Source organism: Drosophila willistoni, unplaced genomic scaffold, assembly GCF_018902025.1.
Source record: "Drosophila willistoni isolate 14030-0811.24 unplaced genomic scaffold, UCI_dwil_1.1 Seg360, whole genome shotgun sequence".
NCBI lineage: Eukaryota > Metazoa > Arthropoda > Insecta > Diptera > Drosophilidae > Drosophila > Drosophila willistoni.
The window spans coordinates 1-51,992 of NW_025814308.1; the positions used below are offsets into that span (position 1 = coordinate 1).

Consider the following 51,992-nt stretch of genomic DNA (forward strand, 5'->3'; position numbering starts at 1 on the left):
GGCAACATGTTGCCGGGCATCATGCATCCTTCTTTTTACATTGTACTGATTTTACGTGTTGTTGTGTGGGACATTATTGTCAATATATGTTCCTCACAACTTGCATTCGTACTCTCGCCTCTATCACATCGCACACCCAGATTTTACACGATAGTAGCAGATTCCGCAAAGGAATATTTTTGCCGTTGTTCATTCGTGGTTTGTTTTTCTTTTTATTTATTTTTTGTTTTTTTTGTTATTGTAGTTGATGTAGTTGGTTTTTGTTGTTGCGGTTTGGTTGTTTAAACGGTGACTTCGTTAAGTATGCTGTTTCTTGTTGTTGTTGCATTAAAAATTAAGTTGTTTTCATTCGCTGCTGTGTTCAACGCTTCTCTTTATTTGCCAATGAGTGAGTCAACCAGATAGGTACGGCCGCTGCGTGTCGTTCTGTCTCGCTCACTAGTACTGCCCGATTGCCATAATTATGCCCGCCTGACACTTTATTTCCTACATAAATAAACCGGGATAAAGTAAAATCCCACTAACATATTGTTGGAGCGCCTGCATTAAAGTCAGCCTTGGTCAGCGTTCACATGCTGGCCTGGCTCTAGCTCATGCATATACAAATGTAAATACATTTCATGCTTATCTGTATATTTATGTGATATGTTTATGTGCATATATCAATGTATACATATAAACATATTAAAGTGCACAATTATATTTTAGTGCGTATATGTTTAATTGTTTATAATTGCAACAAAGTGTTACAAGTTGAGCTCTTTGTGTTGAATGATTTTTGGTAAGTATATACTACAATCCTAGCCAAGGCCTCATGAACTCAGCCACTGGTGAGGTCTTACAAGGTCCTTCAACATCGCCAACTTTCTCAACGTCGTATCGACCGTGCCTATTCACCTTCATGACTTTATATGGTCAACTCTTAACTTTAGACCTGTCCCATACTGCGTACGTTTAATCGCCACTAACTCGTTTAAATTGTATTTTCTTTCCCATTTCCTGTTTTTGTCAAACGTCATTTTCATTTCCTGATGTATTTCATTAATATTCTTTCGAGCCTCCCCTCTAATGTCATCACGACCATCTTCTATTAACGAATTGGTTATCAGCTTTCTTATTTCGGGATCATCAGAACTACGCATCTCTATTCCTGCCAAAATTTTAAAAGGTGGAACTCTTGTACTTCTTGGAGCAGTATTATTAAGCGCATTGGATGTGAAAGCTGCTCCCCTGTCAGAAATGATTCTCACCGGGTTACCAAAAATTATGGCTTGCTTTTCAACACAACTAAGTACTTCATCGACTCCTGTTCCACGAGTCGGATACAACCATACAAACTTAGAGAACCCATCAACAATAACAAGTATATGATTGTAACGCTTTGTTGTGACTTCCATCGGGCCAACGTGATCAATGTGATATGTCATCAATGGCTGATCTCCTTTGCTTATTGGCATCAAATATCCTTCCTTTTTACCGGTTTTGGCATTAACAAAAAGACATTCCACGCAACACTCAACAACACGGGCTACCTTTTCTTTAATTTTGGAATATAATACGATTTTCAACGATATGTGTGCAATCTGTATTATTTCTTTTTCGACAATAACGACAATAAGTTCTTGATTGGGGTCTTTTAACCATATTTCATTTTCAATGTAGAAATCTTCATATCCCTTCTCCTGAACTAAACTCCTGATCAATTTAGTCCAATCATCTGACAACTGTGCTTCCCTCAATCTATGGGTTATGGTGTCGGTTAGCAGAAAACAAGATAAACGTCTCAAAGCATTCACATGCCGCATCTTTGAACCTGAACGATGTTCAGTCTGATAATCGGAATCTTGTAGGTACATGGCCAACGTGCTACACGTAACGGAACCTCTTTCTTTTTCATTGTCATCGTGAACGCATTACAATCTGTAACAATCCTAAAACTCAATCCTAGCACATACACACGCCACTTTATTAAGGCTCCAATAACTGCTAAAACCTCAAGTTCATATGAATTATACTCCACTTCGCAAGATTTAGTTTTCCGACTCATATATTGTACCGGATGAAATAAATTATCTTCTGAATCATTCTGTAAAAGTGCAGCTACGAAACCGTGTTTCGGGGCATCAGTGTGAATCTCAGTCTCTAGCTTAGGATTGTATAACTTTAAAACGGGACCTTTGATCAATGCTAACTTCAATTGCTTAAACGCTACCATTTGCAATTCTTTAAACTCAACTTTTTGTCTTTTCGCAAAATGTCCGTCAAGGGCTTAGCTGTTACTGCGTATCCTTCGATAAATCTACGGAAATAGATGTTAATCCCAAAAATCTTTGAACTGACTTCTTATCATGTGGGATCGGGAATCTTGAAACGGCATCAGTCTTCTCCTTACTTGGCTTAATACTTCCATTTTCAACTATATAGCCCAAAAAATTTACTTTACTCTGCAGTATCTGAAATTTCTCCCAGTTTATTCTCAACCCATTTTCCGTAGCTATCTTCAACACCCTTTTAAGTTTAATTAGACCATCATTCGCGCTAACACTTGGTATAATTAAATCGTCCATATACACCACTGCATCTCCATTCTACACTGATTCTCTCATTGCTGCTATTATAAATCTTGTAAAAACTGCTGGAGAGTTGGAAATTCCGAATGGTACATATAGGAATTCATACTGACCATTCTGAGTTACGAATGCTATGTACTTCTGAGATTTTTCCTCAACAGGACAGGAACATGGAAAAACCCGTTTGTTACATCTAGAGTAGTGTGTTTATACTACGCACTTTGAAGTTTTTCTAATACGGTATCCATCTGTGGCATATGAAAATTATCTCGGACTTACTTTCTCATTTAGCTTCCTGTAATCGCAGGATAGACGCTTTTTCCCATTCTTTTTGTTGCAAGTATAACAGGCGAAGCATATTCGGAAAAACTTGGCCTTATTATCTTCTCCTCCAACCATTCTTGTACTGGACTATCAACAATTTTCTCATCAGACTCTGCTAGACGCCTTGGATGCTGATAAACTGGCAACTCATCCGTTAGTACAATCTTCATTTCTAATAGGTTTGTAACTTTTAATCAACTTCTTGACTTCACTAGCGATTTCTGCACTGATATGTGACAAGTCACTCTTGATTTCCCCTTTATTCTGTTCTGCACTGTGCATACACATACTTTCAAATTCCTTAAACAACTCAGCACAAGATTTATTCGCGTTACACAGAGATTCTTTTCTCTTAATGCTCACAAACTTTGTACGTTTCTTTGTAACAACCAAATCGACGTGATCTAATATGGTTCTACCCAAAATTGCCTCATATGCCATGTCTTCATCAGGAACGATATGAAACTCGACTTCCATCTCAATGCCATCTATCTTGACACTTATCCTAAAACTACCAAAGGTCATCACATGACTTCCACCAATGCCTGTAAGGCTCTTCGAATATCCTGTTAATGACTTAATTCCAAGTTCAACAAACACGCTTTTACATATAAGACTCAAATTTGCTCCTGTATCAATTAGAACGTTGAACTTAATCAATTTATAAGTTACTTCCATTCAACATTACATTCCAATTCAAGTGCCGCCGTGTGCAGACGTGTTTTTTAATGCACTCCGCAAAAATTGAGTGTAAAAAAAAAAAAAAAAAGGTCTGCGTTTGCAAAAAGTTGTGTAGGGCTCTCAGTCGCCTCAGAGACGCCTATTTACAATCATATTGCTATTAGATTGCTCTAATAGCAATAAATACTAAGTTGCAACAACAAAGTGCGTAATTTTTACAAAAGCCATGTCCACCAATTCGGGCCCAAGCTCTCTCGATCCCACCAACAACAGCTACAAGAACTAATTGTACAACAACAACGTGAGCGTCGACTCTCGGTCCAACGCAACAACGCGTACTTTTCGGTGGTGTAGCCGACCCACCGAATGCTAACGTAAGCAATAACACCGAAAGTGCCAGCCACTCAGCAATTAACAGCAACTTACCGTGGAGAGAGCAGTGTGCTTCTCCATCAATATCGATAACTGGGTCACCGATTGCACCAACCAGCACCGTTAGCTCGTTGACAGCAACCAGCACCGTCAGCTCGTTGACAGCAACTACTGCAACGTCTGCCGAAGTATTGACCTGCCTCAAGCCGTCAACGACAAGTCGCCCAGAGTCAGCCACAATAGTAAACCCAACGACTTCTGTCCAAACTGGAATGGACAGATTTATTAAAATAACTAAGCGGAAGCTAAGCCCGCAAAGAAAAAAGTGGCAATACGCCGAAAATAACCAAACAAATGAACGAGTAGCACCCCTTAGCGGGAATCGTTTTAAAATTCTTGCCGATCAGCAAGACGATCAAGCCGGCGCTGTAGATAAAGTTAAATCGGCTAGACCACCCCCTTTATACATCCGTGGAGCCAACTGCAGCGCCCTGATTTCGAAGCTAGTAGAAACAGTAGGGGCAAATAACTTTGTTGTAACCCTCTCAATAGGGGTAACATTAAAGAAATTAAATGTCAAGCCCAAACTGAGGACAATTTCCGCAACATCGAAAAGTACCTCCGTAATGCTAACATCAACTTCTATACCTACCAACTAAAAAGCAGTAAAGGGCTCCAGGTTGTGTTAAAGGGGATTGAGCAATCGGTCCCTACTCAAGAAATAGCAGACGCGTTGGTCAAAAAAGGGTTTGCGGTCAAGTCCGTTGTCAACATCATCAACAGGAACAAAGTCGCACAGCCGCTCTTTAAAATCGAGCTCCAACCAGATGCAAAGCGGTCGAAGCCAAATGAAGTGCACCCGATCTACAACCTACAGCTTCTATTGCACAGAAGAATCACCGTAGAGGAGCCCCATAAGAGACGCCAACCACCGCAGTGTAAAAACTGCCAGGAATACAACCACACCTCTAACAATTGCAATCTTAGGTCAGTGTGTGTTGGCTGCGGCGAACATCATGAAGATGGAATTTGCACCAAGGACAGAAACAACGTCGCACTAAGACTATGCAGCAACTGTGGAGGGAACCACACGGCCAACTACAGAGGATGTCCTGTCTTTAAGGATCTTAAATCACACCTAAACGGGCGCAAACCCCAGCTGGACCAAAAATCATCTTCAACGCCTCCAAAACTACACCGGAGGTCTTCTTCGCCAAGGCTGCTAGATCATCCAACATGACTGCTACAACCAGTCCTAGTGTATTCTTCGCTAGTGTGCTCCGAACTGGACAGACGGAGCCCGCGAAAGAGACCCCGTCACTCCGCCATCTACAGAATCCGCAACCTAGCGCACCAGAGCTTGGCCAGCAAACTCCAAGTGGTCTAGAGGCCCTATTGATCTCACTCAATCAAAACATGACCACTTTTATGACGATGTCTTTGGAATGCTAACGTCATCTCCAAGCACAAAAATGAACTGCAACTATTCCTAGACTCAAGTGAAATCGACGTTTTGCTGATTTCGGAAACACATTTAACATCAAAAAATAATTTTCAATACCAAAATATACCTTCTACGCAACAAACCATCCAGACGGAAAAGCTCATGGCGGGACCGGTATCCTAATCAAAAACCGTATAAAACACTCGTTTCTCAACAGATTTGAAACACAGCACCTACAAGCAACTGCTATAACCGTCCAAACCAGCTGCGGCAACACTACATTGGTCGCCCTGTACTGCCCACCACGCTTCTCAATCTCTGAAAAGGAATTTACCGATTCTTTAACACACTCGGAGATCGCTTCATTGCAGCAGGGGACTATAACGCCAAACATACGCACTGGGGATCTCGCCTGGTAAATCCTAAAGGAAAGCAGTTGTACAACACAATAGTCAACCCTCTCAATAAGATGGATTGCGTCTCACCGGGTAGGCCTACTTATTGGCCCACAGATCCACAGAAAGTGCCTGACTTGATTGATTTCGCAGTAACCAAGAGGATTCCACGTAATCGGATCACTGCGGAAACACTGCTAGATTTAACTTCCGATCACTCTCCAGTGCTATTCACATTATTAACAAGACCTCAAGTACTTGATCGCCCATATAGGCTTACAAACAACAAAACAAATTGGCTTAAATTTAAAATGTTCATGAGTGCCCACATTGACTGTTCGCCGAAACTGGATGCTGCAGAGGACATTGATATGTGCGTCTCTGCACTTGAGTCGATGATGGGAGCTGCAGCAAGAGTATCTACTCCACATACCTCTTCTTACACCAAACCTGTTGACAGGCCTACGATCCGGCGGATAGAACAATTAGTAACGGAAAAACGACGTCTAAGAAGAGAATGGCAGATTACTCGATCACCAGCAGCAAAACTTCGCCTAAGGCAAGCTCATCGCAACCTCTCCAAGGCGTTAAGACAAGAGGAAAGCTGGGCTCAAAGGAAATACATAGAAAAGCTCAGTCCAACCAGCACTAAACATCCTCTGTGGAAAGCCCACCCAACTTTAAAGTCCACTATCATCATGATTCCTAAAGTGGGAAAGGACAAAACCCAGCCATCATCCTATAGGCCAATTAGTTTGCTGCCATGTCTTTCGAAGCTTTTTGAAAAGGTCCTGCAGATCCGCCTAAACTCATTTCTGGCATCGGAGAACACAATCCCTTCACACCAGTTTGGCTTCCGCGAAAAACATGGTACAATTGAACAAGTCAATCGCATAACATCCGAAATACGAACAGCATTCGAACTAAAAGAATACTGTGCGGCTGTCTTTCTCGACGTTGCCCAGGCTTTCGATAGAGTTTGGCTGGAGGGTCTGATGTTCAAAATCCGGCAAAAACTGCCACAGTACACCCACAAACTCATGGAATCTTACCTTTACAATAGGAAATTCGCTGTAAGATGTAATGGCTCCGTCTCCGCTGATTTTGAAATCAAAGCTGGTGTACCGCAAGGCAGTGTACTCGGCCCATTGCTCTACCTGCTGTACACTGCAGACCTACCAACGAGTTTAGGACTTACAACGTCCACTTTTGCCGATGACACGGCAATCCTTAGCAGATCCAAATGCCTAATACAAGCCTCTGCAAAACTAGAGGAACACCTTAAGGTGGTAGAGGAATGGCTAGCAACCTGGCGTATCCGTGTCAACGAGCAGAAATGCAAACATGTTACATTTACGCTTAACAGAAGAAACTGCCCAGCTCTAATGCTAAACAACGTACCAGTTCCTCAAGCCGTGGATGTCACTTACCTTGGCATCCACCTAGACAGAAGACTAACTTGGCGCAAGCACATCGAAGCAAAAAGTCACAGCTTAAACTGAAAGCGAGTAGCCTACATTGGATCATCAATGCTCGGTCCCCTCTACGTCTGGAGTATAAAGTCCTCCTATACAACTCCGTACTGAAACCCATCTGGACTTACGGAGCCGTACTATGGGGAAATGCAAGTACCAGCAATGTCGATATTATACAAAGAGCGCAGTCGAAGATTTTAAGATCAATCACGGGGGCCCCGTGGTATATACGAAACGACAACATTCAAAATGATCTAAATATACCTAGCATAAAATCAGAAATAGGTACTCAACAACTAAAGTATTCTGCGAAACTGGATGCACACCCAAATGTTCTTGCCAATTCCCTTACGCGAACTAATAATAGAACTCGTCCTAAAAGAAATGACAGACCAACCCAATAACAAGTGATTAGGGCCGCCTGCAATATCCCCAGGATTTATCTTAAGTACTAGTCTAAGAAAAATATCTCAAACTTGTTGTTAGGCTCTAATTTAAGAGTAGATTCAACAAATATATATTAAACAATAAAAAAAAAAAAAAAAAAAAAGTTACTTCTTTCAACTTCAAACCCGAATCAGTAAATATACCTGATGCTTTTACTAATTTATCATCTACAACATTGGTGCTTTCAACTTTGGTGGTATCTTTTCCCTTACATTAAAATAAGCGATGGCCTGTTTTGCCACATTTTAAACAAGTAAACGTTTTCTGGTCTCTTTCAGTCTCTCATCATGTGTGAAGGATCACCACACTTAAAACATTTGCGATCACCTTTTGTTATCGAACTTTTCTCTCTGTTATCGAAGTTTCTCTCTATTATCTCTACCTTGCTTGTGAAAAGATGACTCCAATGTTGTTTTCTTCGACGACTTCCTAGGATCTTGGGATTTTAAGTAGGTCTCTATTTGAACTTTCAACGCATCCACTGTTCTGGCTTGATACAATAATGCCTTATTTGCTTTCATGTCTGGTATACCTTCTACGAAATACTCGATTAAACTTTCGTCATCCAAATCGATCGGCTTTGCGATTTCCATTAACAAATTCTCACCTCTTTTCAACTGTCGATTGCTTAGTCTTTTATGAACTTCTGCTGATAAAACCTTTACTCTGAATTCGTTTTTCATAGCTTTCAGGGACTCCAAACTACAAATATCTCTCTTACTACGTATAAACGACAATGCAGCTCCCTTTAACAATTGTTTTGCATACACAACAAGCTGTAACTGACTCCGCTGTACGGTTAAAGCGGTTAAAGCTTCCCTAAACATCTTTTAGTGTGTACCATGATCTTTGCCCATCTGCTCTTCAATACGCGAAGTTAGAATCTCAACTCGATCTATTTCACACAATTACAGGGATAATGCTTAACAAGTTTGCTATATTAATGTATTTATTTATTTATTTATTTATTTACGTCAACTAACACAGCAGTCGACGAAAAAGCTTAAGCTAAAGACAGATAGTAATTAATTGAAAAAGATAGCTTAGCTATATACACAACTAAACATCCCCGACCCGGTGGAGGTGTTTTATTTGCATAAGGTGCCAGCTATGCCCCGAGGGCCAATGTGGTCAGGGATGAGTTGCAAGGTTCATGAAGAGAGTAGGTAGTCAGACATCTACTAAGGTGAATAGGAAAAAAGTTTCTGGTCCGACGTGAGGGAACACAAAATATAGCGTATCTAGTAAATTAGTAGAAATGACTTCGCCGTTGACTAGTTTATGAAGAAAGAGAATGCCAAAAACGAGCCTACGGTTGTAAAGTGAAGGAAGATTAATAAGAAGAAGTCTGCTAGAATAAGAAGGTAGGCGAAGACTCGGGTCCCAATTAAGACCGCGTAACGCAAACTTAAGGAATTGCTTCTGTACCGATTCAATACTACGCTGGTGAACATCATATTGAGGATTCCACACTGGCGAGCAATATTCTAGAGTAGGGCGAACTAACGAAGTGTATAAAACCTTTGTTACATAGGGATCATCAAATTCTTTGGCCCAACGTTTAATGAAGCCAAGAAGGCTGCATGCTCTATTGACAATAGAAGAAATATGAACATTAAATGAAAGTTTTGGGTCAAACATCACGCCTAAGTCTTTAAACGATGGTACACAATCTAACAGAACAGACTTAACAGAGTAATGAGCTAGGAGCGGAGACAAACGACTGAAAGTCATAAAAGAACACTTAGAGGCATTAAGGTGTAATTTATTAACGTGGCACCAATCACAGAACGCATCGAGATCTGATTGCAAGTACTGTTGGAAAGAAGGATCATTATAGGAATAACAAATCTTGACGTCATCCGCAAACATGAGCACGGGTGAATGAGCCAAGGCCAAAGGAAAATCATTTATAAACAGTATAAATAACAGGGGGCCCAGATGACTGCCTTGGGGTACACCTAACGTAACTCGAACAGTTTTAGATATCTACGAACGAAAAGACACCTTGTGGGTTCTGCCAATAAGATACGACTTTAACCAAGCCAACAGTTTTGGGGAAAAACCGATTATGTCAAGTTTCGCGAGAAGCATAGAATATTCAACCGTATCGAAAGCCTTACTAAAGTCAGTATAAATAACATCAGTTCGACACTTTTTACGGAAGCCATGGTGTACAAGGGTAGTCAATTCTAAAAGGTTCTAAAGGTTAGCTTTCATGAATCCATGCTGACAAGGAGAAATAGTGGATCTGGATAGGTGTTGAAGGGAAGACGTAATAATTTTCACAAACAGCTTTGGTATTGCCGAAAGTTTGGCAATGCCACGGTAGTTAGAAACATCCGATTTGCTACCCTTTTTAAAAAGCGGAATAATAAAAGACTCCTTCCAAATATCGGGAAAGGTACAAGTCTCACTTGATATAAAGAATAACCGAGATAAAGGCTTAGATAGGGAATTCGAACACATTTTAAGGATGCAACTAGGTATATTATCAGGATCAGTCGACTGAAAGAATTTAGCAAACAGATCTGCAATATCTGAATCATTATTAGCAGTCTGGTCATTAAATCTGAAGGTGGAGGGTAGTACATTAGAACGTCTTTTGGAATTAACAAAGTTATAAAATCTTTTGGGGTTCTTATAAAATTCAACTTTACAGCGAACGTTATAATTATTGTAGCATTAAGTGTTTAAAAGACAAAATTGAGATTTGGCTATACAGTAATTTGCATAGTCAAGTCGCGAACCAGTTTTTTTAAATCTTTTAAAATATCTCGATTTAATGTTACGGAGATTAGAGAGCCTACGTGTGAACCAGACTGGCGCGCTGGAGACGGTAGAGACATTCACATAAGGAACGCATTTATCAATTAGAGAATTAAGAGCAGAGTAGAAAAACTTCACTGCACGATCTATATCGCAGCACTCAAATAGAAACGACCAACCAAAAGAGAAAATAAGGCTATTAAGAAGATTGAAATTTGTTTTACGAAAACATCTTGGACGAGAATTTGAGATGAATTAGTAACGGAATTGTAAGAAATAGTAAGTTCAATGGTAGGGTGATAGGGATCTTCAGGTTTCACTAGGGGCTGTGTTCGGGATCAGAGACAAAAACAAGATCAAGGATTCTTTTAGAAGAGTTAAGGAAAGAATTCAACTGATATAGCGGACATTCAAGTAGGCTATTAAGAAAAACATGTTGAGATGAAGGAATTAAGAAAGATAGATTATCATCAACAAGCCAAGAAATATTAGGCAAGTTGAAATCACCTAAAACTATAAGGAAATCGCGATCTTTAAGACGATTAAAAATAGTTTGCAAAGCATCAGCATGATGCATATAGGTCGTTATATCAAAAGCTGGAGGAATATATGAACAATATATAAGCTAAAGTTGGAACATGTAATTTCGACGCAAATAAACTCAACACCTAAGGGCAGATCAATCGGCACAACACTTGAACACAGATTCGAGTTGACAGCAATAAGTACTCCACCGCCACGACGACCAACACGATCAAGCCTATAAGAAATAAAGTTGTTCAGATGTTCGGTTCGCTCTCTGTTGCCACTCACTCTGCTGTCGCTACTCATTGGGCTGGTTCGTTCTCTTGGTCTCTCTTTGTCTGCTTCCGCACCAATTATCTCAACTTCGTGTCTGCTGCCTTCTCGTTTGGACTTGTCGTCGTCGTCTGCTTCTTGTAACGGTTTGTGTTGTCCGCTCTCTTTTGGTTTCCCGCTTCCATAGTGAACACTAGTTATCATCAACTTGGTGCTCTCTGTCTGCTCTCTCCGTATGTCTGCTTCCACAGTAAACACTGTTTATCATCAACTTCGTGCCCGCTGTCTGCTTCTTGTAACGGTTTGTGTTGTGCGCTCTCTGCTCTCTTTTGGTTTTCCGCTTCCACAGTGCACACTAGTTATCATCAACTTCGTGTCTGCTGTCTGCTCTCTCTTTTCCTCTCGAGTCACCACCGTTTTCGAGCCGCTCTAAACTTCAGTCGCCGACTTTTTGCCTAAACGGCGCCAAAATTCTTAGTGACGTTCTACTTGCGTCGTGCGACCGCTCACCGTCTCACCGTCCACTCGTCGCCTCTCGTACAGTCACACCAACTTCCACTAATTTTTAAACTTGTAGTGGTTGCTTCTTGTGAAATTCGTTCGCCAACAACCTTGATTTTGTATATTTGTATTGCATGCAATATTAATAATTTTCTGTTCACTTGCGAACATCACACACACACAAATTTCACGAATTGTCTTGGGTCAGAAATCTCGGTTGAGCCCCCAGTTTCTGAGATTTTACTTTATCCCGGTTTATTTATTTCAATATTATTAAAGGATGTGATTTCCTTATTTAGTCTTATTTTATTAAGAATGTTTCTTTGTGTTAAGAATACATATATTCTATATTATTTAAATGGCCCTTGTGATAATTTGGATGCGCGATGTGATCGAGGCGAGAGTAGGATTGCGAGTGTTTTTTTGAATCAACGCTTCTCTTTATTTGCCAATGAGTGAGTCAACCAGATAGGTACGGCCGCTGCGTGTCGTTCTGTCTCGCTCACTAGCTACTGCCCGATTGCCATGATTATGCCCGCCTGACACTTTATTTCCTACATAAATAAACCGGGATAAAGTAAAATCCCACTAACATATTGTTGGAGCGCCTGCATTAAAGTCAGTCTTGGTCAGCGTTCACATGCTGGCCTGGCTCTAGCTCATGCATATACAAATGTAAATACATTTCATGCTTATCTGTATATTTATGTGAATATGTTTATGTGCATATATCAATGTATACATATAAACATATTAAAGTGCACAATTATATTTTAGTGCGTATATGTTTAATTGTTTATAATTGCAACAAAGTGTTACAAGTTGAGCTCTTTGTGTTGAATGATTTTTGGTAAGTATATACTACAATCCTAGCCAAGGCCTCATGAACTCAGCCACTGTTGAGGTGTTACAAGGTCCTTCGGCATCGCCAACTTTCTCAACGTCGTATCGACGGTGCTTATTGACCTTCGTGACTTTATATGGGCCTAAGTATTTACCTCCCAATTTTAGACCTGTCCCATACTGCTTAAGTTTAATCGCCACTAACTCGTTTAAATTGTATTTTGTTTCCCATTTCCTGTTTTTGTCAAACGTCATTTTCATTTCCTGATGTATTTCATTAATATTCTTTCGAGCCTCCCCTCTAATGTCATCACGACCATCTTCTATTAACGAATTGGTTATCAGCTTTCTTATTTCGGGATCATCAGAACTACGCATCTCTATTCCTGCCAAAATTTTAAAAGGTGGAACTCTTGTACTTCTTGGAGCAGTATTATTAACAAGTTGTTTCACACGACCTACATACTTGTACCAGTTTCCAACATTCTCTTGGCTTAACTTTGAAATCATTGGAACTATTATCTTATGCATCCTTTCTACTTGGCCGTTGCCGCGTATTGCTACAGTTAGTGCTGTATATCCTGTCTGTTACAATATTCCTTAAATGCATTGGATGTGAATTCTGCTCACCTGTCTGAAATTATTCTCACCGGATTACCAAAAATGAAGGCTTGGTTTTCAAGACAACTAAGTATTTCATCGACTGCTGTTCCACGAGTCGGATACATACAAACTTAGAGATCCCATCAACAATAACAAGTATATAATTGTAACGCTTTGTTGTGACTTCCATCGGGCCAACGTGATCAATGTGATATGTCATCAATGGCGGATCTCCTTTGCTTATTGGCATCAAATATCCTTCCTTTTTACCGGTTTTGGCATTAACAATAAGACATTCCACGCAGCACTAAACAACACGGGCTACCTTTTCTTTTAGTTTTGGAATATAATACGATTTTTCTACGATATCCTGAGTCTTTCTAGCTCCAAAATGTCCCTGTTTGTGTGCAATCTGTATTGTTTCCCTTTCCATCTGTGAGGGAATGACAATAAGTTTTTGATTGGGGTCCTTTAACAATATTTCAAGTTCGAGGACAATCGCTCGATCGACCCAAAAAAGGTCGAGACACACAAATTTTTTGTGCATCGAATCCAAAAAATTACCTTTTTCTCTGCCCAGCCACTGCCGCAGATGCTCTGGCTCCCAAGTTAAATTTCCGAGGCCACTTAAACGCTTAAGCGCTACCATTTGCAATTTTTTAAACTCTTTCTTTTCATGACTTCCACCAATGCTCTTCGAATATCCTGTTAATGACACAACTCCAAGTTCGACAAACAAGCTTTTACGTATGAGACTCAAATTCCTTCTTCCTGTATCAATTGTTTCTGAAGAGATGAATCCAATGTTGTATTTTTTGACGACTTCCCTGGATCATAGGATTTTAAGTAGGTCTCTATTTGAACTTTCAACGCATCCACTGTTTTGGCTTGATACAATAATGCCATAAGGCAAATAATTGCTCTCATGTCTGGTATACCTTCTACGAAATACTCGATTAAACTTTCGTCATCCAAATCGATCGGCTTTGCGATTTCCATTAACGAATACAAAAAATCAAACAAATTCTCACCTCTTTTCAACTGTCGATTGCTTAGTCTTTTATGAACTTCTGCTGATAAAACTTTTACACTGAACTCGTTTTTCAAAGCTACTTTCAGTGACTCCCAACTACAAATATCTCTCTTACTTACGTATAAACGACAATCCCACTTTAACAATTGTTTTGCATACACAAAAAGCTGTAACTGCACTCCCTAGTCCATTGTACAGCATCAATCGAACCTAAACTGCAAAACTCGGAAACGCTTCCCTCCACATCTTTTAGTGTTAACCATGACCTTCGCCCATCTGTGTTCGGAACTTCTCTAATTGTTCTAGCCGAGGCGAAATCTGCCTTCTGCCCGTCGTATTTCGTCAATATTTCTGCCACCGGTCTGGTTTCGTCGTGCAAGCAATGTAACTCACAATCAAGACAATAATTATACAGCTCACCCAACTATAGTCGTCCTGCTCTATGGAGTCACTTAATATAGATCAGGGCCCGGCACAAAGAGAGCGCTGAAAAGATGTAATTGTATGTGTGCGCTTGCTTGTGTGCGTAAGTTGCTTTACACTGCGCAAATTGCATGTGATGAAAGCAAAAATATTAGAAATGCGATAGAAAACCGTTTCACACAAATTGAATTGAATTACGACTAAAAAGTGGACCGCAGATTCGCGAAAATCTTGACATTTAGGTAGCGAGTCGACCCTTTTTACCTACTTTTGCTAAAAATAGATTTTTTGTCCCACTTCCCATTCTCTTTTGTTATCGTATGCATTTCTAAACAACGACAAGTGCAAGAAACCGCGATTGCAGGTAGAATGCTCTGAAATTGCACCCTGAAATATTTGCATAATATGAATGTTTCATATGCATAAATGATTATTTGTATATATGTAGGATCGCGGTATGGTAGAGGTGATTTCGAGTGAGAACGGGTATCGATGTTATATCGATTAAAAACGATATACGATGGTGAGGAGTGCTCAGTCAGTTCGAAGAGAGAGTCAGTCGAATAGAGTGAGCCGGTAAAGTTGCGTCTCGAAGTGTGAGCAGTGAAATCAAAAAATAAAGAGAAACATTGTGAAGTAAATTATAATTTTACTACTAAGCTAATAAACTAATATATACAATAAAGCTGATGAAAATAAAACCCGGTGTGTGCAAATTAAATCTGTTCGAATTGGTGAAGGTTGAATCTCCACAGCTTGCGAGGCTCGTCCGGGAAAAAGCTGAATCCCACAAGGGCTCGTCCAGGAATCGTTTGACGGTAGGACTATCCATCAATCATCAAATTGTTGCAGTAATTAATAATTTTATCAATAAGCTAATAAACTAACAAAAACAATAAAGTCTGGGATAAAGCTGAAGCTCCACAACTTGGGGGCTCGTCCGAGAACGTTTGACGGTAGGACTATCCATCAATCATCAAATTGTTGCAGTCTGAGATCCGTTATTGTACATCAGTCATCAAATTGTTGTACAAAAAAAGTTAAATCCATGGGAAAAATTGTGAAATTCAGTCAATTCTTGGAATAAGTCGCACACAAGAGAGAGTGAGACAGCAGCAGAGATTCTTGGCAAACGAAAAAAAAAGCACATCGAGCGTCCACTGAAAATTTTTGGCGCCATGTGGTAAGAAAAACAAAGAAGAAATCCATAAGAGCGACAGAGACGGCAACATGGCAACGAACCAGAGAGACAACGACATGATCGTGCGAAGCTGAACGAGGTAGCAACAAGAGCAACAACACTGAGTGTGCAAACAACGAGGCACAAAGAGTGTGCGAACGAGAGAGAGCAACATTCACACCGGCATCATCCCCAGAAGTGTGCATGACGCGATGAGAAGAGCAGGAAACGAAGAGGCAACAAGAGAAAAACCTAAGAGAGGAGGCAACGAGGCACAGAGAGTGTGAACAACGACGTACAGACTGTGCGAACGACGAGGCACAGAGAGTGCAAAACCGAGACGAGAGAGCGACGCTCACACCGACGGCGGCATCAACCCCAAGAGTGTGTGTGACGCGACAATCGAGAGCAGAGCAGTGACGAGGCAGCAAGACACAAAGAGTGTTCAAGAGAGCAGCACTCACACAGACGACGGCATCAACCATCGCAAGGGTGAGTGGCGAAACTTACAGAGTATTCAGAGACCGGCGATCAAGCAGACGTTACACCAAGAGAGTGCGCTATTGAGGCCGACAAGACACAAAGAGTATCCAGAGAGCGCAGTATTCATACAAACGACGACAAAGAGTATCCAGAGAGCAGCATTCATACAAACGACGACAAAGAGTTTCCAGAGAGCAACGCTCACACCGACGGCGGCATCAACCCCAAAAGTGTGTGTGACGCGACCATCGAGTACAGAGGCGTACGCAGCGATTTTGGCTTACGAGAGGGACGGCAACAGAGTCGAGATACAAGAGCAAGTATTAACTGAGCAAGAAAGGCCCATAACCAAAGTATAAAACATTTGTATAACATTGTAGATTGATATCAATTAACTTAACTCACTAACGTTAGCTTAAGATACATACTCAAAATTTGTTGTATAATTTGTTTGAATTTAAATTATGCTACACGACGAAATCTTGCAACTTACGGTATCTGAGCTTAAAGAAAAGTTGAAAGAAAATAACTTGAGTATTAAGGGAAACAAGGCAGAGTTACAAGTAAGACTAATATTTTTTTTTGAGTCATGAGTTGAGGAAACATCCTTCTACGAGGACTCACTAGAGCGTAGCTTACAAGTAGTAAACGATCAACAAGAGGTACAGAGTATAATGGCGTTTACACTAAGAGATATACAAGATTCGTTAACTGTATTCGATGGCAGCCAGCAGCAAGATGTCGACAATTGGCTTGCAGATTTTGAGAACTGTGCAGAGACAGTCAAATGGAACGATTTACAGAAATTCATTTAGAGTAGACAATTGTTAAAAGGGGCTGCGAAATTGTTTGTCAGTAGCGAAGACGGTCTTACCGATTGGATTAGTCTAAAGTCAGCTTTAGAGAGAGAATTTTCGGAGAAGTTGTCCGCTTTACAAGTACAAAGGCTACTCGAGAATAGAAAGAAAAAACAGAGTGAAAGTTTGATCGAATATTTTTATGAAATGAAAAGTTTGGCGAAAAAAAGCACATTAGATGAAGAAAGTGTTATAGAGTATATAATAGAGGGTATACCAGATTCGAAGCAAAACAAGACTGTGTTGTATCAAGCCAGGAATTTTAGAGAATTACGAGAAAACATGCAAGTGTACGAGAAAATATCTACTGAGAAAGAGTTAAAATGGTCTAGAGGATCAAAATTCGAGAAGAAGCAGCAGGATATTGCTATAAATGAGCCAAGATGCTACAAGTGCGGAGGAAGAAATCACATAGCAAAAAATTGCAATTGAGAGCGATATTAAGTGTTTTAAATGTAACCAACCTGGTCATAAGGCGAATCAGTGTAGCATGCAGGGAGCAGAGTTAAAGGCGAATAGTAAAAACGCCCAGCAACTTACTCAGAAGTTGGGTAATCGTGTTTTCAAAAATATTCAAGTTGGTAATAAGGTTATATCAGCATTTTTCGATACAGGTAGTGATGTCTCCACTATCAGTGAAAGTGCAGTGCCCCAGTTCCCTTGAGTTCAGACGTCAAAGAGTTATTTGGAATAGGAAATAAGAAAATTTACACTAAAAGATCTTTTAAAATATATAAGGCTTTAGATGGAGTTCCTATTAAGATGTGTTTCCATGTTGTGAGAGATAGAGATACGTTACACGATGGCGTAATCGAAAATGACGTATTTGACTTCGTAAATGCTACTATGGGAAAAAAGGGATTAGTGTTTCACAGGAGTGATATTGCAGCGGAGGAAAATCAAGTTATTGCTCGTGATAGTAATGCTCAAAATGTACCTTCAGTACGCGAGAAAATCCTAATAGATGAAAAGGTGAAAAAAGTCGACGCATTAAGTAAAGTACATTGCTTACTGTCAGGAGATTCTTTGAAGAGTAAAATACAATTTGCACAGAGAAAAGATGAATGGATCAGCACTTTTCTGAAAGTGTTAAAAAAGGGAGCGCACGCCGACTATTTCGTGCAGTACGGAATATTGTATAAAGATCCCGTTAAGGAGCTTATTGTAATACCTACTAGCATGGAGCAAGAGATAATATTGGTTGCTCATCGACAAGGGCACTTCGGAGTTAAAAAAACGGTTGATCTAGTGGAAAGAGAGTATTATATACCTGGTCTGTTGAGCAAAGTAGAGGTAGTAGTGAGGTCGTGTATGGAATGTATCGTGAGCGAGTCGAAACAGGGTCGAAAGGAAGGTTTCTTGAATGTTATTGATAAAGGAGATAAGCCCTTAGTGACTTTTCATGTAGACCATGTCGGGCCGATGGAGTTAACCGAGAAACGATATAACCACATATTGGTAGTAGTCGATGCTTTCTCGAAATACGTATGGTTATATCCGACGAAAAGTACAGGTTCGGAAGAGGTTGTTGAGAGATTGCAGAAACAGTCTGAGTTGTTCGGAAATCCAAAGAGGATCGTTAGATATCGAGGTAGCGCTTTTACGTCTCACATTTTTAAAGAGTACTGCGAGTCGCAAAAGAAACAACATTTAGTGATCGCGATAGGAGTTCCGAGAGGAAACAGGCAAGTAGAGCGAGTTAATCGGATTGTTATAGCATTGTTGACGAAACTGTGTGCCAATGATCCCGGAGTATGGTATAAGCACGTAGGTAGGGTGCAACAGTTTATAAACTCGTCACCACCTAGAAGCACGAAAATATCACCCTTTAAGATATTAACTGGTACTGAGATGAGGACTAGCTACGATTTAGAACTAAAGAGCATGTTGGAAGAAGAGTTATTAATCGAGTTACAAAACAATAAGTCCGAAATACGTGACACAGCGAAAATGAACATAAGTCAAATGCAAGAAGAGAACCGTAAAACGTTTAATAAATGTCGAAAATCTGCAAGTCAATATGAGGTTGACGTGTTGGTGGCTGTCAAGCGGACGAAGTTTGGTTCTGGCCTTAAGCTCAAGGGCAAATATTTGGGACCTTATCGGGTTGTTCGGAAAATGAGGCATGGTCGCTATGCGGTTGAGAAAGTAGGAGATGGAGAAGGTCCGAAAGGTACTACCACCGTGGCAGAGTATATGAAAAATGGTGTCCATCATTCGGGGCGAATGTGGAGGTCGGATGGCCGAATGTAGGATCACGGTATGGTAGAGGTGATTTCGAGTGAGAACGGGTATCGATGTAATATCGATTAAAAACGATATACGATGGTGAGGAGTGGTCAGTCAGTTCGAAGAGAGAGTCAGTCGAATAGAGTGAGCCGGTAAAGTTGCGTCTCGAATTGTGAGCAGTGAAATCAAAAAATAAAGAGAAACATTGTGAAGTAAATTATAATTTTACTACTAAGCTAATAAACTAATATATACAATAAAGCTGATGAAAATAAAACCCGGTGTGTGCAAATTAAATCTGTTCGACTTGGTGAAGGTTGAATCTCCACAGCTTGCGAGGCGATTCAATGAAACCCAGGACACTCATGGCCTTTGTGGAAATATGGGTGTTAAAATTTAACTTATGGTCCATAAGTACGCCCATTCGTATTATTTAGACGACCTAAAGGACTATTGTTTAGAAAATAAGTGACCAGTTGAGGAGAGTTACGAAAAAAAGTCATTACCTTACATTTGGTAGTGTTAAGATTTAGTAGATTAAACTGACACCAGGATTGAAAGTTTTTAAGATCAGCTTGTAGCCGACTAAATGAATCTGGCTCGGTCTTGGACAAGAAGTCAGATTATGCCTGGTATGGGGTAGCGCCCAATGGCATTTCCTTCCATAAATCTGGAGTCAGATAGGCATAGGTCTTGGCAATGGCCGCATAAGTGGCCTTGGCAAAGTTACTTAAAGTGCCGGTGGAGCCACGAGCCGATGTATAACAATCTTCAATACCAGCCATGGTCAACAGCTTCTTGGGAACGGGAGCCGAGACAATGCCAGTACCGCGGGGAGCGGGAATACGGCGCACGGAGACGGAACCACACTTGCCAGTGACTTTGCAGGGCACGGTATGGGGTTTACCAATCTTGATACCCCAGTAACCACGATGCACAGGCACAACAGACAATTTGGCCAAGATAATGGCACCCCGAATGGCGGTGGCAACTTTGTTGCTGCACTTAACACCCAAGCCAATATGTCCGTTGTTATCACCAATGGCCACAAAAGCCTTGAAACGAGTACGCTGACCAGCACGAGTCTGCTTCTGCACAGGCATAATCTTCAAAACTTCAATGCGCAGAGATGAGACCAAGAAGAAATCGGTGATCTCAAACTCTTTGATGGGCAACGAGTAAAGATAAATCTCCTCGAAAAACTTGATCTTGGCATCACCAAACGGCCCAATTTGGTAACTGGGGCCCATTCCTTGGAATCCTCCATGCCACCACGTCCACGGGCGCCACGTCCGCGACCACGACCCCGTCCTCCACGGCCACCACGAGAGCCAAAACCACCTTGGAACCCACCACGGGCTGGAGCAGCGTCCGCCATTTTTGTAGGTTTATTAACTGTATGGGGGAAAGACAAAAAACCAAATGATGACTCCGACTCAGAAATAGATGATATAAATCCATATGCGTTTGAATTAGATGGCAATTCAGCCCAGTGTGCATTGCAAAATTTATGTGTCAGACGTTACTGACAAAAATGAGCAAGAGAAAATTGTAACAACTGAACACAATAACGCACATCGCGTTACAGAGGAGAATGTTAAACAAGTCCTTCGTGACTATTTTCCTAATATGTATAAATTGGAAAAAGGAAATTGTCACAAATTGATTTGAACCAAAGCAAAATACGATAGGCATCCGCAAAAACAGAAGCTTGGAGCCTCGCCAATTCCCTCATATGCTGGCGGAATACTGCATATTGACATCTTCTCAACAGATAAGAAACTTTTTCTCACCTCCATAGACAAATTTTCTAAGTTCGCCATCGTGCAACCAATTTAATCGCGAACGGTAATAGATCTAAAAATGACCATTATTCAAATAATTAATTTTTTTCCTGCAACAAAAACAATATACTGCGACAACGAAGCAGCTTTTAATTCGGAAACAATAGTATCATTGTTAAAAAACAAATACAATATAAACATAAATTGTTCGTGAAGATAAAAAAAAAATTATCTCAACTGTGTCTTGCACAATGAGCCAGAGACGTGGAAAAGTTGTTAGAGTATGTGGTTGGCTCACAATTCAAGTATACATTTAATTTTTATACCCTTGCAAAAAGGGTATATTAATTTTGGTCAGAAGTGTGCAACGCATAGAAGGAAGCATCTCCGACCATATAAAGTATATATATTCTTGATCAGCCCGACGAGACGAGTTCAAATAGCCATGTTCGTCCGTCTTTCCGTCTGTCCGTCCGTCCGTCTAGATCAGCACAAACTCCTTCTAGACCGTAGGAGCTACAGAGCTGCATGTAGGCTTGTATAAAGTGCACAGGTTGTATATCTTGGAGTCAGCCGGATTCTCAATAACTTCGTTATTTTTTGAGCTATCGTCGTGAAATTAAATATTTATAAATTTATTACACATATAAACGACTGTGACAAATTTGATCAAGATCGGGTGACTTTATCATATAGGTCCCACAGGACCGACCGATCGAAAACAGTGACTTTTGTCAATAACTTCGTTACTTTTGTCATACAAATTTTTATTTCTCAGTTTAGCATAACTATTAATGGGTGTGTCAAATTTTATACAGATCGGGCAACTATATCATATAGCTCCCATAGCAACAATCGCTGGTGAACAGTGACTTTGATCAATATCTTCGTTATTAACCAAGCCGTTCTTTCGTAAACATTAGACCTTTTACACAAAAAACTTGCAAGGGTATACACACTTTGACGCGGTCAAAGTTAGCCCCGGCCCTCTGGTATTAAATTAAAATTGTCTTATATAGGACCATTTGAGGTCAGTCAGGCCGTAATTTTAATAATTTTAATAAACAAAAAACAAATGCCATACGTATGTTCTTCGATAATAGCATAAGTAAATTTGAGGATATATCCGTTATACCCACAATGCATTGCAATGGGGTTAATTGAAACAAAATCAGTGTACTCCACTGCATACGTTATAAATAAAATTCAATCATCAAGGCTCTATAAAGTTGGTACAAATTAGGTTAGCTTACCTTGACATAACGGGAGAAGATTTCCAAGTTCAAGGAAGTTCTAGGGTACAGATGAGTTTCATTCTCACAGTCGCTTATGTATGCTGCTTTTTAAATGTAGCAGGCAGTTGCTAAATATATAGTAAACAATATGAGCGAGATAGAAAGAAAATATCTCCAAAAGTACATTGCTTTTTTGATTTCCTGATACACTCACGTAAAACAAATTACAAATACAAGGAAATTAGGTACTGGATAGCCAACAATTGCAAGTTCAACAAGTATATTGTTTAGCTTATGGAACAATCCATCAAAATAGCATATAGTAGACTATTGTCGAGGAAACCTAAATATAAGGATGTGCCCGAATGGGTACATAATATCTTTCAAGCAGGTATAGAAACTCTTGTTATAGGAGATTCAGATGAGGAGGTAGAAATATAAAAGGGAATATCTTTAAGCAAGGAATGGGAAGAAATTTTTCTCCATATACAAAACGTAAAGAAAAGATATATAGATCGAGCCAATGACCTTGACAAAGTAGAGATTTTCCCATTATGACAGAGTGGAAACATATTCTAAATGAAGCTCGTGAAATTAAACAAGAAATCCATAAATCAATCAAGTGTCTTTCCCAGGATAGAAATACATCAGAGGGCACCATAGAAAAGCACACAAAAATTATAAAAACCTATTTAGAAAAAATTAGGCTTCTTTTAAAGACCCATTACAATAGCCTTTCCAAATACCATCAAACAGCAGCTCTATCCTTCTACAATGATTGCAAGGAAAAAGCAACATTGGTATTTAAGCGACATCAGATAACATTCAAAGAAACAACTCGAATTGGAACAATAACGATACCCACAGAGCCCAACGAGGTAGAAATTATTCACGCCACCGAAGACGCGGCTGTGGACCCAAATAACCAACAGAATGGTTATAACAACACCAATGTCCAGATACACCCAAAATACACACAAAAATAAAAATTTAACTTTTTTGATTGATACAGTTGCATTTATTTCAATTATAAAAGAAAATTCTGATGTCTTTCATGACATCCATATCAATAGAATTAGAGATATTCGAGGCATAGGAGAAGGAGCACTAAAATTCAAAGGATTAGCCTCAATTGAACTCCAAACAGACAAATGCAGATTTCGCAATCCCCTGCGATAGAATAATAAGACTAGATTTCATGAAAAGATTTAATTGCCAATTATATTACAATAGTTCCGAGGTTTGCTTAATTATCAGACCACAACATCTAACGTATCCTATCTATGTGCAATAAATTTTAGTTCTGGTACTGATTCAACGCTTCTACTAGCAAGATCTCAAGTGATACACAAAATAGAGTCGTCTTCAGCAGAAGAAAACATTTTAATTCCCAATCAGGAAATTAAAACGGGTGTTTATATCGCAAACACGATTGCAACAGCACAAAATGTTTTGTCCGATTCCTAAATACAACAGATACCTGCCAAATGGTAGGCATCGATAACATAAAATTCGATTCACATTCGAGCTACGAGGTGGATTAAAAACCACAAGAAAATAGAAAATGATAAATTAAATGAAGTATGTAAGTCGTCTCGCCGACTTTGGTATACCATACACCAGTAAAGCAAATATTTCAAGCATTTTCACATGCTTCTTAAAAGCATATCTTAGTATCTCGCTTACTCAATCATACGAGCACCCTAGCGCCCCCACCAGCTAACGGCCAACTCCGGCCTTATGGAAAAACGTTTATATGCATAACTCAACTGTTTTTTATCCCATTTTGATCAAATTTGGTATTTTGCTAGATATTAGTATTAAATTTAAGTGTGCCAAATTTGATTGCATAAGGTAAAAAAATACGGGAGATAATCAAGTTTTTCAAATTACGGGGGCGGAAAAGGGCGTGGCAAAATTTTTATACATACAAAATGTGTGCATTTACTAAGCGAATATACATACCAAATATGGTGTCCCTAGCTAGAATAGTTTTTGAGATAAACGCTTTTTTTAAATTGCGGGGGCGGAAAGGGGCGTGGCAAAAATTTGAAATAAACTTGATCACTCTACATACTACACGAGTCTACATAAAAAATTTGGTGGCTCTAGCTCTTATAGTCTCCGAGATCTAGGTGTTCATACGGACAGACGGACGGATCCTGATCAAGAATATATATACTTTGTGGGGTTGGAGATGCTTTCTTCTGCCTGTTACATACATTTTGGCGACTTTAATATACCATTTCACCCTATGGGTGTATGGTATAAAAAAAACTTTCCACCATTGTCTAAAAAAACCGCATAGCCAAATCGAAGAAATCAAGCTTGAAATCAAGTTAGAAAGTTAATTGAACAAATTATCGTTGAACCGTATGTTTCACCGTACCTACTCTTATTAGTCCCAAAGAAATCACTTCCGGGTAATAACGAGAAAAAATGGAGATTAGTAATTGATTATCGCCAAATAAATAAAAAATTGCTATCAGATAAGTTTCCACTCCCCAGAATTGACGATATTCTTGATCAATTGAGTCGAGCTAAATATTTTTTATGCCTTGATTTAATGTCAGCTTTCTACTAAAATGAACTTAAGGAAAACTCAAGAAATATTACGTCTTTTTCAACAAGCAATGTTTCATATCGCTTTACGCGATTACCATTTAGTTTTAAAATAGCGCCTAATTCATTTCAGAGAATGATGACAATAGCATTCTCAGGCCTTGAGCCTTCGCAATCCTTCCTTTATATGTTGTTCTGAACAACAAATGATAAAAAATTTAACAGATGTTTTCAAACTGTGTAGAAAACACAATCTCAAATTACATCCAGAAAAATATTCATTTTTCATGCACGAAGTGACATTTTTAGGTCACAGGTGCACAGACAGATAAATTTGACGTCATCAATATTTAACTAGTCCCTACGGACCCAGACAGCGGTAGAAGATTCGTTGCATTTTGCAATTACTATAGACGTTTTATAAAAAACTTCAAACCGAATATTCACTGCACATAACGAGATTTTGTAAAAAGAATATCCCATTTGAATGGAAAACAGAGTGTGAAAAAGCATTCCACTATCTAAAAAAGAAACTCGTTGAAACAAATTTACTACAGAACCCAGATTTTAGCAAAGAATTTTGCATAATTGCGGATGCAAGCAAACACGAATGTCGAGCAGTTTTAAATTAAAACTATAGGACGATTCACTAAAGGTGAAAGCAATATGAGTACTACAGAACAAGAATTAGCAGCAATACATTGGCCAATAACACAATTTCGACCATATATATGTTGGAAATGAAGTGTCAGGCGGGCATAATCATGGCAATCGGGCAGTAGCTAGTGAGCGAGACAGAACGACACGCAGCGGCCGTACCTATCTGGTCGAATCACTCATGGGCAAATAAAGAGAAGCGTTGATTCAGAAAGCACTCGCAATCGTACTCTCGCCTCGATCACATCGCGCACCCAAATTATCACTAAGGCCATTTAAATAATATAAAATATACATATGTATGTATTCTTAACACAAAGAAACATTGTTAATAATATAAGACTTAACATGGAAATCACATCCTTTAATAATATTGTAATAAATAAACCGGGATAAAGTAAAATCCTACAAACTGGGGGCTCAACCGAGATTTCTGGCCCAAGACAATAAGTGAAATTTGTGTGTGTGTGTGAAGTTCGCAAGTGAACAGAAATTTGTTAAAATTGCATGCATTAACGTGTAATACATATACAAACTCAATTTCACAAGAAGCAACCACTACAAGTTCAAAAAATAGTGGAAGTTGGTGTGACTGTACGAGAGGCGACGAGTGGACGGTGAGACGGTGAGCGGTCGGACGACGCAAGTAGAGCGTCACTAAGAATTTTGGCGCCGTTTAGGCAAAAAGTCGGCGACTGAAGTTTAGAACGGCACGAGAACGGTGGTGACTCGAGAGGAAAAGAGAGAGCAGACAGCAGACACGAAGTTGATGATAACCAGTGTTTACTGTGGAAGCAGACAGCAGACACGAAGTTGATGATAACCAGTGTTCACTGTGGAGGCAGACAGAGAGAGAGAGCAGACAGCAGACACGAAGTTGATGATAACCAGTGTTCACTGTGGAAGCAGACAGCAGACACGAAGTTGATGATAACCAGTGTTCACTGTGGAAGCAGACAGCAGACACGAAGTTGATGATAACAAGTGTTTACTGTGGAAGCAGACAGCAGACACGAAGTTGATGATAACCAGTGTTTACTGTGGAAGCAGACAGCGGACACGAAGTTGATGATAATTAGTGTTCACTGTGGAAGCAGACAGACGGAGAGAGCAGACAGAGAGCACAAAGTTGATGATAACTGGTGTTCACTGTGGAAGCGGAAAACCAAAAGAGAGCGGACAACACAAACCGTTGCAAGAAGCAGACGACGACGACAAGTCCAAACGAGGAGGCAGCATACACGAAGTTGAGATAATTGGTGTGGAAGCAGACAAAGAGAGCGGACAGCACAAACCGTTACAAGAAGCAGACGACGACGACAAATCCAAACGAGAAGGCAGCAGACACGAAGTTGAGATAATTGGTGTGGAAGCAGACAAAGAGAGCGGACAACACAAACCGTTACAAGAAGCAGACGACGACGACAAGTCCAAACGAGAAGGCAGCAGACACGAAGTTGAGACAGTTGGTGTGGAAGCAGACAAAGAGACCAAGAGAACGAGTGGAAAACAGCAGAGTGAGTAGCGACAGCAGAGCGAGTGGCAACAGAGAGCGAACTGAACATCTGAGTGAGTTGCTACAGCGATATTGAGTGGTTCCATAGAGCAGGACGACTATAGTTGGGTGAGCTGTTTAAATATTGTGTTGAGTGTGAGATACTTCGCCTGCACGACGAAACCAGACCCGTGGCAGAAATATTGACGAAATTGATGCAAGCTGCAGAGAGCACATTTCTAAGAATCGTCTGAGTTTAACCATAACCTACCACAATTTGACCTACATTAACATAGTGTGTAAATTTTGCAAAGTCGTAACAAATTTGATTGATTGATACTAACTATACATTAATATAGCAAACTTGTTAAGCATTATACCTGTAATTGTGTGAAATAGATCGAGGTGATATTCTAACTTTGCGTATTGAAGAGTTGCGCATTAAATTGAGAGAGTTAGGGCTAGAGACTACAGGCCTTAAAGCTGAGCTGCAATCGCGTCTACTCGCTCATTACGATTTAATAGAAACTGAAAATGACGGGCAGGAGGCAGATTTCGCCTCGGCTAGAACAATTCGAGAAGTCCCGAACACAGATGGGCAAAGGTCATGGTTCACACTAAAAGATGTGGAGGGAAGCGTTTCCGAGTTTTGCGGTTTAGGTTCGATTGATGTTGTACAATGGTCTAGGAAGCTAGAAGAATGCGCTTTAACCGTACAGTGGAGTCAGTTACAGCTCTTTGTGTATGCAAAACAATTGTTAAAGGGAGCTGCATTGTCGTTTATACGTAGTAAGAGAGATATTTGTAGTTGGGAGTCCCTGAAAGTAGCTTTGAAAAACGAATTCAGAGTGAAGGTTTCATCAGCCGAAGTTCATAGAAGACTAAGCAATCGACAGTTGAAGAGAGGTGAGAAAATTGTATGAGTTTTTGTATTCGTTAATGGAAATCGCAAAGCCGATCGATTTGGATGACGAAAGTTTAATCGAGTATTTCGTAGAAGGTATACCAGACCTGAGAGCAAATAAGGCATTATTGGATCAAGCCAGAACAGTGGATGGGTTGAAAGTTCAAATAGAGACGTACTTAAAATCCTATGATCCTAGGAAGTCCTCAAAGAAAACAACATTGAAGTCATCTTTTCACAAGCAAGGTAGAGATAATAGAGAGAAGAGTTCGATAACAAAGGGTGATCGCAAATGTTTTAAGTGTGGTGATCCTTCACTCATGATGAGAGACTGTAACAAGAAAACGTTTACTTGTTTTAAATGTGGCAAAACAGGGCATCGCTCATTTGAATGTAAGGGAAAAGATACCACCAAAGTTGAAAGTACCAATGTTGTAGATGATAAATTAGTAAAAGCATCAGTAAATTTACTGATTCGGGTTTGGAGTTGAAAGAAGTAACTTATAAGTCGATTAAGTTCAATGGTCTAATCGATACAGGAGCAAATTTGAGTCTCATACGTAAAAGCGTGTTTGTCGAACTTGGAATTAAATCATTAACAGGATATTCGAAGAGCCTTACAGGCATTGGTGGAAGTCATGTGATGACCTTTGGTAGTTTTAGCATAAGTGTCAAGATAGATGACATTGAGATGGAAGTCGAGTTTCATATCGTTCCTGATGAAGACATGGCATATGAGGCAATTTTGGGTAGAACCATATTAGATCATGTCGATTTGATTGTTACAAAGAAAGGTACAAAGTTTGTGAGCATCAAGAAAAAAGGATCACTGTGTAACGCGAATAAATCTTGTGCTGAGTTGTTTAAGGAATTTGAAAGTATGTGTATGCACAGTGCAGAACAGAATGAAGTAGAAATCAAGAGTGACTTTTCGCATATCAGTACAGAAATCGCTAGTGAAGTCAAGAAGTTGATTAAAAGTTACAAACCTATCAGAAATACAAACACTCCTATCGAAATGAAGATTGTACTAACAGATGAGTTGCCAGTTTATCAGCATCCAAGGCGTCTAGCAGAGTCTGATCAGAAAATTGTTGATAGTACAGTCGTTCCTCCATTCGGTTGGAGGAGAAGATAATAAGGCCAAGTTTTTCTGAATATTCTTGTACTTGTAACAAAAAAGAATGGGAAAAAGCGTCTGTGCTGCGATTACAGAAAGCTAAATGAGAAAGTGGTCCGAGATAATTTTCCTATGCCACAGATGGATACCGTATTAGAAAAACTTCAAAGTGCGCTAGTTTATACTACTCTAGATCTAACAAACGGGTTTTTCCATGTTCCTGTTGAGGAAAAATCTCAGAAGTACACAGCATTCGTAACTCAGAATGGTCAGTATGAATTCGTATATGTACCATTCGGAATTTCGAACTCTCCAGCAGTTTTTACAAGATTTATAATGGCAGTAATGAGAGAATCAGTGAAGAATGGAGATGCAGTGGTGTATATGGACGATATAATTATACCAAGTGTTAACGTGAATGATGGTCTAATTAAACTTAAACGAGTGTTAAAGATAGCTCAGATACTGCAGAGTAAAGTAAATTTGTTGGGCTATATAGTTGAAAATGGAAGTATTAAGCGAAGTAAGGAGAAGACTGATGCTGTTTCAAGATTCCCGATCCCACATGACAAGAAGTCAGTTCAACGATTTTTGGGATTAACATCGTATTTCCGTAGATTCATCGAAGGATACGCAGTAACAGCTAAGCCCTTGACGGACATTTTGCGAAAAGAGAACAAGTTTGAGTTTAAAGAATTGCAAATGATAGCGTTTGAGCAATTGAAGTTAGCATTGATCAAAGGTCCCGTTTTAAAGTTATACAATCCTAAGCTAGAGACTGAGAATCACACTAATGCCTCGAAACACGGTTTCGTAGCTGCGCTATTACAGAAAGATTCAGAAGATGGTTTATTTCATCCGGTACAATATATGAGTCGGAAAACTAAACCTTGCGAAGAGAAGTATGATTCATATGAACTTGAGGTTTTAGCAGTTATTGGAGCATTAATAAAGTGGCGTGTATATGTGCCAGGATTGAGATTTAAGATTGTTACAGATTGTAATGCGTTCACGATGACAATGAAAAAGAAAGAGGTTCCGTTACGTGTAGCACGTTGGGCAATATACCTACAAGATTTCGACTATCAGATCGAACATCGTTCAGGTTCAAAGATGCGGCATGTGGATGCTTTGAGCCGTTTATCTTGTTTTCAGCTAACTGACTGACACCATAACCCATAGATTGAGGGAAGCATAGTTGTCAGATGATTGGACAAAATTGATCAGGAGTTTAGTTCAGGAGAAGGGATATGAAGATTTCTACATTGAAAATGAAATATTGTTAAAAGACCCCAATCAAGAACTTATTGTCGTTATTGTCGAAAAAGAAATAATACAGATTGCACACTCAGGATATCGTTGAAAAATCGTATTATATTCCAAAATTAAAAGAAAAGGTAGCCCGTGTTGTTGAGTGTAGCGTGGAATGTCTTTTTGTTAATGCCAAAACCGGTAAAAAGGAAGGATATTTGATGCCAATAAGCAAAGGAGATCAGCCATTGATGACATATCACATTGATCACGTTGGCCCGATGGAGGTCACAACAAAGCGTTACAATCATATACTTGTTATAGTTGATGGGTTCTCTAAGTTTGTATGGTTGTATCCGACTCGTGGAACAGGAGTTGATGAAGTACTTAGTTGTCTTGAAAAGCAGGCCATAATTTTTGGTAACCTGGTGAGAATAATTTCTGACAGGGGAGCAGCATTCACATCCAATGCGTTTAAGGAATATTGTAACAGACAGGATATACCGCATTTACTGATAGCAACAGGTGTACCCCGCGGCAACGGCCAAGTAGAAAGGATGCATAAGATAATAGTTCCAATGATTTCAGATTAAGCCAAGGGAATGAGGGAAACTGGTACAAGTATGTTGACCGTGTGCAACAACTTGTTAATAATACTGCTTCAAAAAGTACAAGAGTTACACCTTTTAAGATTTTGACAGGAATAGAGATGCGTATTCCTGATGAACCAGAAATAAGAAAGCTGATAACCGATTCGTTAATAGAAGAATTAGACTGTGGTCATGATGAGATTAGAGCGGAGGCTCGAAACAATATTAATGAAATACAACAGTAAATGAAAAGGACGTTTGACAAAAACAGGAAATGGGAAAGAAAATACAATTTAAACGAGTTAGTGGCGATTAAACGTACGCATTATGGGACAGGACAAAAGTTGAGAGGTAAATACTTAGGACCATATAAAGTCACGAAGGTGAATAGGCACGATCGATACGACGTTGAGAAAGTTGGCGATGGTGAAGGACCTTGTAAGACCTCAACAGTGGCTGAGTTCATGAAGCCTTGGCTAGGATCATTCGGGTCGAATGACTTGTCAGGACAGCCGATTGTAGGAAATGAAGTGTCAGGCGGGCATAATCATGGCAATCGGGCAGTAGCTAGTGAGCGAGACAGAACGACACGCAGCGGCCGTACCTATCTGGTCGACTCACTCATGGGCAAATAAAGAGAAGCGTTGATTCAGAAAGCACTCGCAATCGTACTCTCGCCTCGATCACATCGCGCACCCAAATTATCACTAAGGCCATTTAAATAATATAAAATATACATATGTATTCTTAACACAAAGAAACATTGTTAATAATATAAGACTTAACAAGGAAATCACATCCTTTAATAATATTGTAATAAATAAACCGGGATAAAGTAAAATCCTACATATATGTGGCAAACATTTTACAGTTAGAACTGTAGATCTTTGACATATTTATTTTCTATGGTAAACCCAAGTTAACACGCATACGACTCGAATTATAAGAGTATGATTTTACTGTAGAGTATCTGAAAGGTAAAGACAATTTTGTGGCAGACGCCCTATCAAGGATAACAATATCCGAGCTAATTGGCATGAACAAAAAAGTCCTGAAAGTCACTACCAGGCACCAAAGTAGACAAAGCAATTTCTGCGCAGAAAATAAACAAAAACTATTGCCAAGGCGACGTCTTGAAAAAGCTTTTAGGCCCAACGTATACGAAGTCATCACAAATGACAAGCTACGAAAAGTAGTGACCTTGCGAATAACAGATTCCACATGTTTATTGAAACATGGCAAAAAAGTTGTAGCAAGAATTAATGTTAGCGATTTATACTCCAATGGAATTCTCGACTTAGGTCAGTTTTTCCACAGATTAACAGGCTTGAATGGCAAGTCGGTGTATCTAAAATTAACCAGCTCAAAGTGGCACCGAGCGAAAAGATCTTTGAATCAATTTCAATAGATACTTTAAAAAATAGGGGTAATAAAAATACTCAAGCCGGTGACCCAAATAAAAAGAAGCTATTGGCTACATTCCATGATGATCCAAGAAGGTCATACACGGTCATACACGCATATTCGAATCTTTTATTCTGAAGGTGCGGTCCAATGAAGACGTTCATTACGGACATAGAAACAGAATATAAAAATTCCATTATTACTGACTTGTGCAAATATTTAAAAATAGATAACTTAACATCTACAGCACACGATCACCATACATTAGGTACTGTTGAAAGAAGTCATATGACCTTCAACGAGTACATTCGTTCATATATTTCAGTAGACAAAACTGATTGGGACATATGGTTACAGTATTTCGTGTATTTTTTTAACACAAAACCATCAGTAGCACATAATTATTGTCCATATGAACTAGTATTTGGTAGACAAAGTAACCTACCAATTCAATTTATTAGCGTAAATACTATAGATCCTATATGTAATACATATAGAAGGTTATTCTAAAGAAGTTAAGTTTAGATTAGAAAACGCGAATAAAAGAGCTAGAATACTTTCAGAAAACAATAAAAATAAGCAAAAAAAATACATAAATGATAAAGTATCAGATTTTACAATAGAAATTAGAAAGCTGCATGAATGAGAGAAAAGTCAAAGTCCAATGAATCCATTCGAATTGAATTCAAATGAATAAACCTTTTAATATTGCTTCACTAGTTGGAAAAAAAATTCTTTTTCATAAATACAGTATTGTAGTATGAGTAGGTCCCCACTGAGCCACCTACCACACTAGTTTGGTCGTATAGTTATCACATATTGTTCAAAAATATACAATACTAATAAATACTAAAATCAGAATTGGGATTCCAATGCATTCAAATCATAGCAAGTCGTTGTCTCACTTATTAACTCATTCAATTCGTTTTGTTTCGTTTGAATGTTGTGCGACTGTTTTTTACGTCGCATACTCAATTGCTTGAAGTTGATTTTCAAAGTCATTCAAATCATTCATATGGTTTTGAATGTTGTTAACTCGAATTGATTTTTCTATCATTCATAAAGCTCTCTAATGGAAATAGGAGAAAAGGTTTTCTTAAAAAACGAAACTAGCCATAAACTTCAGTGTATTTAGGACCATTCGTGGTTATAGAAATAGGTAAAAGTAACAATATAAAAATTAGAAACGATAAAAGTAGGATACAAACTGTACATAAGGATAGATAAAAAAAAAAAAAAAATAGGAATAAAATATTAAAATAAATCTCCAATATATAATTAAATATTCGATTTTCCCAATAAGGAAAAAAAAGATATTTTTTGTGAGTTAAAAGCAACGTACTTTATTATTTGAAAGAAAACTTAGAACTGATTACAAATGGTTATATTTATAGCTAAATTTGGGAGCCCTTTGGCGGCGTGGTTGATATTTCGACGATTTGATTGGTCGGATTTTAATTGCTGAGTTAGCGTTCTCACGCCTTTGGTTGTTAGGGGACAATTATTATTTCAAGTGTTCAATTGTTTATGTTAGTTTTTATGGATTAGCGTTCATACGCTTTGGTTTTGAGGGGGACAATTATTACTTCAAGTGTTCAATTGTTTATGTTAATTTTTATGGATTAGCGTTCATACGCTTTGGTTTTGAGGGGGACAATTGTTTTTAAAAAAACGGATGTTTACTTAAACGTTATGAATTTTAGGGGCCGAAATATTTATATGTTATTGGGTATTGGAGTCGGATATATGACTCCCCCATCCTAAAGAAAATAGCCTGTCCTCAGGCGGATACATTGGGATACAGCGAGGGGTTTTTCTCAGCTGTAAATATTGGAGTGCCAATTTTGTGTATAATTTGGGACTCGATTTTTTCAACAATTGGGCTTTCGATTATGTCTGTGGGACCACGATTGTTATTTGATCGAAAATGCTTAATTATTAATTTTTGTGGCATTGCCTTAAACTTATAGATTAAGTATGTAATCAAACTTATTATAGTAAGTATAAAAGTGGTTAATGTAATAGTTTGAAATGCAGTATAATATTTCGTATGTTCGTTAATTATCTCTTTTGTTTGGATAAAGGAAATAGGTTCTAGCCTGGTGATATTGTTTGTTACATAAATGCTTTGGCTATAGTCAAACAATGAATTTATTATTGATATTTCGTTTAGTTGTAAGGCACAATCGTAAATTTTTATTATGTTATTGCCTTCTATTATTAATTCGTTGTTTACGCAATTTTGATTAAGTTTAGTTTTTGGTAGATTCCATGTTACAATTATGTTTGGTTCAATGTAATTAGTTTGAAAATTCTTATATGTCTTAGTGTATTTACAAGTGGTTGGGATTTGATTTAAAATGCCTATTATACATTCGTTAGTTTCTATTTGTTTTGTGTTTTTATTGAACAAAGTGTTGTTATTAAAATAGTATTTATAGTATGAATTTTCTGTCAAAATATTTTTATTTTCGTCTGGATAAGGAAGTATCTCAAAGATAGGGGTTTTTATTATTTCTTGAGGAATGTTTGAAATGATAAATATCTCGTTTGAACTTGGTTTAAGCCAGTTTTTGTATTCAATAGTTTTTCCGAATTAACATGACTTAAGTGATTATGTTTTAGAAGTTTTGGGTTGAAAATTCCTAGTCTAGTGAGCTGCATGCCCATTTCTATGTCTTCAATGTATTCTGTGAAATGCTCAAAATTAAAGATTAGAACTTCTAATCTTACTGATTTTTCTTTTTCTTCCCTGAGGCTGTTTATTACTTCTAAACCTTTATTAACAGTGTCTATTACGTAATTTAGTTCGTTTGCTTGTACGCTATTGCTTTCAAGATTATTTATTTTTTCTTCTAATTCATCTTTATCTTCCTGATCAAGAGTACCAAAAAGATATTTGTATATTGAACCAATTCCGTTAATTAGTCCTCGTTTATTACGTTTTACAATGTGTATTCCATTAATTTCCCTACTTAGTTTTTCTGTTAAGTATTGAATATGGATTAGGTTTTTAAATTCTTGTGCTTGTTGCATTAAATTATTATATGTAATGTCTATTAGAGTTAAATTCACTTTTAAATAATGATATTCAAAGTTTGTCGGTAAGTCCATGGTTCCTGTTTTAAATATTAAGTAACCGTTTGGTGCTTTTACTGGGTTTATGTCAATGGATTGACTGCATGTTGATTTTAATGTTAAGAATAGCATGATGTATAAAAAAGTCATCTTGAGTTGTTGACCTGTAATTAATTAATTGTCGTATTTGCTTTTATTAACTTTCTTTTTCTTCTTGAATTTTGATTTGTAGTGTGTAACTATTTGTCCTCTATTTCTTTCTTCAAAATGTTTGTCGTCTAACTGATTTATTTCTCCGGTCTTTTTGAATGGATTTGTCGTTTTTGACTTTACTAATGGTGCTTGTTTAAATCTAGTGTCGATTTCGAAGTCGTGTCTATCTTCATTTAAATTGTTTATTTGATGCATTTTTCTTGTTTGGGTATTATAGTCGGGGGATCCTGCATAGATAAAAATGTCCGCTGGTGTTCGGTTAGTTGTTTTATGTCTCGTCTTATGGTTGTATACGTAGAGAATTTTTTCAAATTTAAGTAATTTATCTTCGATGTCATTTTCACTATTTATAATTCTGAGTTTTTCATTTACTGTTTTATGGAATCTTTCTACAGAGAGAGAGGCCGTTTTTACTTGATGTGATTTCTAACTTTACATTTTCTTCTTGTAGCCAATTTTTTAGTGCTATACACAGAAATGCTGAATCTTTGTCTGATTTTATTTCTATTGGTTTGCCCATTTCAGTGAATACTTTCATAATTGCTCTCTTGGCTTCTAACCAATCTCTAGACTTTACTTCTACAAGTGTTGCAAATTTCGAGTAAATGTCAATGCATGAAAGGAATTGTAAATTGTCGATCATGTAAAAGTCCATGACGTATTTTTCTCTGATATTAAAAAGTTCTGGTGTTATTTCAAAAGTTAGGTTTGTATTTCTATTTTCTGTCTTTGCGATATTGCATACTGAGCATTCATTAATAATGTTTTGAATTAGGTTTTGAAAATCGGGAAAATAATATTTTTCTTTAAACAAATTAATCGTTTTTTCAATTCCTGGATGTAATAATTCTTTATGTTGTTTTAGGATTATTTCATTAAATTGTGCAAACGTTTGAAGGTCCTCTAACTTAATGCTAGATTTCGAGGTTTTTGTATTTGCGTTTGGTTGTATTATTTCGATAAAAGCTTGATGGAATATGGGAAAATCTTGTTCATTATGAAAATATAGTACAGTGTTCTTACTGCAAAGATATCTTACGATTATATCCCTTGCGTAAGCATTGGTCATTTCTTTGTATGTTATTTTTATGTTTGTTTTGTAAAAGTAAGTTGTTGTTTCTGCTTTGTCTTCTGAACCTCTATTCTATTTGTCTGTTGTAATAATTAATGGGTCTTTCTACTATTGGAATGTAGTTTTCATTATCCTCGTGAGAACTATGTATTGTAGCTGCTGTGCTTTCTGTTGATCCTAAAAAGTTTTCATCTATTTTAACTCTGGAAAGGGCATCTGCTACATGATTTTCTTTGCCAGGTAAATATTTAATTTTGTAATCAAACTCATTTGGTCTTACTTTCCATCTTTGAAGTTTCATATTTGGTTCTTTTATATTGTTGAGCCATACTAAAGGCTTATGGTCGCTTAGAATCTCGAACTTTCTACCGAAAAGGTATGGCCTAAAATATTTGGTTGCAAATACAATAGATAGTAATTCCTTTTCTATGGCTGAATAATTAAGTTCGTGTTTGTTAAGTGTTCTACTACCATACGAAATAGGTCTATGGTCCTGTGAGAGGAACGCACCTAAAGCTATGTTGCTAGCATCTGTGGTTAGGAAAAATGGTTTTTTGAAATCGGGATATGCAAGTATAGGATCATTCATAAGGAGATATTTTAATTTTTCGAAGGATGAAATATAATTTGGGTCGTTTATATTTATTTTAGCTCCTTTCTTTAATCCTAGAGTTAAAGGTTTTGCAATATGTGCAAAGTTGGGTATAAATTTCCTGAAGAATCCGAATAATCCTAAGAATGATTTAATTTCTTTTGGAGTTTTGGGTATCGGAAATTTTTGAATTGCTTTGACTTTATCTGGGTTAGGTTTTTATACCTTCTGTTTCATAAATTCGCATTTGTCGAGTTGGAGTTTAAGATTAGCTTCTCTTAGTTTGTTAAATACCTTTCTGAGTGATAGTATGCGTTCCTCCAATGAAGTGGAGTACACAATGATGTCATCCAGATAAACAAGGCAATCCTTATAAATAAGGTCTTCCAAGAGATTATTCATGCATCTTTGGAATGTTGCCGGGGCATTTTTAAGACCAAATGGCATACGTGTGTATTCGTAATGACCATGTTCAGTTGAGAAAGCTGTTTTTGCAATAGATTCAGGATCCATTTGAATTTGATGAAATCCCTTAGCTAAATCAATGGTGGTAAAGTATTGGCATTTTCCCAGTTTGGCGAGAATTTCGTCCATGACTGGAATTGGAAATTTGTCATCTATTGTGACTTCATTTAGATTTCGATAGTCAATGACTAATCTGAATTTTTGTTTCTTGGAAGCATCTCCTTTTTTTGGAACGATCCAAATGGGTGAACAGTAGGGGGAATTCGATTTTCGAATGATACCCTGTTCAATCATTTCATTTATTTGTTTGTTGACTTCCATATCAAATGTTTGGGGATATTTGTATGGTCGTTTATAGATTGGGTCCTCATGTTTTGTATGAATAGAGTGCTTTATTGTACTCGTAAAAATCAAATTTTCACCTTCGCGGTACTGAATGTCAATGAATTCGCACAAGACCTTTTTTATTTTTTGAGTTTCTTCGTTGTTTAAATGGTCGAGTCTATACTCATTGCTTTCAATTATTTCGTTTTCAATCGCAAAATTTGTTTCCGGGTCCCTTTCTGTGGGTGGGTCCAAAACTTCTATGTTTTGTTCTTCTTCTATTTCTTCAACATCTCTAAAATAAAATGTATAGTTTCCTAATTTTGCGTATTCTTCTTCATAATTTATTTGTGCTTTGCAGGCTTTTAGGAAAGTTCTGCCTATTAACATGTCGTATTTATTTGAAAATTTATGGATATAAAATTTTTGTTATGTCGGACAAAGTTTGCTGGGTGCAAGGAAAATAATTTCTTTTAGTTCTACTGCTCCTTCAATCATGTGAATTTTGGAATCTCCTAAATAGGTTTTGAAATTAAAAAAGTTTTCGGACATTATATTAATTGAAGAGCCTGAGTCGACTACACATCTCAAGGGTTTATTGTTCATCATTATTCTGATGACGGACTTGTCTCTATCTCTTCTTCCGATTGATCCGAGGCATTCTGATAAAATTTTCGGATGTATCCATTTTGCTAATTCCACTATTACTTTCTCTTTGCCTTTTTGTAGGCTGGTTTGCTACATTATTCTTTGAATAGTTGTTTTGCTGTTGACTATTCATTGGATTTTGAGCCCTGTCAATATTTAATTTTTGTTGAAATTCTTGGAATAGTTTTTGGTTTTGTATTGTATCTGATTGTTTTGTTTGAGACGGAGTTGTACTATTGGGTACAAAAGTTTTTCCACCTTTTTGATTCTGATTTTGGCTTTGATTTGATTTTCTTATTTCTGTTATACTATTCTCGTATAACCCTTCTCTTTGAGCTACTTGCTTCAATTTGCTGACTGTGGTTATATCGTATCTAGCTAACGTCATGAATAATCAATCGGGTAATTTTTTTTTTATTACGTCTTTTATAGTGTTATTTAACGCGTTTGTATAAAGAGCGGTGTTATTTGCATCGTTTTCTACACTTAATTTGTTTGTTATAACGTAGGACTTATCTTCTAATTCTGTTACAAACTTAGCTGCATCTCGATTGCACTGAACAGTATGTTATGCTGCCTTATATCATGGGTTGGATATAGGTGCATAATAAAATCTATCCTCCTTATAAACGACGTCAGATTTTCTGGAGCTCCATCGTAATTTGCCACCTGTCTTAACGAAGACAGTGCTTGATTGAGGTGGGCTTCGGTGAGTTCTACAGCCATTTTATTTCTTCTTTTTTTTTGTTTTAGTGGTGTTTTATTTTTTTTATTTTCTGGGTTTTAGTGATGTTTTGTTTTGTTTTTTTTTTCTGGGTTTTAGTGATGTGTTGTTTTGTTTTTTTTTTTTTTTTTTTTTTTGGTTTTTAGTGATGTGTTGTTTTGTTGATCTTCTGGGTTTTTTGTGGTGTTTTGTTTTGTTAATTTTCTGGGTTTTGGTTATGTTTTATTTTGGATTTTGGTTTTTTGTTCGCACACAAGTTGGCGTTTTTGTTCCTCAATTGGATTTAATAGTTGTAACACACAGTTAATATTTTCGCGCACAGTTGGCGTAAATATTTTTTTTTTTTTTTTTTTTGGTTGCAACACACAGTTGATATTTCCGCGCACAGTTGGCAGAAAATATTTTTCACTGTTGTAGACTTTTGAGCACTACCCGTAAGTTCTTGATGTCGGATCGGAATTTTATAGTGATTATTCACTAATTCTATGTAACGCACGGATAACAATTCTACGCGTCGCACGGATAGAATAACAGTTCACTACAATAATTATTCACCAATTCTATGTAACACACGGATAACAATTCTATATGTAACACGGATAGAATAACTTTTTTCCAATCCTACCGACTGCGCCAATTAAATATTCGATTTTCCCAATAAGGAAAAAAAAGATTTTTTGTGAGTTAAAAGCAACGTACTTAATAAAGTACTTAATAAATAATAATTTGAAAGAAAACTTAGAACTGATTACAAAAATGTCTTATGGTTATATTTATAGCTAAATTTGGGAGCCCTTTGGTGGCGTGGTTGATATTTCGACGATTTGATTGGTCCGATTTTAATTGCTGAGTTAGCGTTCTCACGCCTTTGGTTGTTAGGGGGACAATTATTATTTCAAGTGTTCAATTGTTTATGTTAGTTTTTATGGATTAGCGTTCATACGCTTTTGTTTTGAGGGGGACAATTATTACTTCAAGTGTTCAATTGTTTATGTTAATTTTTATGGATTAGCGTTCATACGCTTTGGTTTTGAGGGGGACAATTGTTTATAAAAACGGATGTTTACTTTAACGTTATGAATTTTAGGGGCCGAAATATTTATATGTTATTGGGTATTGGAGTCGGATATATGACTCCCCCATCCTAAAGAAAATAGCCTGTCCTCAGGCGGATACATTGGGATACAGCGAGGGGTTTTTCTCAGCTGTAAATATTGGAGTGCCAATTTTGTGTATAATTTGGGACTCGATTTTTTCAACAATTGGGCTTTCGATTATGTCTGTGGGACCACGATTGTTATTTGATCGAAAATGCTTAATTATTAATTTTTGTGGCATTGCCTTAAACTTATAGATTAAGTATGTAATCAAACTTATTATAGTAAGTATAAAAGTGGTTAATGTAATAGTTTGAAATGCAGTATAATATTTCGTATGTTCGTTAATTATCTCTTTTGTTTGGATAAAGGAAATAGGTTCTAGCCTGGTGATATTGTTTGTTACATAAATGCTTTGGCTATAGTCAAACAATGAATTTATTATTGATATTTCGTTTAGTTGTAAGGCACAATCGTAAATTTTTATTATGTTATTGCCTTCTATTATTAATTCGTTGTTTACGCAATTTTGATTAAGTTTAGTTTTTGGTAGATTCCATGTTACAATTATGTTTGGTTCAATGTAATTAGTTTGAAAATTCTTATATGTCTTAGTGTATTTACAAGTGGTTGGGATTTGATTTAAAATGCCTATTATACATTCGTTAGTTTCTATTTGTTTTGTGTTTTTATTGAACAAAGTGTTGTTATTAAAATAGTATTTATAGTATGAATTTTCTGTCAAAATATTTTTATTTTCGTCTGGATAAGGAAGTATCTCAAAGATAGGGGTTTTTATTATTTCTTGAGGAATGTTTGAAATGATAAATATCTCGTTTGAACTTGGTTTAAGCCAGTTTTTGTATTCAATAGTTTTTCCGAATTAACATGACTTAAGTGATTATGTTTTAGAAGTTTTGGGTTGAAAATTCCTAGTCTAGTGAGCTGCATGCCCATTTCTATGTCTTCAATGTATTCTGTGAAATGCTCAAAATTAAAGATTAGAACTTCTAATCTTACTGATTTTTCTTTTTCTTCCCTGAGGCTGTTTATTACTTCTAAACCTTTATTAACAGTGTCTATTACGTAATTTAGTTCGTTTGCTTGTACGCTATTGCTTTCAAGATTATTTATTTTTTCTTCTAATTCATCTTTATCTTCCTGATCAAGAGTACCAAAAAGATATTTGTATATTGAACCAATTCCGTTAATTAGTCCTCGTTTATTACGTTTTACAATGTGTATTCCATTAATTTCCCTACTTAGTTTTTCTGTTAAGTATTGAATATGGATTAGGTTTTTAAATTCTTGTGCTTGTTGCATTAAATTATTATATGTAATGTCTATTAGAGTTAAATTCACTTTTAAATAATGATATTCAAAGTTTGTCGGTAAGTCCATGGTTCCTGTTTTAAATATTAAGTAACCGTTTGGTGCTTTTACTGGGTTTATGTCAATGGATTGACTGCATGTTGATTTTAATGTTAAGAATAGCATGATGTATAAAAAAGTCATCTTGAGTTGTTGACCTGTAATTAATTAATTGTCGTATTTGCTTTTATTAACTTTCTTTTTCTTCTTGAATTTTGATTTGTAGTGTGTAACTATTTGTCCTCTATTTCTTTCTTCAAAATGTTTGTCGTCTAACTGATTTATTTCTCCGGTCTTTTTGAATGGATTTGTCGTTTTTGACTTTACTAATGGTGCTTGTTTAAATCTAGTGTCGATTTCGAAGTCGTGTCTATCTTCATTTAAATTGTTTATTTGATGCATTTTTCTTGTTTGGGTATTATAGTCGGGGGATCCTGCATAGATAAAAATGTCCGCTGGTGTTCGGTTAGTTGTTTTATGTCTCGTCTTATGGTTGTATACGTAGAGAATTTTTTCAAATTTAAGTAATTTATCTTCGATGTCATTTTCACTATTTATAATTCTGAGTTTTTCATTTACTGTTTTATGGAATCTTTCTACAGAGAGAGAGGCCGTTTTTACTTGATGTGATTTCTAACTTTACATTTTCTTCTTGTAGCCAATTTTTTAGTGCTATACACAGAAATGCTGAATCTTTGTCTGATTTTATTTCTATTGGTTTGCCCATTTCAGTGAATACTTTCATAATTGCTCTCTTGGCTTCTAACCAATCTCTAGACTTTACTTCTACAAGTGTTGCAAATTTCGAGTAAATGTCAATGCATGAAAGGAATTGTAAATTGTCGATCATGTAAAAGTCCATGACGTATTTTTCTCTGATATTAAAAAGTTCTGGTGTTATTTCAAAAGTTAGGTTTGTATTTCTATTTTCTGTCTTTGCGATATTGCATACTGAGCATTCATTAATAATGTTTTGAATTAGGTTTTGAAAATCGGGAAAATAATATTTTTCTTTAAACAAATTAATCGTTTTTTCAATTCCTGGATGTAATAATTCTTTATGTTGTTTTAGGATTATTTCATTAAATTGTGCAAACGTTTGAAGGTCCTCTAACTTAATGCTAGATTTCGAGGTTTTTGTATTTGCGTTTGGTTGTATTATTTCGATAAAAGCTTGATGGAATATGGGAAAATCTTGTTCATTATGAAAATATAGTACAGTGTTCTTACTGCAAAGATATCTTACGATTATATCCCTTGCGTAAGCATTGGTCATTTCTTTGTATGTTATTTTTATGTTTGTTTTGTAAAAGTAAGTTGTTGTTTCTGCTTTGTCTTCTGAACCTCTATTCTATTTGTCTGTTGTAATAATTAATGGGTCTTTCTACTATTGGAATGTAGTTTTCATTATCCTCGTGAGAACTATGTATTGTAGCTGCTGTGCTTTCTGTTGATCCTAAAAAGTTTTCATCTATTTTAACTCTGGAAAGGGCATCTGCTACATGATTTCTTTGCCAGGTAAATATTTAATTTTGTAATCAAACTCATTTGGTCTTACTTTCCATCTTTGAAGTTTCATATTTGGTTCTTTTATATTGTTGAGCCATACTAAAGGCTTATGGTCGCTTAGAATCTCGAACTTTCTACCGAAAAGGTATGGCCTAAAATATTTGGTTGCAAATACAATAGATAGTAATTCCTTTTCTATGGCTGAATAATTAAGTTCGTGTTTGTTAAGTGTTCTACTACCATACGAAATAGGTCTATGGTCCTGTGAGAGGAACGCACCTAAAGCTATGTTGCTAGCATCTGTGGTTAGGAAAAATGGTTTTTTGAAATCGGGATATGCAAGTATAGGATCATTCATAAGGAGATATTTTAATTTTTCGAAGGATGAAATATAATTTGGGTCGTTTATATTTATTTTAGCTCCTTTCTTTAATCCTAGAGTTAAAGGTTTTGCAATATGTGCAAAGTTGGGTATAAATTTCCTGAAGAATCCGAATAATCCTAAGAATGATTTAATTTCTTTTGGAGTTTTGGGTATCGGAAATTTTTGAATTGCTTTGACTTTATCTGGGTTAGGTTTTTATACCTTCTGTTTCATAAATTCGCATTTGTCGAGTTGGAGTTTAAGATTAGCTTCTCTTAGTTTGTTAAATACCTTTCTGAGTGATAGTATGCGTTCCTCCAATGAAGTGGAGTACACAATGATGTCATCCAGATAAACAAGGCAATCCTTATAAATAAGGTCTTCCAAGAGATTATTCATGCATCTTTGGAATGTTGCCGGGGCATTTTTAAGACCAAATGGCATACGTGTGTATTCGTAATGACCATGTTCAGTTGAGAAAGCTGTTTTTGCAATAGATTCAGGATCCATTTGAATTTGATGAAATCCCTTAGCTAAATCAATGGTGGTAAAGTATTGGCATTTTCCCAGTTTGGCGAGAATTTCGTCCATGACTGGAATTGGAAATTTGTCATCTATTGTGACTTCATTTAGATTTCGATAGTCAATGACTAATCTGAATTTTTGTTTCTTGGAAGCATCTCCTTTTTTTGGAACGATCCAAATGGGTGAACAGTAGGGGGAATTCGATTTTCGAATGATACCCTGTTCAATCATTTCATTTATTTGTTTGTTGACTTCCATATCAAATGTTTGGGGATATTTGTATGGTCGTTTATAGATTGGGTCCTCATGTTTTGTATGAATAGAGTGCTTTATTGTACTCGTAAAAATCAAATTTTCACCTTCGCGGTACTGAATGTCAATGAATTCGCACAAGACCTTTTTATTTTTTGAGTTTCTTCGTTGTTTAAATGGTCGAGTCTATACTCATTGCTTTCAATTATTTCGTTTTCAATCGCAAAATTTGTTTCCGGGTCCCTTTCTGTGGGTGGGTCCAAAACTTCTATGTTTTGTTCTTCTTCTATTTCTTCAACATCTCTAAAATAAAATGTATAGTTTCCTAATTTTGCGTATTCTTCTTCATAATTTATTTGTGCTTTGCAGGCTTTTAGGAAAGTTCTGCCTATTAACATGTCGTATTTATTTGAAAATTTATGGATATAAAATTTTTGTTATGTCGGACAAAGTTTGCTGGGTGCAAGGAAAATAATTTCTTTTAGTTCTACTGCTCCTTCAAACATGTGAATTTTGGAATCTCCTAAATAGGTTTTGAAATTAAAAAAGTTTTCGGACATTATATTAATTGAAGAGCCTGAGTCGACTACACATCTCAAGGGTTTATTGTTCATCATTATTCTGATGACGGACTTGTCTCTATCTCTTCTTCCGATTGATCCGAGGCATTCTGATAAAATTTTCGGATGTATCCATTTTGCTAATTCCACTATTACTTTCTCTTTGCCTTTTTGTAGGCTGGTTTGCTACATTATTCTTTGAATAGTTGTTTTGCTGTTGACTATTCATTGGATTTTGAGCCCTGTCAATATTTAATTTTTGTTGAAATTCTTGGAATAGTTTTTGGTTTTGTATTGTATCTGATTGTTTTGTTTGAGACGGAGTTGTACTATTGGGTACAAAAGTTTTTCCACCTTTTTGATTCTGATTTTGGCTTTGATTTGATTTTCTTATTTCTGTTATACTATTCTCGTATAACCCTTCTCTTTGAGCTACTTGCTTCAATTTGCTGACTGTGGTTATATCGTATCTAGCTAACGTCATGAATAATCAATCGGGTAATTTTTTTTTTATTACGTCTTTTATAGTGTTATTTAACGCGTTTGTATAAAGAGCGGTGTTATTTGCATCGTTTTCTACACTTAATTTGTTTGTTATAACGTAGGACTTATCTTCTAATTCTGTTACAAACTTAGCTGCATCTCGATTGCACTGAACAGTATGTTATGCTGCCTTATATCATGGGTTGGATATAGGTGCATAATAAAATCTATCCTCCTTATAAACGACGTCAGATTTTCTGGAGCTCCATCGTAATTTGCCACCTGTCTTAACGAAGACAGTGCTTGATTGAGGTGGGCTTCGGTGAGTTCTACAGCCATTTTATTTCTTCTTTTTTTTTGTTTTAGTGGTGTTTTATTTTTTTTATTTTCTGGGTTTTAGTGATGTTTTGTTTTGTTTTTTTTTTCTGGGTTTTAGTGATGTGTTGTTTTGTTTTTTTTTTTTTTTTTTTTTTTTGGTTTTTAGTGATGTGTTGTCTTGTTGATCTTCTGGGTTTTTGTGGTGTTTTGTTTTGTTAATTTTCTGGGTTTTGGTTATGTTTTATTTTGGATTTTGGTTTTTTGTTCGCACACAAGTTGGCGTTTTTGTTCCTCAATTGGATTTAATAGTTGTAACACACAGTTAATATTTTCGCGCACAGTTGGCGTAAATATTTTTTTTTTTTTTTTTTTTTTGGTTGCAACACACAGTTGATATTTCCGCGCACAGTTGGCAGAAAATATTTTTCACTGTTGTAGACTTTTGAGCACTACCCGTAAGTTCTTGATGTCGGATCGGAATTTTATAGTGATTATTCACTAATTCTATGTAACGCACGGATAACAATTCTACGCGTCGCACGGATAGAATAACAGTTCACTACAATGATTATTCACCAATTCTATGTAACACACGGATAACAATTCTATATGTAACACGGATAGAATAACTTTTTTCCAATCCTACCGACTGCGCCAATTAAATATTCGATTTTCCCAATAAGGAAAAAAAAGATTTTTTGTGAGTTAAAAGCAACGTACTTAATAAAGTACTTAATAAATAATAATTTGAAAGAAAACTTAGAACTGATTACAAAAATGTCTTATGGTTATATTTATAGCTAAATTTGGGAGCCCTTTGGTGGCGTGGTTGATATTTCGACGATTTGATTGGTCCGATTTTAATTGCTGAGTTAGCGTTCTCACGCCTTTGGTTGTTAGGGGGACAATTATTATTTCAAGTGTTCAATTGTTTATGTTAGTTTTTATGGATTAGCGTTCATACGCTTTTGTTTTGAGGGGGACAATTATTACTTCAAGTGTTCAATTGTTTATGTTAATTTTTATGGATTAGCGTTCATACGCTTTGGTTTTGAGGGGGACAATTGTTTATAAAAACGGATGTTTACTTTAACGTTATGAATTTTAGGGGCCGAAATATTTATATGTTATTGGGTATTGGAGTCGGATATATGACTATATATAGAAGCAGAATATGATTAACAGAGTAAAAAGCCTTGACAGGTTTTTAGAAGCATCCCCAGTCCGTTTCGTAAAACGTGGCATCCCGATTATGATTGCAACAGAAACTGTTATAAGGTATTCATAAAAAAATCAATAATAATATTGCAACTTTATTAAACATTATCCGCAGTCGTCGGCACAGGTGGCACAGATTTAGGCAACTGAACAACGAGGATCCGGGTTCGAATCACAGGCTAGTGTATGGATGTAGTTTTCGTCTAAGCCGAAGGCCTTAGTTGCCAGTTGCCAGAAGCTTATCAAGCCAAATTTGGCACACATAAATTTGAAATTAATATCCAGCAACTAATACCAAATATCAAATTTCATCCAAATCGGACAAAAAATAGCCAAGTTTCCCATTTATCCATAAGGATGGAGTCAGCCGTTATCTGGTAGGTGCGCTAAGGTGCGCTTGAGTGACTGAAATACAGAGATATGCTAGCAAAAAACCAGTGTTTGCATTTGCTGCTACATAGCAGCAATTTCAATAAAAATATTGCTCTGCTCCTGCTACTGCTATGATTTCGAAGGGCTACGTAGCATAGCAGAGAGCACAAACGGAAAACGATTGCTCTTCTGCTCTGCTCCGTAGCATACATCGTCGGAGCACAGAGCAATAGCAAGAGCAAAAAATTTTCCATACGCTATTTGTAGTTGTAGCAATAGCACAAGCATTAAAAGCGAGATGAGAGCGGAGCAAACAAAATAAATTTTTGTGCTACTGCTACGGAGCATTTCCTTTTCTGTTGCTCTCGTAGCAATTTCGTAGTCGCTCTCGTAGCAACTTCGTAGTCGCTCTCATAGTAGATCTGTACTAGAGGTGGGCATGGGCCGAAGTGTTACATCCAACCCAACCCAGCCCATGGGCTAAAAATTTCACCCGCACCCGAAAGCTAAAAAAAATTTGGACATTGAGAGGAAACTGTAATTCCACAAACGCTTTTTTAAATTGCGGGGGTGGAAAGAGGCGTGGCAAAAATTGAAAATAAACTTGATCACTTTACATACCACACGAGTCTACTACACACCAAATTTGGTGGCTCTAGCTTCTAGTCTCGTAGATCTAGGTGTTCATCGGGCAGACGGACAAGCCTAGTTCGACGCGTCTGTCGATCCTGATCAAGAATATATATACTTTATGGGGTCGTAGAAGCTTCTTTCTTCAGTTGGTGCAAACAACTTTGTTGTGACCCCTCTCATTAGGGGAAACCTAAAAGACATTAAATGTCAAACCCAATCTGAGGACAATTTCCACATCATCGAAAAATACCTTCGTAATGCTAATATCAACTTCCATATCTACCAACTAAAAAGCAGTAAAGGGCTTCAGGTTGAGTTAAAGGGTATTGAGCCACCGGTTCCAACACAAGAAATGGCAGACTGACTGTGCGAGAAAGGGTTTGCGCTCTACAACCTTCAGTTCCTATTCCATAAAGGAGCGCCATAAGAGATACCAACCACAGCAGTGTAAAAACTGTCAGGAATACAACCACACCTCTAGCAATTGCAATCTTATGTCAGTGTGTGTTGGCTGTGGATTCTACAGAATTACTTACCACTTAGCGCACCAGAACTTGGCCAGCAAACTCCACGTGGTTTAGAGGACCTATTGATCTCACTGCTTATATAGAAGATTATCGGAAAAGCTCATGGCAGGACTGATGTCCTAATCAAAAACCGTATAAAACACTAGTTCCTCAACAGATTTGAAACACGGCAAGCAACTACTATAACTGTCCAAACCAGTAGCGGCAAGATTGGTTGGCCTGTACTGCCCATCACGCTTCTCAATCTCTGAAAAGGTTTTTTTTAACACACTCGGAGATTGCTTCATCTCATTTGGTAAATCCTAAAGGCAAGCAGTTGTACAACATAATAATCAACCCACCCAATAAGATGGATTGCGTCTCACCGGGTAGGCCTACTTACTGGTCCACAGACCCACAGAAAGTTCCTGACTTGATTGATTTTGCAGTAACCAATAGGATTCCTCGTAATTGGATCACTGCGGATACACTGTTAAGTTAAGTTATTAACAAGACCTCAAGTACTTGATCGCCCATATAGGGGCTAATGCTAAACAACGTACCAGTTCCTCAAGCCGATGATGTCACATACCTTGGCATCCAACTAGACAGAAGGCTAAAATGGCCCAAGCACATCGAAGCAAAAAAAACCACGGCTTAAACTGAAAGCGAGTAGCTTACATTGGATTAGCAATGCTCGCCACCCACTACGTCTGGAGTATAAAGTCCTTCTATACAACTCCGTACTATCATACTATAGGGCGCAGTCGACGATTTTAAGATTAATCACAGCATTCAAAATGATCTAAATGATCTAAACTAAAGTATTTTCCAAAAATGGATGCAAGTGCTCTTGCCTTACGCGAACTAATAATTATTAGTATTATTACTATTATAATAGAACTCATCTTAAAAGAAATAGCAGATAAACCCTAACTATAAGTGATAAGGGCCGCCTGCAGTATCCCCACGATATAAAATAACTTATGCATGGTATACTTAAGTCGGCAAGACGATATCGAATGAATCTTTATTTCAAGTTATGAAGTATAGTTAGCCTAAATACATGATGTATATAAAGTTCTGTCGCTAAGAGCAGCGCTGGAGATCGACGTGGCAAATCCCACTGTGCTGGTCAGGTGCATAGTAACAAATTTATAGTTATTGAGCATACCTCACCTGTATGTTAGGTTAAAAAATGTTTGCAGCCCGCCCCACCACTTATTTACTATTACAGTACTTGTTAAGTGCGTGAGCTTTACATGCAGGGCAAAGAATCTTTTAGATCAGAAAAAGGATCTTCCACGACGGAAGACGAAATGGAACTGATAAGCTAAATAAGCTGATGAGTATGTCCGACAGTTTTCTTAAACTCTAGCTGGAGATTAAAGCTGTTGAGCATAGTAGTTATCGCTACTGGCTGAGTCTCGAACGGGTAAGAAGGAGGGAGAACAGTTTTCTGAGTTGTCCTTTCGTTTGCCGGTCCCTGTTACAATGTATATCAGTTCCGACACAATAGTTGGTATGTCGAAACCACCACGCATGCAAACCACCACACATTTTGTTTCGAGACTTCTCTCCCTTCTCGAGGCCTACATTCGGGCTAAACTAAATGTCTCCAATATATCGGTAGAAAAGTCTTTAAAAATCAGTGTTCCAATTAAGTTCTTGAACTCCGCATTTTCATTATTTTCTACCACTGTTGACTCCAACTTTAATAACGGTGTCTCCTGTGCTGACACAAAAATAGCGATACTTCACGCGGTGGCTGTCAAAACTGAAGAATCTATACTTGAATTACAAAAAGTGTAGACACGGGTTTATCATCGGAACTTCCTCGTTATTTTGTTGCTAAATCGAATTTTGTGGCTAATGGCTTCACCAAATTAGATGCACCAAAGAAATATACAAAACGCAACAAAAACATAAAAACAAAAATAAGTCATACAGATTCATATAACAATTATTGCTTAAAACCAAACAAAACATGCATCCACACTCTGTGGAAAACCCTTTTAACCTTTTTAAGAACAATTCTCGCATCCTAGATTCTAACAGTTCGTTTATATGCACAACACTTTTGTAAATAAATTAGTTCATATTTTGAATTCAACGAATAAAGAATTTGCTCTTGATCCAAAAATCACCATACCAAAGGAGGTTTGATGCACTAGTCTTTGTCCGATATCAACGCTTCTTATAGTCTTGACCAGGTGGGTATTATTTATACCTATCAGTATTGTTGGTTTGGCATCTGTGTAAGTTGCTATTGGGAGGTTCGCGACTAGAATTTACTTTTCCGCTAATGTTTGATGTTCCATTAATTTAAGATGTAATTCCAGATCAGATGTAGTGCCTTTTAACTTTAACCAATTTTTTTTCCATTAATACCCCTATTTTTAGATGACATACTGTCGTGTTGAAGTTAATGGTATGTTTGTTAATCCAATTTAATGTTAAGCGATCCATGTATTCTTTTACCCCGAGTTTTTAGCTAAATTCTCGCTAATTAGCGTTACATTGGAACCCCCGTCCAAAAACGCGAACGTTTCAATTAATGTATTCTGTGGATTCATTATTTCGAATGGTACGACATTAACTAACAAACTTTTGTGCATACATTGCTTATGTGAATGTATGTATGTGCATATACAAATGTATATACATATATGATCATGCTCTTGTTTTCGAAATCGTATAATATTTTCAATAATAGATGAATCCATAAAATTTTATATGTATATATTTTTTTAATTACTTTTGATATTATATTTATGTATCTTTATGTTCGTTTGTATCCTATTTTTATGGTTTCTAATTTTTATATTGTTATTTTTAACCTATTCCTACAACATCGAATGGTTCTAAATAGACTGAATCAAGCTTATAACCAGTTTCGTTTTTTAAGAAAACCTTGTCTCCTATTTCTATTTAATATCTGATACTTTCTTATCACTTATTTCTTTTTGCTTAATTTTATGGTTTTCTTAAAGTATTTTAGCTCTCTTATATGCGTTTTCTAATCTAAAGTTAACTTTTTTTGACCCTTGCAACGCATAGAAGGAAGCATTTCCGACCATATAAAATATAAATATTCTTGATCAGCATGACGATATGAGTTCATATGTCCGTCCGTCCGTCCGTCCGTCCGTTCGTCTGTCCGTCCGTCTGGATCAACGCAAACTTCTCCTAGACTATTAGAGCTCCAGAGTTGAAATTATGCATGTAGACTTGTATAT

The 51,992-nt window shown here is 37.2% G+C and overlaps 1 pseudogene; it reads right to left on the reverse strand.

Moving 5' to 3' along the window:
• Nucleotides 1–20,038: 20,038 nt before the first annotated feature.
• On the reverse strand, nucleotides 20,039–20,846 carry LOC124461342 (annotated as a pseudogene).
• Between the last annotated feature and the right edge of the window lie 31,146 nt (nucleotides 20,847–51,992).